The sequence below is a fragment of the Budorcas taxicolor genome, chromosome 5 (assembly GCF_023091745.1).
Source record: "Budorcas taxicolor isolate Tak-1 chromosome 5, Takin1.1, whole genome shotgun sequence".
Lineage (NCBI taxonomy): Eukaryota > Metazoa > Chordata > Mammalia > Artiodactyla > Bovidae > Budorcas > Budorcas taxicolor.
This window is the reverse complement of record NC_068914.1, coordinates 144,605,423-144,676,912: the sequence shown is the minus strand read 5'-3', so window position 1 is coordinate 144,676,912 and position 71,490 is coordinate 144,605,423. Positions and strand designations below refer to the sequence as shown.

Here is a 71,490-nt window from a genome sequence, read left to right as displayed (position 1 = left end):
AAGAGGCTGAGTGCCGGGAGCCAGCGTGAGGAACTCCGCCCATGGCAAAGGTCATGAGGAAGGAGGCTTCGGCAGGATCGAGCCTCAGGAGACCCCATGTTCCCAAGCATCTACCCCCAAAACCAGAGTCTGTTTTATGCTCTCACCTATACCTCTGACTTTACGGGGGGCTCTCCTCCATCACCATTTCTCTTGGAGAAGGAGTTAACTTGCAGCTCCAGTTAATAAAAATTCCTGGGCATGACAAGAGTGTTTCAACTTACAAACTCCTCTGAAGGCTCTCTAGCCTGCCTGAGCGGGTTCGTCCGGCCACATGTGATTATTTACAGCTTCCCAACCGTGAGAGGCATGAGATGCTTTAAACTTTCTATATACAGACTCTTTTAAAAAGTTAGAAAATTATTAGTATAGTATAGTGGGTTGATTAGCAATTATATTGGTGAAGGGTTTTTCATTTATTGTGCCAATAATGGCTGCTAATTCCCTGCCACGGGTGTGACAAGGGTGTCTCAGGTCAAACCTCTCTGCTGACAGACTAGCTTGTGTGACAGCCTCTCAACCATAAACAGCACAGAGAGTTTGGAGTATTTTGAAAGTCTTAATTAGCATAGGGCTTTTCTCATTGTTGAGTCAATGATTGCCTCCAGGCCTCCATATCCTTAGGCACCTGGGAATATATTAATCAATGTATTTGGAATATAGAAAAGGAAATATAGAGGTTTTTAAGTTTAGCAATACTAGACTTTTTGAGTTAATGAATTTTCTCTTTTGTAATAGATCACTGTACTTTGTTATAAATCACTGTGTCCTTGCTATGTAAAAATGTAACTTTATCACTATCTTAAGACTAAATAGATCTTAAGGGGAACGTTGGTGAAAGGATTTTCATTTGTTGGGCTGATGTTTGCTGCTAAATCTCCATATTCCCTGCCCTTATAATGAATATAACTAGCATATAGAAGAAATAAGTATTAACCTTTACGCATATAGGAGAAATAAGCATTAACCTTTAAGATTAATCATGTTAACCTTGGGTTAAATAAATTCCTTTCTTGATTGTAACTCACTACACCCTCACCCTATAGGAATGCAACTTTATTTGGAGGGTGGTGCATGGTTTAAGAAAAAACACCCTCAGGAAAATAAGTTTTTTGGTTATCAGAAAGAAAGGGTCGTAAAATGTCAGCAGGCCTCATGGCCAGAAGATGATGTAAAACCCATAAGACCTTTGTATAATTTTATATGAAGCACCTGATTGTGACAACGGTCAAGTCTGCTGACCCCCGCGTGACTCTGTATTCATCCTTATGTATAACAAAATGTATATAAACAAACCTAAAAAATAAAGAAATCAGATCAGTTTCTGGAATGACTGATTCCCCAGTGTCGTTTTCTTCCCTTCTGGCTGAATTCCCATCTGGTACGTGGGTACTCACCAAGCCTACTAATTCTGCCTGGGCTTCTAAGATCGGCCCGGGGAGGCCTCAGTGCCTCCTCTCCTTCGGGAGAATGGAAAGACTCCTGTGGCCTATACAGGTGGTGATTGGTATTCCACATAAACCAAGTTACTCAGCCTCCTTTTCTCCACTAATTTTCCTACTACACTATCCGTTTCCAATCTCCCTCTATATCTGTAATTAAATAAGTTTTTTCCTAAGACGCAGATTTCGTCCCAACTTCGAATTACCCGGGATCCACCGGGGCTGGACCCTGGCAGCTGAGCGCCAAAGAATTGATGCTTTTGAACTGTGATGTTGGAGAAGACTCTTGAGAGTCCCTTGGACTGCAAGGAGATCCAACCAGTCCATTCTGAAGGAGATCAGCCCTGGGATTTCTTTGGAAGGAATGATGCTAAAGCTGAGGCTCCAGTACTTTGGCCACATCGTGAGAAGAGTTGACTCATTGGAAAGGACTCTGATACCGGGAGGGATTGGGGGCAGGAGGAGGAGAAGGGGATGACAGAGGATGAGATGGCTGGATGGCATCACTGGCTCGATGGACGTGAGTCTGAGTGAACTCCGGGAGATGGTGATGGACAGGGAGGCCTGGCGTGCTGCAATTCATGGGGTTGCAAAGAGTCAGACATGACTGAGTGGCTGAACAGAACTGAACTGAACTGAAGGGAACATTTCATGCAGAGATGGGCTCAATAAAGGACAGAAATGGTCTGGACCTAACAGAAGCAGAAGATATTAAGAAGAGGTGGCAGGAATACACGGAAGAACTGTACAAAAAAGATCTTCACGACCCAGATAATCACGATGCTGTGAACACTCACCTAGAGCCAGACATCCTGGAATGTGAAGTCAAGTGGGCCTTAGAAAGCATCACTATGAACAAAGCTAGTGGAGGTGATGGAATTCCAGTTGAGCTCTTTCAAATCCTGAAAGATGATGCTGTGAAAGTGCTGCACTCAATATGCCAACAAATTTGGAAAACTCAGCAGTGGCCACAGGACTGGAAAAGGTCAGTTTTCATTCCAGTCCCAAAGAAAGGCAACGCCAAAGAATGCTCAAACTACCGCACAATTGCACTCATCTCACATGCTAGTAGAGTAATGCTCAAAATTCTCCAAGCCAGGCTTCAGCAATACGTGAACTGTGAACTCCCAGACGTTCAAGCTGGTTTTAGAAAAGGCAGAGGAACCAGAGATCAAATTGCCAACATCCGCAGGATCATGGAAAAAGCAAGAGAGTTCCAGAAAAACATCTATTTCTGCTTTATTGACTATGCCAAAGCCTTTGACTGTGTGGATCAAAGAAACTGTGGACAATTCTGAAAGAGATGGGAATACCAGACCACCTGACCTGCCTCTTGAGAAACCTATATTTAGGTCAGGAAGCAGCAGTTAGAACTGGACATGGAACAACAGACTGGTTCCAAATAGGAAAAGGTGTACGTCAAGGCTGTATATTGTCACCCTACTTATTTAACCTCTATGTAGAGTGAAGTTGCTTAGTCGTGTCTGACTCTGCGACTTCATGGACTGTAGCCTACCAGCTCCTCTGTCCATGGGGTTTTCCAGGCAATAGTACTGGAGTGGATTGCCATTTCCTTCCCCAGGGGATCTTCCCGACCCAGGGATCGAACCCAGGTCTCCTGCATTGTAGACAGACACATTACCATCTGAGCCACCACATCATGAGAAATGCAGGGCTGGAAGAAGCAGAAGCTGAAATCAAGATTGCCGGGAGAAATATCAATCACCTCAGATATGCAGATGCCACCCTTATGGCAGAAAGTGAAGAGGAACTAAAAAGCCTCTTGATGAGAGTGAAAGAGGAGAGTGAAAAAGTTGGCTCAAAGCTCAACATTCAGAAAATGACGATCATGGCATCTGGTCCCATCACTTCATGGGAAATAGATGGGAAAACAGTAGAAACAGTGTCAGACTTTATTTTTGGGGCTCCAAAATCACTGCGGATGGTGATTGCAGCCATGAAATTAAAAGACGCTTACTCTTTGGAAAAAAAGTTATGACCGACCTAGATAGCATATTCAAAAGCAGAGACATTACTTTTTGCCAACAAAAAGCCTCTAGTCAAGGCTATGGTTTTTCCAGTAGTCATGTATGGATGTGAGAGTTGACTGTGAAGAAGGCTGAGCACTGAAGAATTGATGCTTTTGAACTGTGGTGTTGGAGAAGACTCTTGAGAGTCCCCTGGACTGCAAGGAGATCCAACCAGTTCATTCTGAAGGAGATCAGCCCTGGGTGTTCTTTGGAAGGAATGATGCTAAAGCTGAAACTCCAGTACTTTAGCCACCTCATGCGAAGAGTTGACTCATTGGAAATGACTCTGATGCTGGGAGGGATTGGGGGCAGGAGGAGAAGGGGATGACAGAGCATGAGATGGCTGGATGGTATCAGCGACTGGATGGACTGAGTTTGAGTGAACTCTGGGAGTTGGTGATGGACAAGGAGGCCTGGCATGCTGCAATTCATGTGGTCGCAAAGAGTTGGACATGACTGAGCGACTGAATCTCAGCACGCCAGGCCTCCCTGTTCATCACCATCTCCCGGAGTTCACTCAGACTCATGTCCATCGATTCCATGATGCCATCCAGCCATCTTATCCTCGGTCGTCCCTTTCTTCTATTGCCCCCAATCCTTCCCAGCAGCAGAGTCTTTTCCAATGAGTCAACTCTTTGCATGAGGTGGCCAAAGTATTGGAGTTTCCTCTTCAGCATCAGTACTTCTAATGAACACCCAGGAATGATCTCCTTTAGAATGGACTGGTTGGATCTCCTTGCAGTCCAAGGGACTCTCAAGAGTCTTCTCCAACACCACAGTTCAAAAGCATCAATTCTTCGGTGCTCAGCCTTCTTCACAATCCAACTCTCACATCCATACATGACCACAGGAAAAACCATAGCCTTGACTAGACAGACCTTAGTCGGCAAAGTAATGTCTCTGCTCTTGAATATACTATCTAGGTTGGTCATAACTTTCCTTCCAGGGAGTAAGTGTCTTTTAATTTCATGGCTGCAGTCACCATCTGCGGTGATTTTGGAGCCCCCAAAAATAAAGTCTGATACTGTTTCCCCGTCTATTTCCCAGGAAGTGATGGGACCGGATGCCATGACCTTCATTTTCTGAATGTTGAGCTTTAAGCCAACTTTTTCACTCTCCTCTTTCACTTTCATCAAGAGGCTTTTTAGTTCCTCTTCACTTTCTGCCATAAGGGTGGTGTCATATGCATATCTGAGGTGATTGATATTTCTCCCGGCAATCTTGATTCCAGCTTGTATTTCTTCCAGCCCAGCGTTTCTCATGATGTACTCTGCATATAAGTTAAATAAGCAGGGTGACAATACACAGCCTTGACATACTCCTTTTCCTATTTGGAACCAGTCTGTTGTTCCATGTCCAGTTCTAACTGCTGTTTCCTGACCTGCATACAGATTTCTCAAGAGGCAGGTCAGGTGGTCTGGTATTCCCATCTGTTGCAGAATTGTCCACAGTTTATTGTGATCCACACAGTCAAAGGCTTTGGCATAGTCAATAAAGCAGAAATAGATGTTTTTCTGGAACTCTCTTGCTTTTTCCATGATCCCGTGGATGTTGGCAATTTGATCTCTGGTCCTCTGTCTTTTCTAAAACCAGCTTGAATATCAGGGAGTTCACAGTTCACGTATTGCTGAAGCCTGGCTTGGAGAATTTTGAGCATTACTCTACTAGCATGTGAGATGAGTGCAATTGTGCGGTAGTTTGAGCATTCTTTGGCGTTGCCTTTCTTTGGGACTGGAATGAAAACTGACCTTTTCCAGTCCTGTGGCCACTGCTGAGTTTTCCAAATTTGTTGGCATATTGAGTGTAGCACTTTCACAGCATCATCTTTCAGGATATGAAAGAGTTCAACTGGAATTCCATCACCTGCACTAGCTTTGTTCGTAGTGATGCTTTCTAAGGCCCACTTGACTTCACATTCCAGGATGTCTGGCTCTAGGTGAGTGTTCACAGCATCGTGATTATCTGGGTCGTGAAGATCTTTTTTGTACAGTTCTTCCGTGTATTCCTGCCACCTCTTCTTAATATCTTCTGCTTCTGTTAGGTCCAGACCATTTCTGTCCTTTATTGTGTCCATCTTTGCATGAAGTGTTCCCTTGGTATCTCTAATTTTCTTGAACAGATCTCTAGTCTTTCCCATTCTGTTGTTTACCTCTATTTCTTTGCATTGATCACTGAAGAAGGCTTTCTTATCTCTCCTTGCTATTCTTTGGAACTCTGCATTCAGATGCTTATATCTTTCCTTTTTTCCTTTGCTTTTTGCCTCTCTCCTTTTCACAGCTATTTGTAAGGCCTCCCCAGACAGCCATTTTGCTTTTTTGCATTTCTTTTCCATGGGGATGGTTTGATCCCTGTCTCCTGTACAATGTCACAAACCTCATTCCATAGTTCATCAAGCACTCTATCTATCAGATCTAGGCCCTTAAATCTATTTCTCACTTCCACTGTATAATCATAAGGGATTTGATTTAGGTCATACCTGAATGGTCTAGCGGTTTTCCCTACTTTCTTCAATTTCAGTCTGAATTTGGTAATAAGGAGTTCATGATCTGAGCCACAGTCAGCTCCCGGTCTTGTTTTTGTTGACTGTATAGAGCTTCTCCATCTTTGGCTGCAAAGAATATAATCAATCTGATTTCGATGTTGACCATCTGGTGATGTCCATGTGTAGAGTCTTCTCTTGTGTTGTTGGAAGAGGGTGTTTGCTATGACCAGTGGGTTTTCTTGGCAAAGAGTCAGACACGACTGAGCGTCTGAACTGAACTGAACTGAACTGAAAAGCAATGAAATGCATGGTGACTTGAGATAATGGGAAAATTGGGATTACAATTGTTCTACAGTATAGAAATATATATATAATTACTGATGTCGAAAGCTCAGTCTCTGTACACTGATGATGAATCAAATATTGGATGCAGATTTTTGGGCGAAGTAGGAAAGGATTGTTTGGGACTTCCCTGATGGTCCAGTGGTTAAGACTCTGCCCTCTAATGCAGGGGGTGCAGGTTCAATCTCTGTTCAGGGAAATAAGGTGTCACATGACTGCCTTGTAGTGCAATGAAAAAAAAAAAGGTGACCTTTATTACTTTGCCAGACAAAGCAGGGACACAGCGGGCTCCTACCTTTAAAAACTATGTGTCCCACCTTGGAGAGTTTATTGAGGAATTTTTTAACAATACTTCCCAAGGGTGGGGTTGCTGACAAGATTAGAGTTGTGTAGGATCTCAGGTGTCTCCTAATCTTAATGAGCTTCTCTTACGTCCCTTATGTCTTGCCTAGGGTTGTTTCTTGGCTGCTCCTCCCTTGATTAGCAACTTGTTAGAATCTGCCCTTTGGAACTCAGGGAAGGTCATGGAGGTTGGAGTCTTGCCTACCAGAGATGGGGGAGCCAACAAAAGAGGGCTCGTACCTGATAGTCTCACAGAGTCCTACTCAGCTTCATTACTCACCACAATAAAAAATGTCTGAGTTTATAGATTTCCATGAGCTTCCCTGGTGGGTCAGACAGTAAAGAATCTGCCTGCCATGAGGGAGATCTGGGTTTGATCTCTGGATCGGGAAGATCCCCTGGAGGAGGAAATGGCAACCCACTCCAATATTCTTGCCAGGAAAACCTCATGGACAGAGGAGCCTGGTGGGCTACATTCCAGGGGTCACAAAGAGTCAGACACGACTGAGCAGGCATGCACTCACTTGTGGTGGGGCACAGCCTCCTGGTTGTGGCAGGCTTCAGTAGTTGTGGCTTCCAGGCTCTAGAGTTCAGGTCAATGGTTTTTGTGTAGACAAGCTTTAGCTGCTCCAGGTCATGTGGGATCTTCCCAGATTAGGGATAGAACCCATGTCTCCTGCAGTTACTGGAGAATTCTTTACCACTGAGCTACCAGGGAAGCCATGACCCATGCTTTTAAAATTCTTGAAGATAAAAATGTTTCTCAGCTGACTTCTACAGTCAGCCAAGCTATCTAATATCAGTGGGAATAAAGACATGATTTTCCATGCTCTCTCAGGAAGCCACCAGAGCATTTGCTACATCAAAATGAGGGACTAAATCATAAAAGGAGAATGCTTGGAATTCAGAACACAAGTAAGTCAACACAGAAGAGAAGGGGAAAAAATTAACAGGATGTTAGTGAAGAGAGAGCTCAGAGCAACAGGAATTAATGATCTAGTTTGGAGAAGAGGGGTATAAAGATCCGGAAGAAGGTATCCAGGAGACTGTATCCAAGAAAAAAAAAATTCCAATTTTTTTACATCTTTGCTAACATTGGATACTGAAAAAACACACTCAAGTGTGTCTTCCCTTTATTCTCCCTGCTTTTCTAGTTTACTTTTGACACTAGAGGTGTGGGTTTTTGACACATCAAGTAACTCTCTCATTCTCGGTACTCACTATCAGGTATTCCACAAATCTAATTCAGTTCTGATACTGTCTCATGTCAGAGCCCACCGGTTAGAGGCTCAGTCTCTCGAGACTGCCCCCACTTTAGAAGTCAATTCAAAGTTTAGGTTGGGCTTCCCTGCTGGTCCAGTGGTTAAGAATCCGCCTTTCAATGTAGTTCGATCCCTGGTCGGGGAAGATCTCGCATGCCTCGGGGCAACTAAGCCTGTGCACCCCAACTACTGAAGCTGGAGCACCTAGTACCTGTGCTCCCCAACAAGAGAAACCATCGCAAATGAGAAGTGTGAGCACTGCAGGAAAGAGTAGCCCCCGCTCAATCCAACTAGAAAAAGCCGAAGCACTGCAATGAAGACCCAGTCAAAAATAAATAAATCTTAAAGAAAAAAAAGAGTCCAGATTGTTACCTGTGCTTCTTATAAACTGAGTATAAATTTGAGATTCCCTTGATTGACTCTTGGGGTTCAATTAATTTGCTAGAGTAGCAGTTCACAGTATCCAGGAAGCCAAATGACTTACTAGATAACCGGCTTATTAATCAAGGATATTAAAGAAGACAAATGAACAGCCTGATGAAGAGATACACAGGGTGAGAACTGGGAAGGTCCTGAACCCAGAGGCTTCTGTTCCGGTGGAGTTTGGGGTATGCTCACCCTCCTGGGATATGGTTACTTTCTGGCTCACCAATATGAAAGCTCTTGGAAACCCCTCTTTTTGAATTTTTATGAAGGCATCATTACATAAGCAGAGTTGACTAAATCACGGTCCACAGTGATTGAACTAAATTCTCTCCAACTTCTTTCCCTCAAGGTCAGGGGCTGAACTGAAAGTTCCAGGCTTCTAGACACATGGTTGATATTCTCAGAAGCAAGACTTCAGCTTTAAATGACCTAGGGGGATTCCAAAAGTCACATGATAAATATAACAATGAACACCTTTATTGTGCTCTGACACTTGGGAGTTTCGAAGGGTTTTAGGAGCTTTGGAACAGGAACAGAGTGAGGATTAACTATATATTTCTTATTCTAAATCACTATGTCACACTGGGTATGATCAATCTCTTAAACATTTGACAGTCTGATGGATGAACAACAGCACTTCAATTTCTAATTCTTTATTTTTAATTTATTTTTTAACAATTTATTTTGTTTTATTCCCTGGTAGCTCAGATGGTAAAGTGTCTGCCTACAACGAGGGAGACACATGTTCAATCCCTGGGTCAGGAAGATCTCCTGGAGAAGGAAATGGCAACTCACTCCAGTATTCTTGCCTGGAAAATCCCATGGATGGAGGAGCCTGGTAGGCTACAGTCCATGGGGTTGCAAAGAGTCGTACATGACTGAGCGACGTCACTTCGCTTTATTTTATTTTGGCTGCTCTGAGTTTTTTGTCGCCGTGCAGGCTTTCTCTAGTTCTGGTGAGTGGAGACTACTCTTCATTGCAGTGTTCCAGCTTCTCACTGCGTTGGTTTCTCTTGTCGTGGAGCACAGTAATTGTGTTGCACAGGCTTAGTTGCTCGGCAGCATGTAGAATCTTCTCAGACCAGGGATCGAACTCACGCTTCCTGAGTTGGCAGGCAAACTCTTATCCACTGTACCACCAGGGAAGTCCTAATTTCTAGTTCTTTAATTTGCAATTTCCAGCATTTTGTGTGTGGGGGTTCATTGACTGTCTTCTGGAAATTGTGTTTTGCTGTTGGGGAGGAAGAAATTTCCCGCTATTCTTCTAGCTTCTTCAGGCTGGTCAAAGAATTACACTGACATGGGACAGATAACAGGAGAAAATAAAAAGTTCAGTAACATGTACATGGGAGTGTTAGTCGCTAGGTCGTGTCCGACTGTTTGTGACCCCATGGGCTGTGGACCACCAGGCTTCTCTGTCCATGGAATCCTCCAAGCAAGAATACTGGAATGGGTAGCCATTCCCTTCTCCAGGGGATCTTTCTGACCCAGGCATCGCATCAGGGTCTCAAGCATCGCAGGCAGATTCTTTACCGTCTGAGTCACCAGGGACACCCATATTCACAGGACAGACCCAGGAAAACAGAATAACTCACCCAAGTGGCTGAAGCCCTAACTCTAAGTACCATCATTGGCTAAAGACAAAAGAGGCTGGAAGTAGTGATTTGGGATCTCAAAGGGGAGGAAGGCAATTCACATGGAAATGGAAACTGAATGGTAAACAGAAGTTTCTCCAAGCTATGCATAGACATCAGAACACCAATGTATTCTCATCTTTAGGACCTGCCCAGTCTCCACCACACCCTCAGCCTTTCTTTGCAGATATTTCTGGTGATAGCTCTATTCTGGGAATAGCAGCTATGTACATTTCTTAAGGCAGTTAGAGGAAAGGTCAAAGTTTTTTTTTGAGTCTTTTGGGCTTTGATTGCAGCTTGAACTAATCCACATGCCAAAGAGACTTTTAGGACATGCTCTTCTACAATCCTTTGCCCCACACCTCCCCTCTTTTTTTCCCTATTGGTTTGTCTTCACTCCTCTATTAATTTATGAGGAAGTTTGGCAGATTTATGTTTCCTTGGAGGCTCAGACGGTAAAGAATCTGCCTGCAATGAGGGAGACTCAGGTTCGATCTCTGGGTCACTAAGATCCCCTGGAGAAGAGAATGGCAACCCACCCCTGTATTCTTGCCTGGAGAAATTCATGCACAGAGGAGCCTGGTGGGCTACAGTCCTTGGAATCATAGATTTGGACATGACTGAGAGACTAGCACTTCGCATCTTAGAGAAAAGATCTACATCTCTCATTTGTGATTTTTCCCGGTCTCTTGACTTTGTTGAATCCGAGCTGGACCATGTGGGGCCTTCCTAGGTACAAATGCCCCTCTGTGTCCCCCTGTTTTTTGTTTGTTAGAAAAAGGATTTAGTCTGCAAGCTCTCTTCTGACTTTCAAAGACCAGATTTCAGCAGTTACTAATTAGGAAGCGGACAGAGTGCAGAAACTAAGGAAAAGCAGTCAAGAAGCAATAGTCTCTTCCCAGGCGGCTCGGTGGTAAAGAGTCTGCTTGCAACACAGAAGACACTGGAGACTAAGGTTCAATCCCTGAGTCAGGAAGATGCCTTAGAGGAGGAAGTGGCAACCCACTCCAATACTCTTGCCTGAAAAACCCCATGGAAAGAGGAGCCTCGTGGGCTACAGTCCATAGGGTCGCAGAGAGTCAGACTCGACTGAACAACTAAACAAAGAGCCTTCCTTCCTCTTCAAGGGATTTGCCTGCTCAGTTGCTCAGCTGCATGCGACTCTGACCCCATGAACGGTAGCCTGCTGGCTCCTCTATCCGTGAGGATTTTCAGGCAAGAATACTGGAGTGGGTTGCCATTTCCTCCGCCAGGGGATCATCTCAACTCAGGGATCTAACTTGCATCTCCTGTGTGTGTGTGTATAAAACAATCCTATGTGTGTGTGTGTGGTATGTATATATAACAATCTGATGCATATCTTTGAATTGCTCCGCAGAAAATAGGACCCCAGCCCAGGTGAATAATGCTGAACACAAACACGTGGACTCTAGATGGGTTGGAACCAGAAGGGTGATGACTTAGATTTCTGAAGCACCACCCTGTTACTTCATCACCAACCAATCAGAAAAAAGTCATGCCCTCTGCAGCCCTCACCCCAAATGGTGCCTTTAAAGACTCTTCCCTGAAAGCCATCGGGGAGTTCTGGTCTTTGGGATTGAGCCGCCCCATCTCCTCCCTCCATACTCTGCAATAGACGCTGTCCTTTCCCCTCACACAACTTGGAGGCAGTAAACCGACTTTGCTGCGGGACCGGCGAGAGGATCCAAGTTCGATTCGGTAACGTTATGAGCTTTCTTAAGAGCAATCTAAAATTTTACGTAGTCAAATATATAATTTCTAGTTTCTACGGCATGCTGATGAAGATACTTTATGGGGACTGATATTATGAATTACAATGCGAATTATAATAAGGAATACTTATTGGGACTTTGATCCCTTTTTAAGGCTGCCCTTCTAAAACCGTTGGAATTTCCTTAGTTATGACAGAGATAAAGGTGTTTTGCTATGTTAATGAGGCAACTTTTGGAATGCCCTTATGTCGCCTAAGGATAAGGGCTGGTTGCCAAGGGAGATACACTGTGTTTGTAGGGTTGGTACTTTCCGTTCTACCCTTGGACCTTCTAGGAGGGGTTGTTGTTGCTGCTAAGTTGCTAAATCGTGTCCGACTCTTTTGCTACCCTCATGCAATGCAGCACGCCAGGCTTCCCTGTCCTCCACCACCTCCAGGAGTTTGCTCAAACTCATGTCCATCAAGTTGGTGATACCATCCAACCCTCTCATTCTCTGTCATCTCCTTCTTTTCCTGCATTCAATCTTTCTGAGTATCAGGGATTTTACCAGTGAGTTGGCTCAGCGGTAGAGAATCTGCCTGCCTATTCAGGAGAAGCAGGTTCGGTCCCTGGGTCAGGAAGATCCCCTGCAGGAGGAAATAGCAACTAATGGCAACCCACTCCAGTATTCTTGCCTGGAAAATCCCATGGACGGAGGATCCTCGCAGGCTACAGTCCATGAGGTCCCCAAGAGTTGGACATGACTGAGCAACTTCACTCACTTTCCAGTATTCTTGCCTGGGAAATCCCATGGACCAAGAAGCCTGGCAGGCTACGGGGTCACAAAGAGTCAGACACAAGTGAGGGACTGAGCACTCCCTCCTGTGTGTTGGGGCTGGGGGCGGGGCCGGGGGCGGCGGGGAGGAGGTAGAACTCCCCGCCAACAGTGGAATTGGGTCCAGAACTTAATTTTGGGACCCCGGGAATGGAAGCTAGCCCACTTTGAAGGGTCAGCCCTCACATAAACAGGAAATGCCCCAGGGTCCAAGAAACCTAACATAGACCAGTCACAACCCTCCCACTCCGCTTTGTCTTACCTAACCCTAGAAAAGAAGCCTGCCAGCCTTACAAGAAAACCACTGAGCTCCCAGACAATCATGAATGCCTTGTTTACAAGTTGCTGCTTCTAATGCTTTATAAAACTCACTCTAGCCTAGACATCCCTGGGGAAGAGGGTTCCATAGCTTCTGAGGCTCTGTATTCCTCCAATTTATGGTTTGTTTTCCCTTGTGTAAAGAGCATAAAACTGGTTACTAAGTTTTTTTTTTTTTTAATAATTAAAAAATTATTTATTTTGGGTGCCCTGGGTCTTCATTGCCGTGCATGGTTTTCTCTAGTTGAGGAAGCTACTCTCTAGTTGTAGTGCTCCGGCTTCTTGGTGCAGTGACTACTCTTTCTGTATGTATAGTCAAGGGTATGGTTTTTCCAGTAGTCATGTAAGAATGTGAGAGTTGGACCAAAACCGAAGAATTGATGCTTTTGAATTGTGCTGCTGGAGAAGACTCTTGAGAGTCCCTTGGACTGCAAGGAGATCAAACCAGTCAATCCTAAAGGAAATCAACCCTGAATATTTATTGGAAGGACTGATGCTGAAGCTGAAGCTCCAGTACTTTGGCTTCCAGTGTGGGGAGGATGAGTTGACAAGAGAGACAGAGTAGACTCACTGCTGTTAGTTAAAAGAGCTCCTTTGGGATGCTGGTCATATATTTATAGTCTTTAATCTGCCCTATTGTGTGGCATTTCCCCACTGAACTGAGTTGGTAAGGTGCTGGAGGGCTGGTGGGTTGGGGAAAGTCAGAAAGGTCACTGAATTGAATCTTGATAAGATCATTATACAGGTTTTGTTGTTCAGTCACTCAGTCATGTCCAAGTTTTTGAGACCCCATGGACTGCAGCACACCAGTCTTCCTTTTCCTTTACCAACTCCCAGAGCTTGCTCAAATTGATGTTCATTGAGTCAGTGATGCCATTTATCCCAATTTATCCCCACCCCCATCATTCTTCATTTTCAGAATTTTCTCAGATTTCTCACATGCTTTTTCTACTAAATAAACTTTAGAATAATTTTGTAAGAGTTCTTAAAGAGCCAGCAGAATTTACAAAATGTCACTGGTCAAAGTCTAAATGCCAGATAAAAAAGGTAGCCCTTTCTCTATGTTCCAATTACGTGTTAACCTCATGGATCCAGTTTTTCCCAGTCAGGTTTCTGGAAATACTAGTGTAGACTCATTTTTCTATTTCTTTCTTTTAAAAAAATTTTTCTATAGCTGTCCAACTTGGCATGTGGGCTTTAACTTCCCCGACAGGGATGAAACCTGTGCCCCCTGCGTTGGGAGCGCAGAGTCTTAACTACTGGACCACCAGAGAAGTCCCTCAGTATTCTTTTCTTTATCTTTTTTCGCTCAACTCCTTTGTAGGCCTTTGCTAAGGCCACCAATGGGCTCTCTTCAATATTTAACTTCCTTTACCTATTTGCATTGTTCATATGTTTGACCACATTTTACTTGGAACTCTTCGATATGCAAGACCTATTCTCTCCTGGTTCCCTTCTTCCCAGCTTTCTTCTCAGGCATTCCTTACTTTGTCCACCACTGAATTATTAATGTTTTTATCAGCTCTCATTCATTCATTCATTCACTTATTCAATAGATTGAGTAAAACCAATTTGGTAATCAGTTCAGTTCAGTTGCTTAGTCATGTCCACATGGACTACAGTACCTCAGGCTTCCATGTTCAAACTCATATCAGTTGAGTCGGTGATGCCATCCAACCATCTCATCCTCTGTCATCCCCTTTTCCTCCCACCTTCAATCATTACCAGCATCAGGGTCTTTCCAAATGAGTCAGTTCTTCCCATCAGGTAGCCAAAGTATTGGAGTTTCAGCTTCAACATCAGTCCTCCCAATGACTCTTCAGGACTGATTTCCTTTAGGATGGACTGGTTAGATTTCCTTGCCATCCAAGGGACTCTGAAGAGTCTTCTCCAACACCACAGTTAAAAAGCATCAATTCTTTGACACTCTACTTTCTTTATAGTCCAACTCATCACATCCATACCTGACTACTGGAAAAACCATAGCCTTGACTAGACGAACCTTTGTTGGTAAAGTAATGTCTCTGCTTTTTAATATGTTGTATAGCAGTAAATGGGCTTCCCTTGTGGCTCAGTTGGTAAAGAATCTGCCTACAATGTGGGAGACATAGGTTTGATCCCTAGGTTGGGAAGATCCCCTGGAGAAGGGAAAGGCTACCCACTCCAATATTCTGGCCTGGAGAATTCCATGGGGCCGCAAAGAGTTGGACATGACCGAGAGACTTTCACTTTCACTTTTTCACTTATATAACAGTAAATAAAACAGACCCTGTCTTTGCTTTCACAGTGATCAAACATTAGATTTCCCACACTATATCAACACACTTCCTGGGACATCTCATCCATTTCTGTGGCTTCAACTACACCTATAATCAGAAAGTGAAGTCGCTCAGTCGTGTCCGCCTCTTTGCAACCCCGTGGACTGTAACCCACCAAGCTCCTCCGTCTTGCCATTTCCTTCTCCAGGGGATCTTCCCCACCCAGGGATTGAACCCAGATCTCCCGCATTGCAGGCAGATGCTGTAACCTCTGAGCCACCAGGAAAGCCCCTAATAATCAGAAGTGATCATCATAATATATTAAAAATGAAATCATGCATACACCAACTAAATCAAAACAGAGTACCAACCAATCAGACTGTCTGTTTGTACGCTGTTGGAGTAGCTGAATATCAGCTCAACCTTTAATATGTAAATATGATTATACGGTGTCTGGTAGTAACAGGACAGATTGGAACCTCCAGACCACTCAAATTCCAGCTGCATGACCTGGGGCAAATTACTTCACCTGTTAGTGCTTCAGTTCCCTCTCCTATAAAATGAGATAATGTAGCTACATCACAGGGTGGTTATATGAGTCATACAATATAATACGTGTAAAGCATTTAGAACAGCCTGGAATATAATAAGCACTCAATAAATGATAGTTATTATTATTTATTATTTCACAACTATGTTTCCTTTTTTTTCAATAATTTACTTATTTATTTTTGGCTGTGCTGGGTCTTCATTTCTTCGAGGGCTTTCTCTCATTGTGGTAAGCGGGGGCTACTCTAGTTGGGGTGCATGGGCTTTTCATTGCAGTGACTTCTCTTGTTTTGCAGCACAGGCTCTACAAAGTGCAGACTTCAGTATCTGTGATTCCCACAAAGGCTCAGTAGTTGTGGCGCACAGGCTTCATTGATCCATGGCAGGTGGGATCTTCCTGGATGAGGGAACGAACCCATGTGTCCTGCATCAGCAGGCAGATTCTATACCACTGAGCCACCAGGGAAGTCCAGAGTCATTTTATTTTATAGTAAAATACTTATGAAATGTCATCTTTGTGTGAACCAATGTGAAAACATTTCATTAGGAATCGAAACTTTCCTAGTTAGGAAAAAAAGTGTGGGAGTTTGTAATCCAAGATTTTATTCTCTCTTTGACTGATTCTGTGGTTTTTAGACCCTAGTTCAACTCACCAATTTTCATGAGGGCCTTTGCAAACCTGTGGCTCACTGATTTTGATATGCTTTATCCCTCTTGGCTTAATTTCAGATTCAGATCTTATCTATGATAAAGGGTACATGAAGCCCCCTTGGGATTTAAAATTAGAAGGAAAAAGAAACCAAACTGTGTGGACCATGACAGCTTTAAAACCCTAGGGGCAGAATTTATTTGATTAACCCCCAGAGGTGGTTATTTGTACTGGGTAGGTTTCATGGTCCAAAGATTAGGACAGCTTGTTAAGCATCAAGCTAGCCAGCCTTTCTGCCTGTCTTCCTGATGGCCTGTGACTTCACAGACATGTTCTGTCCAGAGCTGGGTCTCCCTACAGCAAACTCTTCCAACCCTGAAGATCATACTTTTTCTGGCCTCTCAGTCAAGATTTGGGATAACGCTTGAACCCCAGGACGCTTCATTATCTCTTTTTGACTCCCATAAACTCTTATCTTCACTTTATAGAGTATACACTCCATTCTAGCCAGAGTTCTGACTTGTTATGAAGACAATCGGAAATATATATAGATATTTTTTTTACTTATTTTACATTAGAGTATAGTAGATTAACAATGTTGTGATAGTTTCAGGTGGACGGTAAAGGGACTCAGCCATATATATCCATGTATACTTTCTCCTCCCCCACCATACCCCCCTCTCATCCAGGCTGCCACATAGCACTGAGTAGAGTTCCCTGTGCTATACAGTATGTCCTTGTTGCTTATCCATTTTATTATTATTTTAAAATATTTTTAAAATTTATTTGGCTTTTCCAGACTTAGTTTTGGTATTCAGGACCTTTAGCTGTGGCTTGCAGACTCTTAGTTGTGGCATGCTGGATCTTATTTGCGCTATGTGTGATCTAGTTCCCTGACCCCTGTTCCCTGCATTTGGAGCGTGGGGTCTTTACCACAGGATCACCAGAGAAGTCCCTGTCCATTTTAAATATATCAGTGTGTACATGTCGATCCCAAGCTCCCTAACTGTCCCTTTTCTCTATCCTCCCCTCGTGGAAATACATTCTTGCTCTTCCTAGATTTTGTAGGCATTGGCAATATTTGTGATTGTATTTGTGGACCGGCATATGAATGCATGAATTAGTGAGTTGTGGGTTACACAGCCAGGAATCCACAGATAGCCCCTCTCAGCTTGGACACCTGTGTGGAATGGAAACTGCGGACAATTTTTGTGTACCTAGCTTTGCAGGGCCAGCAGAAAAACCAGGATACCATACTGCAGGGCGACTACTCAGAACCTGTCTTTAGGTCACATGACCTTCCCACACTGCCAGGTATTAGAGATGGCCAAGGTGTCAAGAAAAAAATACTTCCTCCAAACATCTACTCTATTTTTTTTTTTTTTACTTGAGGCTAGATGTGGGTTTCTGAGCTAGAAGATCCAGGAAGGATGTTTATGAATAGAGAAAAATTGTTGAAGATGAGAATCTAAAGAGTTTATTAACTTTATCACCTTTAGTAACTTAAAAGAAAAGAGAAAGAAAGGGAGGGACGGGCTTCCACTTTGGACTGGAGAGAGCAGGGCATCAAGAACCCCCAACCCCCCCCCCCCCCCAAAAAAAGCAGAAATCAACACAATTCTGTAAAGCAATTATTCTTCAATTAAAAAATGAATAAATTTGAAAAAAAGAAGCAAACCAGTCAGTGTCTCTTGATTGAATTTTCTCTTGATAACTGATGCTTTCTTTCACTTTATGCTACAACTTAATATAAAAAAACCTGGTAAGTACTGTGGAACTCTTCCTGGGTTTATGATAGTACACTGTGCTATGAGCAAGCTGGAAGGATAAAACCACACTTGCCGTAGACAATATACTCTTGGTAGAGAAGGGAATTATTCTACCGGTTTTCTGTGAAGGCAAGGTTGGTGCGTCAGTCATGTTCTCTGGCAGATAAATGGCAGGGGTATTCGCCCAAGTTCTGACTAGTCATCGCTGAGAAAACTCAAGAGAACTTCCCCAGTGGTCCAGTGGTTATAACTTCACACTGCCAATGTAGGGTGTGTTGGTTGATTCTCCGTAGGGGAACTAAGGTCCCACATGCCATGTGGCCTGGCCAAAAGATTTAAAAAAAGAGAGAGGATTCAGACAGTGCTTTCTAAACTGGTGCTATCAAAAGGGAGCTGTATGAGAGATTATATATCCAGGTTAGCAATGGAGGTAAGATAATTCAGAGTCTTTTTGGGAGGAGTCATGACAAAGGGCATGCAGGATCTTAGTTCCCTAACCAGGGGATGAACCCATGCCCCTGCAGCGGAAGCAAGGTGTTCTAATTACTGGTTAGCCAAAGGAAGAGTCTTAAACTAATATGGAAAATTACGCTGTGTCTTCCTGAATCCCCAAATCCTTAAATATGGAAATGTGTTTATAATTTTCCAGCTGTATATCAAATCAAATTTCTATGGAGGGTCACATGTTTCCTAAGAATGTTCTCATTCTACAAGGTAGTAAATTCTTCAGCCTTAAGTAAAGTTTTCTGTATTAACTCAAGGCATTTTTCCCCCCAAAAGAAACAAGTTATCCTCTATACAATGCATAACAAATAATAAAGCCACTTTGAAATATAGATTCTAGGTTGTCAGTTTATTTTACACCAGCCTTAAAGGTCATGGACATACAAAATAAAAAGTAGTGTATATTATAACAATTTAGTCTCCTAGGGAAATACTAAAACCATACAGAAGTAAAAACATTTTTGCTTTCTATCTGGATTCTTTGGCTGGTGTAATTAGTTAGCAAAAGACAGAGTAACCAGAGGAAAACAGTTTTCATTTTGTGTATACAGGAGCCCCATAGAAATATGAGATTTTAAAGAACTAACCAAAGCATAGAGCTTCTGTATAATTTAGGCAAAGAAACAATGGGTTGTGAAGAATTGACTGGATAAAAGGGGTTTGGGCTTGCTATAGTATGCAGATGAAGAAGTAACAAGATTTGCTTACACACCCTTCTTGGCTCTCAATTTCTTGTCTCTAGTGGCTCAGTGACAAAGAATCTGCCTACCAAGCAGGAGACTTGGGGTTCTATCTATCCCTGGGTTGGGAAGATCTCCTGAAGAAGGAAATGGCAACCCACTCTAGTATTCTGGACTGGAACAGTCTCATGGACAGCCCATCCCTGGTGGGATACAGTCCATGGAGTCCCAAATGACTTAGCAACTAAACAACAAAACAAGGAGGGTACCTTTTGCTTGAGAGGTTTAGCTCTAATTTAGGTAGACAAGGGAGGGTCAAAGTGTCTTTGTTCCAATTTTACCATCTTTCAGAAAACTAGAAACACTCTCATGGGTTAAAGGGAATCAGTTCAGTTCACTCGCTCAGTTGTGTCCAACTCTTTGCGACCCCATGAACGGCAGCATGCCAGGCCTCCCTGTCCATCACCAACTCCCAGAGTTTACTCAAACTTATGTTCATTGAGTTGGTGATGAATCCAACCATCTCATCCTCTGTTGTCCCCTTCTCCTCCTCCCTTCAATCATTCCCAGCATCAGGGTCTTTTCAAATGAGTCAGTTCTTCGCATCAGGTGGCCAAAGTACTGGAGTTTCAGCTTCAATATCAGTCCTTCCAATGACTATTCAGGACTGATTTCCTTTAGGATGGACTGATTGGATCTCTTTGCAGTCCAAGGGACTCTCAAGAGTCTTTTCCAACACCACAGTTCAGTGTATTATGTATGACTTGGGTGGGAGGTAAAGGCACCAACTGGATGCATACAAGGCCTTGAGGGAATGAGTCAAGGAGATAGCTAAATGTTATCTTAAGACCTATAAGCCTGAGGCAGTCCTTCCTGGAGGGATGCAAGTGTTTAATATCTTTTTTTCTGTTTTATATTCCTTTGTGAGATGATCATTCAAGTGCAGCCATGAGGAGACATAGTAAAGTTTATTATATTCACAGATCTTAATGACAGGAGGCACAGTATGCCACACAGGGTCACAGGGAAGAACAGAGTGGTCAGGAGACACAAGACAGGAAGGACAGGTTTAGATCAGAACCATTATTGGTGTTTCCAGGAGGAAAGGCCAGAAGACGTGAGTTCAATCCCTGGGTTGGGGAGATCCCCTGGAAAAGGAAATGGCAACCCACTCCAGTCTTTTTGCCTGGAAAATCCCATGGAAAATGGAACCTGGCAGGCTATAATCCATGGGCTCGGAAAAGGGTCAGACACGACTTAGCAGCTAAACAACAAAGAGGAAGGACAAGGCAGTGCAGGGTAAGCAGGTTAAGACTGGTGAGTCTGAATTAATTTCACTGGGCTCTAACCTATGGTCTGTTAGTTGCTCAGTTGTGTCCAACTCTTTGTGACTTCATGGCTCACCAGGCTCCTCTGTCCGTGGGATTTCCCACTGGAAAATACTGAAGTGGTTATTTCTTTCTCCAGGGGACCTTCCTGACTCAGGGATCTAACCCTAGTGTCTTGCATAGCAGGTAAATTCTTTACTGTCTGAGCCACCAGAGCTACTCTAACCTATAGGGATGGTCGATAGTTGCCTGCTACCTGACCCTGGGATGATTGAGAGATGAATAAAGCTGTTTGTCAAGAATCAAAACTGAAACTGGCAAGAAATAAGGGTGTTTGTTGAGCAAGGGTTGGTTGGGACTTCAAATGGTTGCATCTTTACAAGGAAGGACCTTGAGACCATAAGCGTGCAGTTGGCACTGGACATTTTCAGATTGGTTAGTAGTGTCCCTGAGTTTGATACAGTTCAGAAAGTTCAAGTTCTCAGTCATGGAAGAACATGTCCGAAACTACATCCACAATGGCTACCCAGTTCCATTTTGAATGCCTGAACCACACTGACGCCATTTTGAGTTTTAAATGAATTCTTTTCTCTAATGGTTAAGGTAGATATTCAATGCATATTTAAATGACCACACAGCAGGTTGTTCTAATTAGCGTACACTTACAACAGGTAGTAAGCCAGGATGACTTAGGCATACCTCAGTACTGTAGGAGTTCTTCCTTCATCCTCAGCTATAACTTCTACAGCTGATTAGCAAAAGATAGGTTCTACTTCTAGAAGTCACATCCCTTTTATGAAGGACATAATTATTTCTTGTTTGAAAAAATCCTTTCAGATATTCTTTATAGCCTGCGGGTTTAAAAATTAAATCCCTCAACTTAATAAAGGGTTTTTCATGATCAGCCCCGTGCTGCCCCACCCTCTAGACTCCTCTTCTACAGCTGCACCTCCTTAAATGTTACCCTAACCTCTCCATCTTCAAAATGCTATTCTCTCTGCCAAATGTATCATTAGCTCTTCTCACTTCTAATTTTTCATTTAAACGAGGGCTGGGATGCAGAATGAGGGGAATTTTTGGAATGTTAGCTGTGTTTTCTATTTTTTTAATGGCATGTGCAATTTCCGCAACCAGGGATCCAACCCATGTCCCCCTGCAGTGAAAGCATGGAGTCTTAACCACTGGACCACTAGGAAAATCCTTGTTTTATTTCTTTAAACATTTTGAAATGTTTACTTCCTTATTTCTATTTTTGGCTGCATCGGATCTTAGTTTCAGTACCTGGGACTCCTTCATGGTGCACAGGCTTAGTTGCCCAGTGGCATGTGGGATCTTAGTCCCCCACCCAGGGATCGAACCAGCATCCCCTGCATTGGAAGGTGGATTCTTTACCACTGGAACCTCAGGAAAGTCCCTTGTGTTTACTTCTTGATTGTGCTATTTGTCAGATGTTTATGAAAATTCTCAAACTGTTGCTTAGGATTCTGGCACTTTTCTCTACATAAAACTTTATTTTAAAAATTATTTAAGGACTAAGAATAAAAAATAGAGGGACTTCCCTGGCAGTCCAGTGGTTAAGACTCCATGCTTCTGCTGCAGGGGGCATGAGTTTCATCCCTGATAGGTGAACCAAGACTACAAAAAAGAAGATAAGATTGGAGAATCTATGATGAGCTGAGGTAATATGGAGCAGGAACTTTCAGAAGAAGACAGCAAGTAATGGAGGCGAACAGAGGGAACCCTTTTTGTTGTTCAGTCGCCCGGTCGTGTATGACTCTTTGTGACCCCATGGACTGCAGCATGTCAGGCCTCCCTGTCCCTCACCATCTCTCAAAATTTGCCCAAGTTCATGTCCATTGCATCCGTGATGCCATCCAGCCATCTCATCCTCTGACACCCTCTGCTCCTTCTGCCTTCTACCTTTAGGGAGAAAAAAGACACTGAGAGAGACAGAAGCCATGTGGTCCCTGAAAAAGCCAGGAAACGTAGCTAGTCACTAGAACCTCTTCGTGGTTTAGTCACTAAGTCGTGTCCGACTCTTGCAGCCCCATGGACTGTAGTCCACCAGGCTCCTCTGTCCATGGGATTTTCCAGGCCAGAATGCTGGAGTAGATTGCCATTACCTTCTTCAGAGGATCTTCCCTACCCAGGGATCGAACCCAGGTCTCCTGCATTGCAGGCAAATTCTTTACCGACTAAGCTATGAGGGAAGCCCAACCTGTTAGTCACTAGCAAAACCATCTCACTTTTCCAGTCTACATGTAACTGTAAAACAAATCTGCTTTTTATGAGTAGATTGAGTTAGTCTCTGCTATCTGCAACGAAATGAGCTACAGTAAGGAAATGCCAACCCACCCCAGTACTCTTGCCTGGAAAATTCCATGGACGGAGGAGCCTGGTAGGCTACAGTCCATGGGGCCGCAAGAGTCGGACACGACTTAGTGACTAAACCATGACTAAACCAAGACAAGTATGGAGCTTCACTGGGTCAGTAATATGAAGCAGTTAGTACCATGACAAACGTATAGTCTGCAATCAAATGTTAACTCTCTGTGATATGTGTGTTGTTTTCTTTTTTAATTTTACTTTGGTTTTTTTGTTGCTGCTGTTTGGTTCCTTATATACATTCTGTTTTATGGGTCAGTTTAGTGAAGCCCCAGATGTTCAGTCAAACACTGATCTGGGTGTTGTTGGGTATTTTGTAGATAAGAAGTCAGTAATCCCTTAGTTGGAATTCCAGTGGTTAGGACTGTTTCCACTGCAGGAGTCACAGGGTTCAATCCCTGGTAGGGGAAAAAGGTCCTGAATGCCCTGCAGCACTGCCAAAAAGAAAATGCTTGATTGTATTTTACATAATCTGAGTGAGCCTTATTCAGTTAGTAAGGATTTAAGAACAGAACTGAGAGGCTTCAAGGGAGATATTTCAGCAGAGGACTGAAGCTTCTGCCTTAAAGTTCTCACCAGCCCTTCGTGCCACCCTGTACTGCAGATTTCAGACTCTGTGCCAGCTCCTACATTCGTGTGAGTCAACTCCTTAATGTATATCTTTTTTGTTTGGTTGTTTTATTTTTTTTCTTGTAAACTTTTTATTTTGCATTGGGGTATAGCCAGTTAACAAACAAATGTTGTGATAGCTTCAGGTGAACAGAGAAAGGACTCAACCATACATGTACATCCAAACTCTCCATTCTCCAAACTCTGCTCCCATCCAGGGACATAACATGGAGTAGAGTTCCATTTGCTATAATGTATATATCTTTTTCTGGTTCTCTTTCTCTGATGGAACCCTGACTCCCTTTCCTGCACATTGTCTGGCCTTTAAAGTGTTTCATAAGTCATTGGTAAAGAAAATTTCTAGACATGTGCTCACCTATGCACTCGAATCTTCTCAACCCCTGAAATTAGTGGAATAGTCTGTATGTTAGTAAATAAACATTGGAGAATAGAAAACAAGAATTCCTGTTGAGTCCTGTTTTCAATGGTATTTTTCTAAAATTTTAACTATTAAAAACTTATGCTTTTTTTTGGTATAACTGTATGGAGTAAAAAGCATTAAGTTCCCTTTCCCCTACTTTCTTTCTCCCATCCTATTTTTCTCTCTGAAGATAACCCCAGATGAGTTTGGATTTTATCTGTTCAGTCTGTAGTGGCTAAGTGTTATGTGTATCTTTAGGTGTCTGCTGCTCAGCTGGCGGTGTGTCCAACTCTCTGTGACCTCCTACACTGCTTCCCAGGTGGCTCAGTGGTAAAGAGTTCACCTGCCAAAGCAGGAGACTCAGGAGAGTTGCGTGCAATCCCTGGGTCAGGAAGATCCCCTGGAGGAGGAAATGGAAACCCACTCCAGTATTCTAACCTGGGAAATCCCATGGACAGAAGAGCCTGGTGGGCTGCAGTCCCACTGTGCTTCTGCTCAGTCATGTCTGACTCTTTGTGACCCCACAGACTGAAGTGGGTTGCCATTTCCTTCTCCAGGGGATCTTCCTGACTCAGGGACTGAAACTGTTTCCTGTATCTCCTGCATTGTCAGGCAGATTCTTTACCACTAGCGCCACCTGGGAGGCCTGAAGAGGAGAGGGGCCCTGAAATACGGGGTGGTTAGTTTCCATGGCCTGAGTAGTTTCCTCGGCTGATAAGTGGGAGGAACATTCGAACCAGCTTGGAGGAGGGGTGGGGATTTTTCAGAATGGGGCCACCACCTACTTTTTTGGCCTTTTTGGCCCTGAACTGTCCTGGCCCCTGTGGGTGTGTCATTTAGAGGATAATGAATTATAATTATAATTAGTGTTTAATGAAACTCAAGATCTACTGAAAGTTGAACCTAATTGGTTCTAAGCAATTTATGTTAATGGTTGTGCCCTGCCCCCTTCCTTCCGGTCTCCAAATCTATTTGTTTTTAGTTCAGGATAATATGCATTCAAATATAATATAAAGAATCCTACATTAAATATTGGCATTTCAAGCCGAAAGTTTTAAGAGAATTTGAACTCTGGATTTATCTGTTTTGGAAGTGGACTTATACAATACTTGGTATTTTATATCTGGCTTCTTTCATTTAATGCAGTGTTTTGAAGGATGTGTTGTAGGATATGTGTGTGTGTGTGTGGGTCTTGTCACTGTCATTCTGACTCTTTTCCGCCCCATGAACTGTAGCTGGTCAGGCTCCTCTGTCCATGAGATTCTCCAGGCAAGAATACTGGAGTGGGTTGCCATGCCCTCCTCCAGAGGAATCTTCCCAACCCATGGATCAAACTCAGGTCTTCCACATTGCAGGCGTATTCTTTACCTTCTGAGCCACCAAGGAAGCCCAAGAATACTGGAGTGGGTAGCCTATCCGTTCTCCAGGGGATCTTTCTGACCTGGGACTCAAACCAGGGTCTCCTGCATTGCAGGTGGATTCTTTATCAGCTGAGCTACCAGGGAAGCCCTTCCACTTTTAGGCTACTACCAGTAATGCTGCTAGAATATTCATGTGCAAGTTTTTGTTTGAACCTTTGTTGTTAGTTCTCTTGGGTGTGTGCCAAGGAGTGGACCTGCTGTGTCATACAGTAATTTCGTACTGACTTTTGAGGAACCACCAAACTTTTTAATGTAATTTCATACTGACTTTTGAGGAACTACCAAACTTTTCAATAGTGGTTGCACAATTTTACATTTCCTCTAGCCAATATATGGTTCTAATTTCTCCACATTCTCACCAACAATGGCTATTATTATTTTTTTGGTTTGTTTGTTTATACCCATCCTAGTAACTGTAAGTGGTATCTCACTGTGGTTTTCATTTGCATTTCCCTCACGATTAAGGATGTCCAGAATCTTTTCATCCGATTACTAGTGGTCTGTTAATCTTCCTTGGAGAAATGTATCTGCATTTTTTTTTTTTAATGGAGCTGCACAGCAGGTGGGATCTTAGTTCCCAACTGGGGATGGAACCCAAACCCCCTGCATTGGGAGCGCTGAGTCTTAACCATTGGACTGCCTAGAAGTCCCTAAATTAGGTTGTCTATATTCTGGATACTAGACTCTTATCAGATAATATCTGTAAATAATTTCCTCAGTCTGTGAGTTTGAAACCGAATCCTCATAAAACAGAGTTCCTCTGCTGAGTTTATGATTAACATCTCTATCTAAAACTTCCACTCCCGTTCCCCCTCAGGATTGAGTCCTATCAAAAGGAGGACTGAAAAGGACATGCCCAGGAAGGGCCCTGCTGGGTTCCCTGTTTCTTATTTGTAGAAAAAGTCTTTAGTATCTTAGGCCTTCCCTTAGTTCTGAAGAGCAGACTTATGCAGGTACGGATTTGGAACTTTCTTAGATTAAGGTATTTGCTAAACTTTGATTTAATTTGTGTGTGTGTGTGTGATCCACATTCAGTCCTTTGTCGATGGATATCCACTTGTCCCAGCATCATTTGCTGAGAATACTGTTCTTTCTCTACTGAATGGTCCCAGCGCCCTTGTCAGAACTCAGGTGAACATAGACGTGTGCACTTATTCTTGGACTCTGAATTCTGTTCCATCATACGGACTTTGTGTAGTTTAACTTTTTAAAAATCACCTTTGGAATTACTTTAGTTTGACCTTTTATCTCCAAATCTCCAAAAATTATCATTTATTCAGTTGATTGAGCCAGAATCAAATTTGCTGTGGGAAAAATTTACTAAAAAAATCAAGAAAATGGATTTCATAGCAATGTTAATACAGTGTTAGACTGTGTTACAATTATATGGTTTACTATTAGTATTTCCAAAGGTATAAATGTACGACACATTACAAATCCATTTTAACAAATCTAAAAGGGAAATTATGATAAAAATGAGACACTGCATACCATAAACATATAATATGAATACATGAATAAGGATGTTTAATATTTAATTATTTCACAAATTATGTACAATAAGAGTAAAACAGTACAATTATGCATTCAAGTTTTTTTCTTTTCTTGCTTTCAACATTTCCTGTAGATCTCTTTATCTGCATTGCAAGGGTTGCTAGGTAATAGTTGTGTTATGGTTATTCTGAATATTTTTCTCACAGTCCATGATAGTTATTAGGAACAAATAATCAGTTTGTGCTGTGGTGGATCAGTCCATTTTAATGGATAAAAGACTATTTCCTTGCAATGCTCTGTCGTCCTTCTCTCTCAAATACTGTCTTCTGTCATCCTCTTATATTATCACATCTTTGAGAGAAGGGACCCACACATGCAAAAAAAAAAAGGGAAAAATCTTGACCTGGTTGACTTTCCTGAGGTTCAGAGAGAATGGACTTTTTTCTTTTCTCAACACTCAAGCAACTTCCTTCCAAGCGCTCACTAGTTACATGGGAAACGTGTGCTTGCACAATTAAGACTCTAAAAGGATCTTTTTGCCGATTTTTACCTGAGGTATTAATTCACTTGTAGCATGTCTTTTTCACAGCGCTCAAATTCATTTTAAGCTCCTTTATTATACAACATCCTAACCGTGATCATGCATATTCCGTGCCAAGAAAAAATTAGTATGTACAAACATTAAAATCAGGCTTCAGACAATTAAACACAGAACACATGCTTGGATATTAATGCTTTGAATAGACAGCTTGGGGTTGCAGTCACCCAGGTTCTCTCATTAGGTTCTGTGGATCACAGGGTGGCAAGTTTGTTCACTTGAAAGTGAACCCCAAAGAAAAAGAGTAGAAACATCTATTGTTAATACCGTTGAAAACGCAGAACAAGAATCAAATAATTAAAAATACTGGTCATAAAGCCTCTGATCCTCTCACCATGCTCCTCAGCATTAACCTCTTGCTTTCTCTCTGCTTAAAAGTCAAGAGTACTGACACTTAGGGGTTCTCAGGCCTTGCAGTTCTGCCATTTCCCAGTAGGGGACGATGTTACATTGAAAAACAACCACTTTTTTGGCATTAACCCTGGTGGGTCTGTGTTTCTTCTCTTTTCAAGACATTTTTTTTAAAAAAGTCCTCTATGAATACATTTTTTTTTAAACTCAAAGAAAGTGAGAGTTGAAGAATAGAAGAATTCTTCAAAGATAGCTCTTTTACCCACTATCTTCACAGATACTTCTTTGCATGTGACATTCTTGAAGGTTGGTATCAAAGTCCCAAAGTACGAAATGCATCCCGCAAGTCATCAACCTCATAGAGTGGCTGTGGAGAAAGACAGTGGGTGCCTTTGTAACTTTTGTGTTAATTTTTTTTCTTTTTAAAATTTGTATCTTTTGGTTGCACCGCATCTGGGATCTTAGCTCCCCGACCAGGGGTCGAACCCATGTCCCCTGCCCCAGAAGCTCAGAGTCTTAACCACTGGACCACCAGGGACGTTCCCATTAATATTTTTGAAGAAAAGAAAGGGAGAGGGAGAGGAAAGAGAAAGAGAGGAAGAAGTTTTACCAGGAGTAAAATGGATTCTGAGGAGAGTCTAAGTTAAAGATGTGAGTGAGGAAAGAGTAGGGAGGGGATTAGGGTGGGGAAGGGGGGAAGGGAAAGGAATCTAACCAGAAGGCTAGTGATTGTGCTAAGTCGTGTCTGACTCTTTGTGACCCCATGGACTGTAGCCTACCAGGCTCCTCTGTCCGTGGGATTTCCCAGCAAGAATACTGGAGTGGGTTGCCGTGCCCTCCTCCAGGGGAATCTTCCCAACCCAGGGATCGAACCTGAGTCTTTTTTGTCGTCTGGATTGGCAGGCATGTTCTTTACCATTAGCGCCACCTGGGAAACCCCAGAGGGCTAGTAGAGGGCTTTGAATTGTGAAACATTAGAGCAAACTCAGTTGTAGGAGAAATGACAACAAAAACAGACGAGAAAGTTTTCATCATAGGAAAAATAAGGGGAGAATGATAAACACACACACACAAACACACATGCGGAAATGTAGGAAATATAAGAAAAGGAAAGATAAGTAGTGCCAGGGATAGATAACTTTGGAGAGAGAAAGAAAATGAGAAGCAAAGAAAGCCCCCTCACTTACCAAAAGGATGCGTCGAAGCTGTCTAGACAGACGAACCGAATTTTCATGCAGTCCCTCCCAGGCTTTGAAAGTTCTTTCACGATTTTCCACAAAAGTATTCCAGCAATAAAAATAATCTATTTGAAAATTTAAAAAGGGGAGAGGAGGGGATGGGTCAGAGCTCAAATCATGAGGAAAGAAAGAACCCTGCCACCCCTCCCCCAAAGTCTTGGGCCCACCGATTCTTTTCCTCCAATTCTCCTTGATAGCTTTCGGCCCCAGAGGCGAGTTAGGACTTTGGGGGCGAGTTAGAATTCTGCCCCCCTCTCCCCTATTTCTCACCCTGGCGTTTCCCAATCTGAATGGACAGTCCTGCTGCAGAGCCGGGCCGAAAGTCCCCGCGCACCTTTGAAGGTCATGATGGCGATCTGGACTCCAGCGCGGTGCAGCTGCCGCAGCCCCTCTGGCTCGTTCTTGCGCTCCTTGTCGCAGAAGTAGAGGCGCGCCGTGAAGATCCGCAGGCTCAGGTTGGGGTACCCCCGCAGGAAGTCGGCCACGTGCCGCGCACAGTCGTAGCAGGGGCTCCAAGACGTGAACCAGGTGACGCGGTAGCACCGCCCAGGGTCCAGATCCCAGTCAGAGATGTAGCGGAGGAAGAGCAACTCCACGTGGCACCCGGCCTGCGGAGAGAGCAGAGACTCGGGGGATGGTGACCGACCTTGACTGTCCTGCTGGTAGCTTCACCGTCATTAGTACTTCGTGTCCCTCCTACCGGTCAGCCTTTTCGGGGTGTCTGTCTTCGGTTTTGTCCTAGATTACAGAAAGGCTAAGCAACTGCCTGAAAGGACACAATGATGAGCGGTGAGCCTAAACTCCGCACTTTTGGCCTTGGGAAGGGGAAAGGGAGCAGATTTTCTGTGGAACAATGGGAGGATGGAATGAGTTGAGTGGGTCAAGTAGCATCACACTATCTCAGATTTAATTTTTGTTTGTGAAGTTGCTTTTCCTTCCTTGGAGAGGAAAGAACATGGCTTGGAAGTGCTGTCGATGTAACCATTGTGAAAATACACTGGACTCCACTACACCAAGTGGAGAATAAAAAGAGTTAGGGTTAGGAGAGTCTGGGACTGACAAGTGGGTGCTGTAAAAGAGGTAGAGGCACCGGTTGTGGTCTAAGAACAATTAAATACAGGGGTCCCTTGTTTTATTGTGCTTGGCTATATTGGACTTTGCAGATACTTCGTGTTCCGGAGGTTTGTGGCAACCCTGCCTTGAGCAAGTCCTTTGGTGTCATTTTTTTCCAACAGCATCCACTCACTTTGTGTCTCTGTGTTGCAGTTTGTGATTCTTCAAATTTCAAACTTTTCATTATTATGGTTATCTGTGGTCTGTGATCTTTGTTACTAGTATGACTCATCGAAGGCTTAGATGATAGCAATTTTTAGCAGTAAGCTTTAAAATTAAGATATACACTTTTTGTTTTAGATACAATTGTATTGCATACTTAAAAGAACTGTAGAATAGTGTAAACATATAACTTTTGTATGTACTAGGGCTTGCTTGGTGGCTCACATGATAAAGAATCTGCCTGCAATGGAGGAGATCCAGGTTTGATCCCTGGATTGGGAAGATCCCCTGGAGAAGGCATGGTAAGCCACTCCAGTACTCTTGCCTGGACAAGTCCATGGACTAGAGGAGCCTGGTGGGCTACAGTCCATGGGGGTCACAAAGGGTCAGAAAGGACTGAAAAACTAGCACTTTCAGGAAACCCCCAAAGTTGACTCAGTTTATTTCAATATTCTCTATTGCAGTATGCTTTATGGCCATGTTCTGGAATCAAACCTAGAAAATCTCCGAGGTGTGCCTGTAATAGAGTTTGCTCTTTGTATAATCCCCCATGATTGTAATAGTAATCACTATAGTGAGATATAGCAAGCCCACTTCATATTGCAGAAAAGTCATTGCTCCCAGAATCTGAAGACCTAGGTTCCGTAAGTCACCCAACTCTTAGGTCTTCTGATTCCTCATAAGTTAAATGGAGTTTTGTTGTGAAGACTCAGGGAGAGAGAAGGAAAGGAACACAAAAGCTTTCTATATTTAGAATGTGTCTTATCACCAAATAGGGAAAAGATTAGAAGCTAAAACGATTGCAAGTGGGATAATGAACACAATACAAAGAGAGGCCAAGAAAAGTGGAACGTGTCAGTGTCATTCTACCCAGGGATTCTTCCCTGCGTTTCCACCAAGACCATGTGTCAACTGCATGTTATGTAAACTCTTCTGGATTTTGGTGACAAGTCTCTTGAAAATGTAATTCTCTGATCTTCTAGGTCTTTTTTTTTTTTTTTTAACACTAGATATGTTATTGCTCAGTTGGTAAAGATTCTGCCTGCAATGTAGGAGACCTGGGTTCAATCCCTGGGTTGGGAAGATTCCTTGGAAAAGGAAATGGCAAGTATTCTTGTCCACTCCAGTATTCTTGCCTGGGGAATCCTATGGACATAGGAGCCTGGCAGGCTACAGTCCATGGGGTCCCAAGAGTCGGACAGAACTGAGCGACTAAACCACCACTGCCGCCATATTATTGAGAAGCAGTTTTTACTATTTATCTATTCATGGCTTCCCTTGTTGCAGAACAGGAGCTCTTGGGTGCGAGGGTTCAGTAGTTGCAGCATGAAAGCTCAGTAGTTGTGGCACGTGGGCTTAGCTGCTCCAGGGCATGTGAACTCTTCCTGTACCAGGGATCGAGCCTGTGTCCCTGCACTGGCAGGCAGATTCTTATCCACTGTGGCACCTGGGGAATCCTGATCTTCTAGTTTTAATTCATGGCTTCCCTGAATTTTCTGAGGGTCACTATGATGAATGTACTTACTGGCTTATGATCTAGGGGAGCAGGAAGGAATAGAAATCATTTGAAAGATAGAACTGAATCATTAATGTTTCCTAATTCTTCCTTCATTTTTTAAAACTCCAAAGCCACTATTTGTTTTTCCACGTTTACAGTTCAGCTTGAACGAGCTGATAATATTTCCCCAAATAAAAAGTCTCTTTCTTTTGGTTTCTTCCTTAATCTAAAAAGCAATTTGGATGCTGGGGAAAGGAGAGGAAGGTTTGGGGCAGTGATTCTTAGCACTGAAACAAGGTGTGGCCTTGATGTGCTCAGTAGGACTGGAGAGGATGTTAAATGACCGCCTTGGGAACCTGTCTATTGTGGGTGCAGGGACATAGAAAAAAGAAAAGATATCTCAGAAATCTAATCGAGACAAATGAACCAGGCTGAGTAGCATCATCAGCAGGGGGCTATAAAAGTGCCCTCAGTGTAGCTGCTTGGGAAGCAGGCATTAATTAATTAATAGCAAGATATTAATTGATACCTTGTTTCGAATGTGCCCGAAGTCCAGTGAGAAGGAGGTGGGACTGTCCCGCCGCTTCACCACGTAGCACAAGTAGGTCTCATGGCGGCCCTTAGCCCAGCGCACGTTTTTGAACTGGTAAATAAACTGTCTCTGCTTCATCAAGAGGCTGTGGGTGAGAGAGGAGGGAGGAGATGCAGCCTTCTTGGCTTTCCATCAGCTTTTAAAGAAAAATTTGTAATACTTGGGCCAAACCAGAGGAGATGCTCTTGCTTCCTTATGCTGGATGCCTAAGACTTACTGAACTTCAGATCCACTACCCCTTTCCATGCTTGTATTTAAGACCAGTTGAGACAGCAAGAACCCCAAAGTGATCCATGCTCACAGGACAGGCTGCTTTCTAGATGTTGATAACTTGGATTTACAGATGTCTTTCCCAGTTTCATCTTTTCAGGTTTTCTCTCCAGTATTAGTCATGTCTCACTCTTTGCTACCCCACAGACTATAGCCCACCAGGCTTCTCTTGTCTGTGGAGTTCTCCAGGCAAGAATACTGGAGTGGGTTGCCATTCCCTTCTCCAGGGAATCTTCCTGACCCAGGGATCGAACTTCTGTTATCTCCTGCATTGGCAGGTGGGTTCTTCACCACTGAGCCACCAGGGAGGCCCCAACTTCTACCTAAATGTCCAACATAGATCTCAGATTCTAAGTGGCCAAAACAATATTCCCAAATTGCCCTGTCCTGACCTCCCTCTCCTATCCTACCAACTTGCCATCCCAAGAATACAGTCTAAAAGCTTGGAATCATTTTTGATTCTCCTTCACGCATATTTAATTAATTAATCATCTAAATGTATTGAGTCAGACTTCCCAATATTTCTGGGAGTGTCCCTGCTCTGTTCTCTCGGTTCTCTGCTTCAATCCAAGCCCTCATCTTTCTTTTCATCACATTGTCTTAATCTCTAACTGATCTCTCTGCCTGTAGTCCCTTCAAAATAAGTTTCCATGAGGTGCCCTAGAGATCTCAGAAAATCTAGAGTAAACTCCAAACTCATTAACTGTGGTAAAGCTTTTACAGTTGGACACAACTACATTTCTATCCTTGCTTCTTAGTATTTTTCTCTTTTCTCCCATCATTTCACCCCCTTCCTTACCCATGTAGCAGGCCCCCTGGCACTAGTCTCTAGCTTTCTTTCCAGCCATCTTGCTGGTATACATCTCCTGACTGAATTCTTTCTTGCCTTTTTTACCCCCACTGTGCAAAACCTACCCCTCCTTCAAAGCCTAACATCAATTTCAACTCTTCCAGGAAGACCTTTCTCTATCCCCTCTTTCTAGGCAAAACTGAATATTAACAGCAACAAAAAACCCCTCCTAAAGTTTCTTGCTGTTCTCCACTCATCCCTATCAAAGCATTCAACCTTTGTTATCAATTGATTGCTACGTCTGTCCCCCTCAGATGTAGAATGTAGATTAGAATTTCTGTGCTTTGAGTCAGGAAGTGACACTTTTTGAGTCATATGTTAAAAGTGTGAAAGGTATTTGACCATTCTCAACTTGAATATTACAAAAAAGTAGAAAGTGAAAAATTTTTTAATGTTAAAGAATTAAGGTTTAAAATACCAATATATCTAGTGATAATTAGACACAGAGCTTCCCTGGTGGCTCAGACAGTAAAGAACCTGCCTGAACCATGGGACACCTTGGTTCGATCCCTGGGTTGGGAAGATCCTCTGCAGAAGGAAATGGCAACCCCCTCCAGTATTCTTGCCTGGAAAAATCCCTTGGACAGAGGAGACTGGCGGGCTACAGTCCATAGGGTCACAAAGAGCTAGTCACATGATTGAGTGACTAATACTACATTTTACTAATTAGACCTACTATCTAATGATAATCACTGTTAATATACTTATGTTTTTCCTTCTAGTCTTTTTATGCATATATATTTACAAGATTTGAGTTAGGCTGATCTCATGTATAAATTCACAATATAATCTAAATATTTTGCCATGTTCTTCACACACCGGGGATGGAGGTCAGGGACAGATTGCTTTTTGTTTTCCGGCACAGTGTCTTGCATGTTATAAGCACTAAATTGAGTTGAATTTGTAGAAATAACTGTGCCAACACAAGTTCCTTTGTAGTTGTGAACATAGCACAAGCTATACAGTGTGTGTGTGTGTGTGTGTGCGTTAGTCGCTTAGCTGTGTCTGACACTTTGTGACCCCATGAACTGTAGCCCAATGTGGTTGATAACCAAAGCATCAGTAGTTAGTGTCCCTGGTTTTTGTCCTTTGTCTTTTTCAGCAAAAATATCTGCCTGTGGAGATAACGCTGCCACCTAGTGGCGTTGAGCAGAAGTGCAGACAATTTGTCAAAGTAATGATCTAGGCAGTAATTTGAATACGGTTTGCTGGCAAGAGAATTGAAACTTACTTCAATTTTTTTTTTTTTTTTTTTTTTACATTGAGGTTTCCAGATGGTACAGTATAGAATCTCCCTGCCAATGCAGGGGGATCAGGTTTGATCCCTGGGTTGGGAAGATCCCCTGGGGAAGGAAATGGCAACCCACTCCAGTATTCTTGCCTGGGAAATCCCATGGACAAAGGAGCCTGATGGGCTACTGTCCATAGCGTTGCAAAGAGTCAGGCATGACTGAGCGACTGAGCACACACACGCATAATTTACATATTCACCCATTTAAAATTCACAATTCTATGAATATTGGCAGATGTAAACACTTAAAACTGCTCCTACTGTCGGTGTACAGAACATTTTCAGGGCACCCCTCCCCCCAAGTTTTCTCATCCATCTCTTCAGTCAGTTCTTTTTCCCCCTCCCAGGCACTGTAACTATAAATTATGGTTTATTTTCTAGAATTTTATTTTAAGTATGCACTATCGCCTCATTTGTGTCTGACTTCTTGTACTAAGTATATTATGACGTTGACATTCATCCATGCTGCTGTATGTATCAGGAGAGTTTGTCCTTTTGTCCTGCAAAGCACTATTCCATTGCTTCAGTACAGCACATTTCGTATATTCACTCACCTGTTGATGGACATCTGGATTGTTTTCCATTTGAGGGTTATTGTGAATAAAGCTTCTACACCCACCTTTGTATGGACATGTTGATTATTGATACCTTGATAGTGAAATACATGAGATAGACCCAGAAGTCAACTTCCCAAGTGTCACCCTTACTAAATCTGTAAGCAAGGGCCAGAGATTTGTAAAGGTGTTGTAATTTGAATGTTTTTCTCACACACATGAAACTTATTGGAAATCGTTTTTGGGGGGCGGTGTGGGGGTTGGGGTGCTGTGCCACATGACATGTGAGATCTTAATTCCCCAACCAGGGATCAAACCCATGCCTCCTACAATGGAAGCATGGGACTTTCATGGAAGTCCCTGGAATCCACTTTAAATCCTGAGGTATTAAAAAAAGAGAAAATCCTGAGGTAGAGAATTAGATGTATCACCAGTGTATACATTACATATATGAAACCATATACAAGTTAGTCAATCAAATTTTTATAATTAAAAATTCACACTTGACAGGAATCCAAAATGAATGTTAACAAAGATCTAATAATCACTGGCTTTATTCTAAAGTGATAATAATTTACCATGGTAAAACCACCACAGCACTACCTTGTTACTGTTACTATTGTTAATTAACATAACCACCCTCAGCATATTACATAAACCGAATACATAGTAGATGCGTAATAAATACTGGAGAGAAAGAAAAAAAATCCTCTCCTTTGGGCCCAGTTTTAAATGGATTAGGCATCGTCTCTTACCAATAAATTCCTTTTGCATTTAACCTGTCCTCCTGGGCTGTGTGGATGAGAAGTGGGGGAGGGGATACAATATCATGCATTGCAGGTGGTATTGGCCGGGCGGTTCCCGTAGGAGGGAAAAGTGTCCTGGGAGTATAAGGAAGGATAGGACACAGACTAAGGAATTCAAACGGCCTTCTACCCCTACATGAAAATACAATTTCCATCAGAAGTTACCAGCCACAGTGAGTTGAATTGCGTGCCTGTGACCTTTTAAGTATCTTTAATTATAGCTGGGGGCCTAGTTCCAGCACCTATTCTCTGGTTTCTCTCCCTCTCTTTTAAGAAATATTTATTTATTTGGCTGCACCTGGTCTTAGTTGTGGCATGTGGGATCTAGTTCCCCCACCAGGGATTGAGCCCAGGCCCCCTGCATTGGGAGTGTGGCGTCTTAACCACTGACGCACCAGGGAAGTCTTCTTTGGTTTCTCTTGAGGATGCAGAGGACTCGGTAGAGACTGTCTGTAAGGCTCACAGGTTGACAGCTGCGCCAGACAGCTGTGTGCCCTGAAGCGGAACCCTGGCTGCATCCCCAGCAATGCAAACCAGAGACAGATGGGTTAAAAGTAATCGTGACCAAGTCATCCTTTCCTGCCGCGTGCCATCAGTGCTGTGCTCTGCAGATAGTATTTTCCTTAATGAAAATCATGTATTTCCCTTTTTCTCCTGTTGAATTTCATCCTCTCTCCTTCTCTGACTTTCTCTGAATTTCAACTCTGATTTTACTGTTGCTTTGCATTTCATTATTTACAAGTATCTCCATTGAGCCTTTTTCCTCTCATACCACAGATTAGTTTTCACTGTAAACTGAGCTGACGTGTGATATTTTGCCCTCAGTTTTCTGAAGGACATTTAATCCACCATTAAGATTCTACACTGAGATTGAAGTATATGAATTAGGTGTAAATTTGCATACATTTGCAATAGAAATAGATTAAGTTCTATGATAATAACATAATTGTCATAAACTTCATGTGAAGACATCATCAAAATTTTACAGAGTATGCATTAAAGAAGTAAGTTAAGTCATGTCTGAAGAAATGGAAAGACTCGGTAAAGAGTAAAAATGCCATTAACTGCCTCTTTGGCCTATAATATTAAAGAAGCTTTTTCAATTGAATTTATCTCCTTGTCACAGACAGTGACTGACCTTCAAGCAAATACTTTTGAATATCGGCATTTAGAAAATAATTTCTTGACTATGTAATTTTCAATAAAGTCTCTGTAGTCAAGTTTTTCTTCAAGAGGTTCTACAGTTGAATGTTTACAGAATTATTACCATTACCACTACTGTTTTTAGTACAGTATTGCCATGACCTTTTCATGATTTGAGTCTCTTAACATTTGCCTGATTAATATTACTACCATAAACTATCCTAACTGTAAGGACAAGTCAATGCATGGTGCATAAAAGTTCTTTTGAGTATGGAAAGAAAAAAAGAGAAAGATAATTGGGCAGAAAGCATGTAAGATCTGAACAGAAGATGAGACAGATCCAGAAAAATAAATGTGCATCTTGACCAGGCAGATCCTGTGAGTCAGTGTTAGGGGAGAAAGGGAAAGTTTACGCATGTTATTACTCAGATTTGCTCTGAGAGTAAGGCCAGCGCAACCACCCACAAGCAGACTGCTTTACCTGTCCATGGTGGAATCCAGTTTGTCTTTCTTGGCTTCCTGAAGATCTTAAGAAGAAAAGCTTGCCTCCAGCACTTCTGCTGCACTGGCTGAAAATGCACCGGTCTCACACATTCAAATTTGAACTCAGCCCTTTAGGCTCCTCCCCACCACAGCATCACCACCAACAGGTACCCCATACCCCAGCAGGCTTCCTCCTGTTTGGGTCCACTGGAGATGGGTGGGGTTTTCATAGGCAAAAATTCACAGAGAGAAAATGACTGAGGGCCACTCTGCCTAATGTATAGGTCCCTTTAGTTTGCTTCTTTAAAAATGCAGTCCACCCTCCACAGGTAGTAAAGATCAGGAGACAGGAGGAGAAGACAGATTGTATACTGTAATCCTGGTAAGAAATGATATCTTTATTCATTTATCTATTTCTTGGCTGAGCCTCAAGGCTTGTGGGAATCTTAGTTTTCTGACCAGGGATTGAATCCGAGGCCATAGCAGTAAAAGCACCAAGTCCTAATCACTGGATTGCCAGGAAACTCCTCAAAATGGTATCTTTAAAACATAATAATAACAATAAATTTAAAAGTCTCGTGTGTTCGATCAGCCAAAAGCATCTATTCCTCATTTAATTACACAATAGCTCTGAGTGTCAGTAAAGACCGACACTAACTGTCCCTGCTTGTTTGCTGGCCAAGTACACTCAGGACTTAGGACGGAGATTTTTGCCTCCCAAACCACTGATTTTTTTTTTCCTTTGATTGCTTTACAAGAATTGCTAGAAGACTAGATGATTACACCAAAGGATAATTTTTGCATAAGCTCATCTTTTCCACAGAAGCCATATATTAATTTGAAGTCAGAAGCAACAGCATCTCAAACAACAAAAGATTTATTTCATCACACAGAATCAGCCCCCAAGTGACTGCACTGAACTTAGAAAACAGGTTGGGCTTTTCAAATGAGAGGCTTTAAGTTCCCTCCCTCATACAAGCTGGTCTAATAAAGATTTTTGCTTCTCCCTCCTGCATTCATATGTATTCTATCTATTCATTCAATAAGACATTCAATACCCACTAGGTGACAGAAACTGCCAGGTGCCGGTGTTGCAATAGTGAGCCAAGTGGCCAGGGTTCTTGCTCTCTTTCTGCTTCAAGGCTTTAAAAAATCGTCTATATGTTAATGATCCTCCCCCTGCCCCAGTCTGTAGTTCTAGCCTGGAACTCTCCCTTGTACTCAAGGCAAGTATATCCATCTTCCACCTCAGCATCTCCCTCTGGATGTCTGGGCATTTCAAACATGGCTAAAACTGAGCACCTGTTCTCTCTCTCAACGTATAATCCGGTCCTCTTCCCTCTTTGTCTCAGTGGCACTCAGAGCCATCTTGGCCATCTTCTTGGTTGCTCTCTTTTAAATCTCATGCCTGAATCCTGTTAACTCTCCTTTCAGAATAAATCCAGACCCTGACCACTTGTCACCACCTCCATGTCTAAGCATCCTGAAAAAGCATTCAGCCGCTCAACTGGCCTTCCTGCCGCCACCTTTCTTCAATTACAGTCTATTCTCACAGCAATCAGAGTAATTCTTTTGAAAAAAAAAAATATTAATTAAGGTTTATTTTCCTTTTTGGCTGCATGGCGTGCAGGGTCTTAACTCCCTTACCAAGAACTGAGCCCATGCCCCCTGCATTGGAATTGTGGAGTCTTAACCATTGGGCTGCCTGAGAAGTCCTGTTTTTGAAATATTTTCGATCATGTCACTCTGCTATCAACTCTCCCTGACCGCCCCCCCCCCACCCCTTTCTCAGTAAGAAGTCAACATCTTTACAAATGGCTCCCCAGACCCTCTGCCCGGCCCTCTGCCCCTGCCTTACCACTCTCCTTGCTCTGCACAAGGAACACACAGGCCTCAGCCTCTGCACTTGCTTGTCCCTCTGTCTGGAATAAACTTCCCCTTACTGTTATTACTGCTTGGTCCTTTGTCTTTACTCAGATACTTCTTGTATCGAATTGAGACTTTTTCTTGGCTCATATCTAAAATTTCCACTATATCCCATCACACTGACCTTTCTCTTTCCACTTCCTTAACGTATATTTTTCTTTAGCACTTATACCTTTAAGTACAAAATTGTCTATGTTCACTGAGTCTTAGGTCCGTGAGAGGTTGGTTCCTCTGCAGGGATTCTGCTGGTGGTCTAGTGGTTAGTGGGCTTCCCAGGTAGCACTAATGATAAAGAACCCTCCTGCTAATGCTGGAGATATAAGAGACGTGGGTTCAGTCCCTGGGTGAGGAAGATCCCCTGGAGGAGGGCATGGCAACCCATTCCAGTATTCTTGTCTGGAGAATCCCATGGACAGAGTTTCCTGGAGGGCTACAGTCCATAGGGTCGCAAAGAGCTGGACACGACTGAGCGACTTATCACACATGCACACCAGTGATTAGCACCCCATGCTTTCACTGCCAAGCTCGCCGGTTCAATTCTTGGTTTAGTCTCCTCTAGTTGAGGGAATTAAGATCCCACAGGCAGTGTGGCACAACCCTCCAAAATAGAAAAAAAAAAAAAAATTTCCTCTGCAGAGGCCAAGGTGTGATCATCCAAGGGCTTGTAAAATCTGATCCTCTTGTTTCCTCAGATATGAGTGGTATCTTTACTGTATTATCAACGGATTGTCTAGAGAGTGACATGCACACACATCCTTCCAAAGGAAGTTTAAATATTAATTCTCAGAGATGGTAACATCACAAAATCTGAAAATTAGAAAAAAATTTCCCAACTCACCCCAGGGGGAAGCTCAATTCCTGATACTGATGGTGGGAACTTGACGTGATCTGGCAATACTGTATGAGCTCCTTTTGTATATTCTCTCTCTTCAAATTATGCCCTTCTGTTCCAGCCGGAAAGAGGAAAACAGATTGGCTGCTGACGCACCTGCTTTGTTTCTGTTTCATTTTGGTTTGGTTTCTGGGATTCTAACCCTTTTCCCCCCCCTTTGGCTGCACTGCAGATTATGTGAGATCTTAGTTCCCTGACCAGGGATTGAACCTGTACCTTCTGCAGTGGAAACATGGAGTCTTAATCACTGGACCCCAGGGAAGTCCCTCTAACTATTTTAAAAAGCACAATTCAGTGGTATTAACTACATTCACAAAGTGCAGCCATCAAAAACCTTTTTCACGACCCCCCCAAAAAACCCATAATCATTAAACAGTAACTCACCATTCCCCCTGGCCATCCCTGGTAATCTTATATGGATATGACTGTTGTAGACACTCGTAAGTGGAAACATACAATCTTTGTCCTTTTGTGTCTGCCTTATTTCACTTTTCATGTTTTCAAGATTGATCCATCTTAGAGCATGCATCAGAATTTCATTCTTTTTTATGATCTGCCTTAAAAGCTCACGCAATGCTATCTTGCTGGTAAAATCAACCTTGCAGATCTTAGTCAGATTGACCATATCCGTTTAGAAATCTTCATCAGAGCTGCAGAGAAGAGTCTCCCCCTCTACCCCCCATATTGACTGTGTTGTTAGAATTGGGTTTGGCTGTGTATGTCAGACAGACTCAATAAATTGCTTGTGCAAGATATGATTTCTCTTCCACATAAAAGTGTAGACAGTTGGTCTAGCAAGTAATTAAATCTAAATCTAACTGAAGCGTGGATTTTGGAGCTCTTTGTTTTGTTGAAAGAGTCTCTGGTGGCCATTTTTCGCCAGAATGTTTCCCCACCTCTCAGTTCAATAATGGGACATGAGTCTCAGCTAAGCAGCAAAGAGAAATAAAACACTGTGTTTTGGGAAGCACACAAGACCAGGCCTTGTGGGAAAGAACAGAGAAAGATGGCAATCATGGTGGTCCCCTGATTATGACATGGCCTTTCACTGCCATGGACCAGAGTTCCACCTCTGGTCAGGGAACTAAGATCCCACACGCCACCAGTTGTGGCAAAAAAATAAATATAAAATTTAAAAATTTGGGAATTCCCTGGTGGTCCAGTGCTTAAGACTTCATACTCCCAGTTCAGGGGGCATAGGTTCGATCCCTGGTCAGGGAACTAGGCATGCCTCACGGCTTGGCCAAAATAAGAAAGAAAAAAAAAGGTGACAGTTAAGTCCATTCATCCAGAAGCAGAATTATCTGTTCAGTTCAGTTCAGTTGCTCAGTCATGTCCGGCTCTTTGCGACCCCATTAACTGCAGCATGCCAGGCTTCCCTGTCCATCACCAACTCCCGGAGTTTACTCAAACTCATGTCCATTGAGTCTGTGATGCCATCCAACCACCTTATCTTCTGTCGTCCCCTTCTTCTTCCACCTTCGATCATTCCCAGCATCAGGGTCCTTTCCAGTGAGTCAGTTATTCCCATCAGGTGGCCAAAGTATTCAGCTTCAGCATCAATCGGTTCCTCTGCCTTTTCTAAAACCAGCTTGAACATCTGGAAATTCACGGTTAACGTACTGTTGATGCCTGGCTTGGAGAATTTTGAGCATTACTTTACTAGCCTGTGAGATGAGTGCAACTGTGCGGTAGTTTGAGCATTCTTTGCATTGTGTTTCTTTTGGATTGGAATGAAAACTGACCTTTTCCAGTCCTGTGGCCACTGCTGAGTTTTCCAAATTTGCTGGCATATGGAGTGCAGCACTTTCACAGCATCATGTTTTAGGATTTGAAATAGCGCAACTGGAATTCCATCACCTCCACTAGAATTATCTGTGGATATTTAATTCTATTTCATAAATTAGATTTGATTGAGCAACTGAACAACAAAAACATCAAAGCATCGGTAGAATCTAATAATGTACAATTCAATGTACATTCTTATATACTGTCTCTTGTTTTGAAAATCTTACTTTTCAGTGTAGAGATTGCATAAAGAAGATTCTCTCCAACATACACAAATTCAGTACTTGAAAATGAAGGTTGTGGGAGAGGAAAAAAATCTGTTGTGTTTGTTTTAATGTTTTACCCCTTTGGAGATAATTCAAAAAGTGCTTTTATAAGTAATTTATAAACAACATCTTTGAAAACTGAAATTCATTCATTTAATACTTATTGAAGTCTTATTATGAGAAAGCATAAGGCTGAGCTTTGAAGGGGAACAATGATGCATATTATAGTTCAAGAAACTTATCTTTCAAGCTTTAAAATAGGTGATCTTAAATGACAATATAAAAGAATTAAATGTCAATAAAAGACTTGAAATAAAAATGAAAGAATCACTGCATCCCAAAGTTGAAGGGACGACTGCCTTGTGCTTCTAAAAATTGGACGCACATATCTTCATTGGATACGCATATCTTCACACCTAAATATGAGTACATGGCAATAGAGGGCTTCCCTGGTGACTCAGTGGTAAAGAATCTACCTGCCAATGCAGGAGACACAGATTTGATCCCTGGGTCAAAGAGATCCCCTGGAGGAGGGCACGGCAACCCACTCCAGGATTCCTGCCTGGAGAATCCTCGTGGACAGAGGAGCCTGGCGGGCTACAGTCCATGGGATCACAAAGAGTCAGACACGACTGAATCAACTTATCATGCACGCATGGAGGGTAAGTCAACATCTGGCAGGCCCACAAGTAAATAGAGCATCGTGTTAACATTAGAGAAAAAATATAGATTACAAAGACATTTCAGCCCAACGTGTGGCTGGTTTAAGATGCTCAGCCTCTTAATTTTACTTCTTTTAGTTTAATGGGAAAAACACATTGAGGAACAACGATTCCATGATTCTCTGCAGAGAATTCTTGATAAAGCATCCCACACAGTGGTCTCTTCACCTCTTATTTAATCCTAGTAACAGGATACCATTGCCCACTTAGTACGATGAAGTCAGAGGAAGAAAAGAATTCATAATCTATTGCTTCACAATAGACTGATTTCTTTTTTTTTTTTTTCTCTTTTGGCCAAGTGATTTGACTTGTGGGATCTTAGTTCCTTGACCAGGGATTGAACCTGGGACCTTGGCAGTGAAAATGCCAAGTCCTAACCATTGGACTGCCAGCTAACTCCCTAGATTGAGTTCTCAATCAAGATTCTGATGAACAGATAGAATTTTAATAGAGTACAGAGCAGATGGACTTCCCTGGTGGCCCAGTGGTTCCACCCTTCCAATGCAGAGAGCATGGGCTCAATCCCTGGTTGGGGAACTAGGATCTCACATGCTTTGTGGCCAAAAAAGGGGGGGAAAAACATACAAAGCAGAGAATTTCTGGGGATAGTCTGAAATCTTGGGCCCTGGGTCTGTACCTTTCGCTTATGAAGCACATAACATTGGGAAAGAATTCTTCACAAAGTCATTCCAAGGATCTGCTTAGCTTTACTGTGTGAGTGTGAAAGCTTAGTATCTGGAATACATGAATATGTCTGATAAAATTTCTCATCCTCTCTCCAAGTTGGCAGAAAGAACATGAGCAAACACAGAGCTTCAACATGTGCTTCATATGTTTTAGCCACAATGATAGCTTATTCTGATATGAGTGATGGCTTAAAAGAAAACAATGATGACAGATAAAAATGAAATGTCAAATTCAAGAGGAGACAGCAGCATTGATTCCAAAGGAATATTTTTATGTGTGGAGGTGGAGGTATGTGAGGGTATTTCAGTATAATGCCCCTGTTATCAAAACATTTCTTAATTTGTGTGCCACATTAAACAGCAGCATATCTCAAAGTTTGTCAACTGGAGAAAAAAAATGTTCAAATCTATTTTTCTTAAGTAAATTCAGTGATATAATTATCTATGGTAAAGGTAAAGGTTCTTTTGTTTGTTGAGGATTGAGCTCAGTTAAAGAGTTAATTTTATTTTAAAGGAACATATACTTTGAATAACAATTTTCTGGGCATGTTTAACTAACCTAGTTGAGAAAACCATGGTGCTGTTTAATTGTAAATAGAGTGATATAAGATTGGACCAATACTTGATGTGTGCAATTTTAGTATGTAGGGTTTTTGTGCTTTAAAAAAACAAGTTCAATTTTTCTCTTAAAAAAATGAGATGTCATTCATATTCATATAAGCTTCTTAAGAAAAGCTTTCTAACAAAATGGAGAGTTAAATAGCTTGCATAATGGCTGTAAAAATTATTTAAGAAGCCTGACTCATCTAGCATTAGAAAATAACCTCATTTCTCAGAAAGTTATAGTACCTGCTCACCTTTCTTCTGTTAAAGGAGAAAAAAAAGTACATCTCTTATCATGACAGTAGCATTTTTCATTCCTGGAGATTTGGAGTTAGTGAGATTTTTTAAAAATGGGGTTTCCTTCAGGTATTTTTAAAAGTTATTTTCCTTACTAACTACCCTCTTCCCTCACCAACTTCTTTTGAAAAGTTAGAAACCACAGGACTACCTGGCTAGGTTATTTTTAACAGAAACAACATGACTTGGAAATTGTGCCTCTGGTGGCTGAGTTGTCTTGGACATCTGGGCTTCACCACCAACTGGACTTTCATGAGAAACACAAGCTGGGGTTTCGTTATGGCCAGAAGTCCCCCTGGTAGTTCTCCAGGGTACACATTCCTGTGTCTGAGAGATGAGATGCTCAGACAATGACTCCCTAGACCACTATTTTTGGACACCAGGTAGATTGTTCAATATGATACTTTGTTGTTTTTGAAAAGAACCCAAAAAGGTTTCTGCGTGGGTTAAAGTGTGGTCTTGGAGTGCTTCAACTTCTGCATTTCCCAACTTTTGTTTTTCTCACTTTACTGCCAGCCATGTTACTGAATTTCTCTGGGGTCTGAAGAAGTTGAGGGACATATACAGGAATTACTCACTCAGCCTCTGCTGTGCAGCTGCCCAGAACTTACTGAGGTTGAAAGAACACAGAAGCATTCATCAAAAGCCTGGGGCTGGCCAAAGGTCTAAAAAAAGAGTTATTTTTGATAGGAACATTAACCAAAGCTTCATTGATCACGCATATACAAGAGAGAGTGAAAAGTTAGGTTTTTGTAATCAAAGACAGGAAGACTTGAGTTCTGTTTCCATCATTTCTTAGTGAACTGTCTTTGTGGGTTGCCTGCTGCCATATGTTCTACTTTCCCCATGTATAAAATGTGAATAAATAACAGTAATAATAACTAACCATTTTTGTGCACTTTATGATAGGCTCTGTGTAAGCAAGTTGCACATATGATCTCATTTAAGTCAAAGAGGTAGAAACTATTATCCCAATTTTCAGATGTGAACATTGAGGGCCAAAGAGTTGAAATGCTTAAGACTGTTAAAAGTAATTTTTAAGAATAATTTATTTATTGTTGACTGTACCGGGTCTTTGTTGCTGCAGTCTCTCTCTAGTTGTGGCAAGCAGGGGCTGCTCTCTAGTTGCGGTGAGACGGCTTCTTGTTGCAGTGGCTTCTCTTTTGTGGAGCACGGAGCCCCAGCTCTAGGTGCGTGGACTCAGTAGTTGTGGCTCCTGGACTCTAGAGCACAGGCTCAATAGTTGTGGCCCGTGGGCTTAGTTCCTTTGCAGCATGCGGGATCTTCCCGGACCAGGGATCAAACCCATGTCTCCTGCACTGGCAGGTGGATTCTTTATCACTGAGCCACCAGGAAAGCCCTTGTTAAAAGTAATTTAAATACGTGGTTCTGTATGTGGTCTAGTGCACGGAAGGTATTCTATAAACAACAACTGTTGTGCTAAAGTAGTATCTTATAGCAGCTGAAAGTATTAAGAAGATCAGATGCCTTAAAAATATAAATTATGATCATCAAAGTAATCTGCTCCCATGGTTCAAAGTTTTCTGATAGTAATAAAATACTTTTTTAAAGTAATAAAATGTGTGTAATTTTGAGGTTCTCATACTCTGAGGTTTGAGTAAGTGTATAAAATTGCACATTCCAGTGTTTAATTCCTACAGATTTTGGAGTCATTCTGGAGTACAGCCCAGTACTCTGCCTTTTTGACAAACACCCGTTAATTCCAAGCAGGTGGTTAGTTTTCATTGGCCTAGAAGACCTTCAAGGTCTTCCCCAGCTCTAAAATTTTATGATTGTGTGACTTTATGTACTTCTGAAAATTTTGTGTCTGTGTGTGTGTGTGTGTTTGCTTAATAAACAATTGAAATGCCAGGGGAAATGAGAAATGCTTCAGATAACGTACAGGTCTTTCTTTCTCTTTGTGGGCACTTGGAAAACCAAATTCCATATTATTTCTTTGCTCAGTGATGCAGTATAAAGAATGATGTGATTTCATTGACTGGTAGAGGTAAATTTGATTAAAAATAGCTCTAAAATGAGTGAGGGATAGGTCCTGAAGCAAGGATAGCAGATTAAATGTTCCTTGTAGGATCGCTATTCTCTGCTCTTTCTGATTACTCACCAACAGTCGTTGGTATCAGATCATCCTCTCTTTAGGAAGTCCTGGCATCATATTGGCACATTCTTCCTCCTCAGTTCTCACCTTTTTTGAGGGTCTGTAGTGATCATTGCCTTACAATAGTCATTCCATCACTACTCATTAGATCACACTGCTTCTTGATTTAACTAATTTCAGGATCTTAGGAAGTTGAGAAGCATTTGACATCAACAGCCCCAGATTCCTTAGTGTGTGAACTGGGTTTCCTCCTCCTTCAAGACTTCCTTGTTTTTCCTCTCCCCCAACCCATCCTCACGTGGACTAAATATACCATCAAGGGGTCTTCACTTTGTTACAGAAGGCAGGAATTGTCAACTCGGCATAGCTAGAAAGTCATTCAGTGCACTCAGCACTTTGCTGACATTGAACATGGTTCTGCTACCCAAATGTCCTGGTTACTGATTGCTTTATTTCATTATTTTTAATTTTTATCTTCTGGTTGCGCCAAATGGCATGTGAGATCTTAGTTCCCAGACCCGGGATTGAACCCACATCCCCTGCATTGCCAAGTGGATTCTTAACCACTGGACCACCAGGGAAGTCCCTGTCCTGGCTACTTTAGACCTCCCTCCACAGGTTCCTTACCGGAGGTACTGCTACAGCATAAAGAGAAGTAGAAGTTGCTCCTGTGAGTCATTTATGTCCCGTACGATCACCTTAAAACCTGATGATGGCAGACACAAAATACCACATAGTGTATGATTCCATTTATATGAAATATCCAGAATAGATAAATCCAAGGAGGCAGTAGACAGATTGGTGGTTACTCAGGTGCTTGAGGCAGCGGGGAAAGGTCATGAATGATTAATGGTTTAGGATTTTCTTTTTGGGGTGATAAAAACTTTTGGGAAGTAGATAGAGGTGGTAGCTGAACAACAATATATGCACTAAATGTAATTGAATTGTATATTTTTAAATTAATAACTTATGGCTGTGCTGGGTCTTCTTTGCTGCTCTCGGGCTTTCTCTTAATTGGGGAGAACGGAGGATACTACTCTCTGTTTGTGATGTGTGGGCTTCTCACTGCAGTGGCATTTCTTGTTGTGGAGCACAGGCTCTAGACTGCGGATTCAGTAGTTGCAGGGAAGCGGAATCTTCCCAGACCAGGGATCAAACTCATGTTATCCTGCATTGGCAGACAGATTCTTACCCACTGGACCACCAGGGAAGTCTGAATTCTATACTTTATTTTTATTTATGTGGATTTCACGTAAATAACAAATTTAAAAATCCTCATTAATTCAGAGAAAAGGATCTGAAGAGCTGGAGAAAACATGGGAATGATGGGTATTCTCTCAGCTGTCAGTATGTGTAAACAGAGGAGAAAGCCCATAAGTAAGAGAGGCAAAGGTGATACATTTCCTGGAACAGAGGAGAGTAAAGAACAGGAGTGGGATATTCAGGTGCCCAGAATGGGTACTTGCAGGGAATTAAAGGCTGTGGCCAGGCTGTACAAAACTAAGCATCTCTCTGCCCCTGAACAAGAGAAAACAGTCTGTGGTATAAATGAAAGCTCTGCTTTATCTTTGATCAAAAATCAAACCTGGAAAGAAAACAAGAAAACACCTGCCATGGCAGCAGGTGAAAGTAGAAACAAGCTGAGTAACCCACATGACTCATCTACTTGGTGGAGTCAGGATTGGCCGCCATGAGGGCGAGCTGCAGAGTTTGTGCTCAGAATCACTTTCTCTATCGCCCAAAGAAACCATGATTAAAACTGTTGACTAATCAGCCAACAAACTGGTGCTTCCTCCTTCTGATAAGAGGAAAAGCATGGCCATCTTGGGCTTTTCTCATGTTCTTCCTTCTAACCAGGTTCATGGTTCACAACCCCTGGCTGTCCCCACAGAATTCCAGAGAGGCGCGGTTCCTGGGAAGTGCATGTGGTGTGTGACACCAGGGGTTGTCTAGATTCGCTCACAAACCTTCTTCAGCAACCAAGGAAATTCGCTCACAAACCTTCTTCAGCAACCAAGGAAATTACTTGTGATTTCTAAACAAGACGTTTCTGAGTTTTCCTTTGGCAACTGAGTGAACATTAACATTAACCTAAGGTTTAGAACTTAGTTCAGGCATGGTTGTGCCATACTTTATCCAGTAAGTAGATGGGTCCCTTCACTTTTCTAAACCTTGTTCCCTATCTGAAAAAGAGGAATAATGATCCCTCTGCTGTCCATCTCAAAGGGTCACACTCAAAATGAAACAATGTTTGTTCAGACAAACAAACACACACACCCCTAGCCAAGCAGTAGGCTCCATCAATAAGTGGACTTCTTCCCAAAAGTTCAGCACAGGGAGCCCAGGGCCAGGACATCTCCCAAGGGTGTTGGTCAAGCTGTACAAATTTTTGGCCAGAGAACCGACTCCATCTTCAGCCAAGTTGTGCTGAAGAGGCTGTTCATGACTTGCCCCAACCAGCCGAAGCTTTCCCTTTCTTTTGTGGATGGTCGGGAAGATAAAGCTTCCTGGCTGAGAAGACAAGACAGTTGTGGTTATGGGGGTTACACTGCGTGATGCACGTCTCCAGGAATAACCGCCAAACTGATGGTGCACACCTGCCCACACTGCAGGTGTGCACTGCCTGGGCACAATCACGGCAAGGGCTGCATTCCCAAGGCCAGAGGTGAGATCTGGCCTTATTTTTGCCCATTTGGCTCTGGACTCCCTTATGGGCTGTGGCTCTGTCCTGTCCTCTGGTGCTTGCAAGGGTTGCAAGGTGTCTAGCTGTCCAGTGCTTGGGAATGCCACACAACCCCACCCATCCTACCTGCCCTCCAATCCTGCAAGTTTGAGCATCAGAGGCTGACCTGCCAGGTGCTACTGCAAAAAAGACTCTGCTCTGCCCAAAAGAAGATTTTGGATGCTGAAAAAATAAAATTTAAGTTCGGAAGGTCAAACTGTAGAGAAACTAGCATTTGTGGCATTGTACACCCTTGGCAGGTTTCCATACCTCTCCAGGCAAAGGCCACTCTGTGAGGGTCATTTCACTTTGGCCTCCCCTGGTGGCTGAGATAGTAAAGAATCCACCTGCCATGCAGGAGATCTGGGTTCAGTCGTTGGGTCAGGAAGATCCCCTGTGGGAGGGCGTGGCAACCCACTCCAGTATTCTTGCCTGGAGAATCCCATGGACAGAGGGGCCTGGTGAGCTACAGTCCATGGTGTCACAGAGTCAAACACAACTGAGCCACTAATGCACACATATACACACACACACCTCATTTTGTCACAAGGGAAAGAAGAAAGTTAACCTCCTCAAGGACAGTTAGGGAGAAACCAAATGGCTTAACTAGGAAAAAAGTCCCTTACTTTTATTAAATAGTAGTCTTACAGGCAAAAAAACCTTTGAATACCTGACCTTGTTAATCCTCAGAACCACTCCTAAGGCAGATGTATTGTGATCAATTTACAGTTATAACAGGTGATTACCTTAGGATCACACAAGGTGAGTGTGACATCAGGACTTGCCCCCAAACCAGTATCAATTCTTCTATGCCATTTAGACAAATAGGATGATACAAACACACATTTCATTATGCCTAGAACCACACTGGTTTAGATTTTAGATGCTCTGTGTTCGGATGGTATATTTTTTTAGTTTGTTACATGGCAAGAGAGAAATTATAATTTTTTTTTGTAATTTTATTTATTTGCCTATTTTTTGGCTCTGCTGGGTCTTTGTTACTGCTTGGGCTTTTTTCTAGTGAGGCTGGTAGGATCTACTCCCCAGTTGCAATTTGCAGGCTCTAGGGCATGCGGGCTTTTAGTTGCAGCCCGTGGGCCCAGTGGTTGTGGCTCGTGGGCTCTGGAGTGCAGACTCAGTAGTTGTAGGGCACCGCTTAGTTCCTCTGAGGCGTGTGGGATCTTCCTGCAGCAGGGAACCCACGTCTCCTACATTGGCAGGTGGATTCTTTACCACTGAGCCACCAGGGAAGCACAGAAATTATTCTTGTCATTAGAACATACTGCAATTCCTATGAACTGTAAATATAAGATTTTAGCTCACCTTCCAACAAACACTAGGTTTCTCTCAGTAGCCAGTTAAGGAGCTGTCATGTATATTTAATATGAACATTTTTGAAGTAATTTTTATTTTTAGCACTTCGGTTTTAATGTTCATATTACACACTTTCATAGGCTTGTTTGTATTTACATTATTTTAGTTTCCTTTCCCCCTCAGAATTTCACCCATTTTCAAGAATGATGTTTCTGTACAGTTCTCACTACTTCATTGTAGCTCTGTGTTTGACCTTTTGGGAAAGGACAAAATATTAGAAAAACATTCAATGACAGGGTTGATACCTCAATGCTCACCAATCCCATTTTCCTTTAAAATATTGACCTGTACCTGCTCAAAGCCTATCAGTATTTTTTTTTTTTAATTAAAATTTCTGTTTTGGCTGGACCGGGTCTTCGTTGCTGGGCATGGGCTTCCCTCATTGCAGCGAGTGGGGTCTACTCCCTAGTTGTGCTCAGGCTTCTCATTGCGGTGGCTTCTCCTGTTGAAGAGCATGAGTTTTAGGTGCAGGGACTCAGTGGGTGCAGCGCAGGGGCTTAGACGCTCCACCGCATGTGAGATTTTCCCTGATCAGGGATCAAACCTCTACACTGGCAGAGGATTCTCAGCCACTGGATCACCAGGGAAGTCCCCTACTGCTTTTTATAGCGGTTAGGGGAGGAGGTGAATCTCACATACATTTATGAGATTATCCTGAGTTCAGCCCTTACGGATTGGTACAGAACTGTGGTAAGGTACTCCCAAAAGCTCCACAGTATAGATATGTGGCTGGCTAAACACATGCAGAAAGGAAAAGAGAATGAATGAGAAGAAAGCTGGAGACGGAGAAATGAACTTAGAACCTGTGGGTTAAGAAAAAGCTAGAATCTTACTGAAAGTGATTGGACAAATTGAAAGGAAAAAAAAACCCCAGTATCAGTTATTTTTAAAACCATTGAAGGTTTGAGGTGAAGCGAAGCTCATTTTGTCAACAGGAAGCTATGGTACACGCTCTACATTTCTATTTATATAAACAACATTTGCTTTTCCATCTTAGGTTCTGCCCAGAAGTTATCGTCTGACCGCCACTTCTGGCTTTGGTTGACTGGTTTTTAGAAAAAAAAACAAACTGCGACCACCTGTTTCTCTCTCTACCACAGAGAAAGTCAAGTCACTTTCGCTAGTGTTTGGTTAGTGAAAAGTGCTAAGACACACAGGGATTTCAATTTTTATTAGAATGTTGTATTTTTTAATTAGTTAATGGCTCTGCTGGGTCTTGTTGCCGCATGGGCTTTTCTCTGGTTGCAGTGAATGGAGGCTGCTCTCTGGCTGCCATGCATGGGCATCTCGTTTCGGTGGCTTCTCTTGTTGCAGAGTACGGGCTCAAGAGTACAGTCTGAGTAGCTGTGGTACACAGGCTTAGTGACCTCGTGGCATGTGGGATCTTCCCAGATCAGGGATTGAACTCATATCTCCCACACGGGCAGGTGGATTCTTTGCCACTGAGCCACTAGGGAAGCTCTGGAGTGTTGTGTTTTTAACCAAATCTTTGTCTCCCAGAGTTTGCCTCCCCAATGTTCACTCTACCCTGTAAGGTTCCAGATGGGTTGGTATGGAACTCAGGTCCTCCACCACACTTCTCCCAGACAGATTTGTGAATTTTCACCTTCTAGCCTCTGGGTTCCCCTTCTTTGATGTCAATCTCTTGACACTCTGCCATCCCCTTCTCCCCCTTCTCTGGTACTCTTCCAACTTCTCTTTCTATTCAGCTGTGTCTTTTCAGTGTGTTCCAGCTGCTTCTGTACAGAAGGAAGCAAAGTTGCTTGCACCTTCTGATCAGGTGTAAACATCAACTTTCACCATGAGCGCCAGGCATTGTGGAGGGGGAGGAGTTTGTGGCTGGTAACACATACTGCTCGGGGACATCAAAAGAAAGGTCCAGAAGTGGGGAGACAGCTTTTTGCACCATGAGTCAAATGAATACTCAGAGAAAGTGTGCAAGGAGCTCTTTTTAGAGAGTAGAGTGCACATTTGAATCTCCAAAACTTCTTCATTCAAAGAAGAAAGAGAATTTACTTCAGTCACATGCATGAAATGATGGGGTAAAGTTAGGTTCAGAGCAATTTTGGAAGAGAAGACAAGAAGAAAGCATTTTTTTTTTTTTTTTTAAGATGAGGTGTACAGGCAGCTGAGTCTATCTGTTCAAGGTGCCAGGAAGAGATAATCATCACTGCCTAATGATACTTTTGCAGGCATGCTCAGTCATTTCCAACTCTTTGCAACACCATGGACTGTAACCTGCCATTCTCCTCTTGTCGATGGAATTTTTCAGGCACGAATATTGAAGTGGGTTGCCATTTCCTTTTCCAGAGGATCTTTCTGACCCAGGGATTGAACCCATGTCTCCTTCATTGGCAGGCAGATTTTTTGCCACTGAACCACCTGGGAAGCCTAATTTTACTTTTACCAAATCATTTATTTCCAACACTAAATATCCACTGTTTCAATTCAAATAATTTTTTTTTTTTTTGGCCACGCAGCAAGGCTTGCAAGATCTTAGTTGTCCACCAGGGATTGAACCCCGGGCCTTGGCAGTGGAAATGGACCCCCAAGAATTCCCTCAAATAACTTTTTTTCATCAGAATAGAATAGAGGTTCCTTGCTTAAGAAGGTTGTCATTTGTGTTCACCAGGAAAAGAATAATGTTAATACCATAAAGAGTGAAATGTTTTCAAATCTTTTTCTGGGGTGGACCAAGGGAGGAAAACTAGAACACCAGGGGCCTGAAATGGGCTGAGAGTAAACAGCAACAAAAAGGAAGTGAATGAAATTTTTAACTTTTTATTGTGTTTTGGAATATAGCCGATTAACAATGTTGTGATAGTTTTAGGTGTTCAGCAAAGGGACTCAACCGTACATATACATGTATCCATTCTCTCCTAAACTCCTCTCCCATCCAGGTGGCCAAATAACATTGAGCAGAGTTCCCTGTGCTCTACAGTAGATGCTTGTTGGTGATCCATTTTAAATACAGCAGTATATGTCCATCTATATGTATGCTGTACATGTCCATCCCAAACTCCCTAACTATTTTTTTACCCAACCCTTGCCCCTGGCAAGCATAGGTTTGTTCTCTAAGACTGAGTCTGTTTCCATTTTGTAAGTTCATTTGTACCATTTCTTTTTGGATTCCACATATAAGGGATGTCATACCATATTACTCCTCCACTTCACTTAGCATGGCAATCCTAGGTCCATCCATATTGTTGCAAATGGCATCATCCTTTTTAATGGCTGAGTGATGTTCCATTGTATACCCATCTTTATCCATTCCTCTGTTGGATGGGCATTTAGGTCCTTCCATATCCTGGCTATTTTAAGTAGTGCTGAAATGAACATTAGGATGCATATATCTTTTTGAATTATGGTTTTCCCTGGATTATGCCCAGTAGTATGATTGCTGGATCATATGGTAGTTCTATTTTTAGTTTTTAAGGAACCTCCACACTGTCCTGGCTGTACCAAAAAGGTGAATGGAATTTTGTAAATGGGGAAGAGAGGACAGAGGTAAAGAAAACCGGAACCAAAACTAATCTCCCGGAACTGCCCTGGAACTGTTCTTAGAGCAAAGTTATGAGAGAAAACAAGCTTTTGTAAGGGGGAGGAAAGCAAGGATGAAAAGTGAGTTAGAAGTGTTGCTTTCCACTTGGAGAAGAAGACAAAAAGCAGAGAATATCAGAATAGTGAGAAATGGCAAAGCACAGGAATTTGATGCAAAAGAAAAGGAAGGGTGAAACATGAAACTGCATCCAGTAAGACCGAAGGGGACAGAAAAGAAAGAGAACTTTCTGGAGAAGCGAGGAGTGGGCCACATCTGGGGGAGAGTAAACAAGTTTGTAATGTTGCAGAACCAGTGGTTAGGGAAGGAGGCGAAGATGGAGAAGAGCAGAACAGACATGTGAGCCATGCTGCTACTCAGCTTTCAAAAGGAGACAAAAGCCCAAGTTCAGGCCTTCTTTCTAAACATAGAAAAGAGAAACAGACCAAAGGAGACCACTCTCCTCTGAGAAGGAAGTTGGAAAAAGTTTTATTTTAAATGTCTAATTTGCAATATATACAATAATGGGATTGGGGTGCTTTCTGGTAGGCATGCCCCTCTCAGTCAATGTGCAGTAAGGGTCAGTTTCATGAAGAGGCTCTTAAATGTTCTCAGAAACACGGTGCCTTCTGAAACCTCTCTCCATTGGCTACAATATCCATGGACCCTGTCTGTATACGAGTACATCTGCTTTGAGGGACTGAGGCAAGGATTCTGTGCTTCAAGGGTTTTTTTCCTAGTATTTCTCTTTAATCAGTTGTGCAAATCCTATTAAACTAAGCTGCTTCTTAACAGACTTCCCTGGTGGCTCAGACGGTAAAGTGTCTTGCTTACAATGCGGGAGACCTGGGTTTGATCCCTGGGTAGGGAAGATACTCTGGAGAAGGAAATGCTTCTTAACAGCAAGAATCTAGTCCTCATTACGGTAGTTTTTCTGCAACATGGAAGGAATCCAGCCCTTACCAAGTGGACTTCTGCCACATAGAACTGTCTCAAAGTGCCCTCATTTCTGTTTGAATTCCACTGGCTTTTTCGGAAAGGTACTGTGTTGTTTAGATGAAAGCGTCCATGATGTTTACTTTGTCACTCATAGTATGGTTTTGTTCTATGACGTTGTGGACTGTTGTCCTAATATAGAGTATTTCTCTTCTTGTAAAGCAGACACGATAGTTGTGAATTAGACTGCATCTAGGCTTCAAGAAATATGAACAATGCATTTAAATCTCATCACTGAATGAAAAGAAACATAAACATAAATTTCTTCCATATTAAAGATGGGGAAATTAAACCAGGGCTTCATAATGAGGGACACTGACTGATCTGAGTTTACCTGGTTCCTGCCAGAGCCAGGATAAGAATGCAGGTTGTCTGAATATTGCGTTTCTTTTGCTCTTCTCTGTAAACCATCAAGTATACTTTATACTTGCCTATTAAAATTCAGGTCTGAATTCCCTTCTTTGGCCCCCAGTCAGATGATTCCAGAATCCATCTGCATGATCATCTCTAGGTTATGGTGATGAGGAGAAGAGAAGTAGCAGCTCCAGGAACTTCAGAGCAATGACCCGATTTCACATTAAGCTGTCTGATTAACTTGTGGAGGTGGAGTGGAGGTGGGCTAACCCCATTACTACCGCAAAGAATAATTACATAAGACTTTCTAGCTCTGCTTGGTGATTGAATAACTAACCACATGAAAAACTGGATACCTTTATACCTGGTGTACTCCTTTTTCTAGCCTCAGCTTCTGAGCTTAGCAGAAGACATTTTGGGTCTCTATAGTAGGACTGAATAACTCTTGTCTCTGGAGTACTTTCTAGAACTACACAATTACCATAATCCTTCTCATAAAGAGAGCATATAAAGAAGACTGAGCCCCAAAGAACTGATGTTTTCTAACTATGCCAAAGCCTTTGACTGTGTGGATCACAATAAACTGTGGAAAATTCTGAAAGAGATGGAAATACCAGACCACCTGACCTGCCTCTTGAGAAACCTATATGCAGGTCAGGAAGCAACAGTTAGAACTGGACATGGAACAACACATTGGTTTCAAATAGGAAAAGGAGTACGTCAAGGCTGTATATTGTCAGCCTGCTTATTTAACTTATATGCGGAGTACATCATGAGAAATGCTGGGTTGCATGAAGCACAAGCTGGAATCAAGATTGCCAGGAGAAATATCAATAACGTCAGATATGCAGATGACACCACCCTTATGGCAGAAAGTGAAGAGGAACTTAAAAGCCTCTTGATGAAAGTGAAAGTGGAGAGTGAAGAAGTTGGCTTAAAGCTCAACATTCAGAAAATGAAGATCATGGCATCTGGTCCCATCACTTCATGGCAAATAGATGGGGAAACAATGGAAACAGTGTCAGACTTTATTTTTGGGGACTCCAAAATCACTGTAGATGGTGACTGCAGCCATGAAATTAAAGACACTCACTCCTTGGGAGGAAAGTTATGACCAACCTAGATAGCATATTCAAAAGCAGAGACATTACTTTGCCAACTAAAGTCCATCTAGTCAAGGCTATGGTTTTTCCTGTGGTCATGTATGGATGTGAAGAAAGCTGAGCACCGAAGAATTGATGCTTTTGTACTGTGGTGTTGGAGAAGACTAGTCCCTTGGACTGCAAGGAGATCCAACCAGTCCATTCTAAAGGAGATCAGCGCTAGGATTTCTTTGGAGGGAGTGACGCTAAAGCTGAAACTCCAGTACTTTGGCCACCTCATGCGAAGAGCTGACTCTTTGGAAAAGACTCTGATGCTGGGAGGGATTGGGGGCAGGAGGAGAAGGGGACGACAGAGGATGAGATGGCTGGATGGCATCACGGACTCGGTGGACGTGAGTCTGAGTGAACTCTGGGAGTTGGTGATGGACAGGGATGCCTGGCATGCTGCGATTCATGGGGTTGCAAAGAGTCAGTCACGACTGAGCGACTGAACTGAACTGAAGTGAACTGTGGTGCTGGAGAAGACTCTTGAGAGTCCTGGACTGCAAGGAGATCAAACCAGTCAATCCTAAAGGAAATCAATCCTGAATATTCATCGGAAGGACTGATGCTGAAGCTGGAGCTCCAACACTTTGGCCATCTGATGCAAAGAGCCGACTCACTGGAAAAAGAAAAAAATCCTTCCCTGTTGCTGGGAAGGATTGAAGGCAGGAGGAGAAGGGGACAACAGAGGATGAGATGGTTGGATGGCATCACTGACTTGACGGACATGAGTTTGAGCAAACTCTAGGAGATAGTGAAGGACAGGGAAGCATGGTATGCTGCAGTCCATGGGCATAACTGAGTGACTGAACAACAGAAAGGGGACATACCAGGCAAAAGTTAGGACAATCCAGCAAAATAATTGGAGTAAAGAGGACCACGTAAGTGAATGGAGAGTTAATCTAGGAAATGCTTGAATGTAAAATATTCATGTTCTATAGTTAGTTGAGATTGACAGTGATAGCATCTTCCCCCCTAAGACCTATCTCAAACAGATTCAGTAGTTAATATTTTTAATAATTTTATTCAAGTTTATTTTCACTTGACATTGTACATAGAATGTTTCTATCTAAGAGACACATTAATCATTTATCTACCAGGTCTATGATATGGAGAAGCAGCAAAACCATGCAATACTACAAAAACTATATGTTATATACTGAAAAGTGACAGAAGTGGGTAAAAAAAAAATAAAGAAGTAGGGGCAAAAGCTAGACATTGCAAAGGGATTGGTTTAAGAACTACTCATATCTATGGGTTAGCTGACAGTGGTTGGACAAGGAGTTCCCTCCCACCCACACATTCTTTCCTTCCTCTTCCTTATTGATCACAGACCACTGGGTCCCGGCAAATTCACATTATCACAGGGAGGAAGGCGGAAGTAGTTGGAGCGTCGGAGTCGCCTTGGGGGCAGACCAGCCTTCTGACGGCAGAGTTCATCTAGAAGAGAAGCAGAGAATGTTGAGATGAGAATGTAGGAAGGTGGCCAGGGCTCCAAGAAAAGGGAAGAAGAAAGAGGAGACTGCAGGGTGGTGCAGTGAAAGGGTTGGAGAGAAATAGATCAGGGTTAGAACCTGGGATCTGTCACTTACTGGTTATTTACTCCCTACCAGAAAGAGTCTTGACTTTTCTGAACCTCACCATCCTTTTCTGCAAAACAAGCATTGAAATACCTGCTTCAAGAATGTAGTTGAAAATGAAAGACTGGATGCAAAAGAACTGAGCACAGGTGGTCAGTTCTTAGTCACACCTTGCTTCCAATTCTTCTAATTATAGACTTATTAAACAGCAGGAAAAAAAAAAAATGAGGTCCAGTCATTCAAAAGTGTTTACTGTGTGCAAATGGCTAACTTTAGCAAGTCCCCCGAGACACTTGAAAGTGCCTCGAGTCCCAGATACTCATCCTCAGTGTCAAGGTGCTTCCCTTGCAGGTGGCTTGCAGAGCCAATGAAGGCAAGGGCTAAGTTTCCTTCTGCGAAGTTAAGTACAGCTCTTACTCAGAGGGGGTTGGTGCAAGGCCGGCAGCTGAGTCAGAGTGGCTTTTGCATGTGGTGACTTTGACGACGGCAGCCATCATCTGGGGCTGGGCCAGGGGAAGGTGAGAAATAGTGTTTTCACACCGCACATAGTGTCTAACCACACATTTGGACTCTTGTAATTTTTTTTTTTAATAAAATTTTTCTACCTTGCTCTACCTCTGAAATTTCACAAGAAGCAAGGGAAATGGTTCTTGGAATTGGTGGACTATTGTAAAGGTAACCAGTGTTCAGCCAATGTCCAAGTGATTTTTTTATGCATCCAAATGTTATAGTGTTTAAATTAGTGGCTTTTTTCCCACCTGGACTTATGAACGTGGCTGCAGGACTAGTAGAGACTGTTATTTGTAATAGTGGACTTGGCTTTTCATCTCTGCAAACGATCTTCAAAGTAGCAGAGCATCTGAATGCACTAGCTATACATAAGAGAAGTTTGGGGTTTCTGTCTAGTTGGAAAGGGATTTAGCGGTGCTTTCTTAAGGGTTATCAATTTTTTAATGTTAATAATGGAAGATAATTGCTTTATGATGCTGTGTTTCTGCTGTATGACAAAGTGAGTCAGCTATATCTTGTTTACTTGCTCAGTCATGTCTAATGCTTTATGACCCCATGGACTGTAGCCTGCCAGGCTACTCTGTCCATGGCGAGAATACTGGAGTGGGTTACCATTTCCTTCTCCAGGGGATCTTCCCAACCTAAGGATCAAACCCGAATCCTCTGCATTGGCAGATGGGTTCTTCGTGGCTGAGCCACCAGGGAAGCCCTATACGCATTCATATATCCCCTCCCTCTTCAGCCTCCCTCCCTCCTCCTCTCCTTCCACCCTTCTAGGTCATTACAGAACACAGAGCTGAACTTCCTGTGCTGCACAGCAGCTTTGAGGGTCATGAATATACCAAACATGGTGCTTTCTTTATATTGTTTATTGGGGTAACTAGGTGGAGCAGGAGCTGATGGAAGTCAGAGAGCAGCCTAAAGCCCTCCTCCAAAGCCACATCTTGGAACTGTTAGCACCTTGCCCCAGTTATCAGTTGCTCTCATTACTGTTCCTCCCCATCAAAGCTAGTCTTACCTTTCATAGCTTCGTGTTCTTTACAGACAAGACGGGAGCAGATCTCATTGTTGATGACGTACATGCGCCGTGAACTGCCATAGATCCAGTGCCATGGTGCAAGAGGGATATGGAAAAAGCATTGAGAGGGAGAACTAGCCTCTGCCTGAGATGTCTCTTTCAACTCCTGCAAATACCTGGATTTCCTTAAGTATTTCAGACTTCCCACTCCCACCCCCATCCAAGTAGTGTAGAAGATAGAATGGTGTCGATCACGCTTGTTAGTTACAGCTTTGCACATTCCACCTAGACTCAAGCTTTAATACTTCCCACACTACTCCCTACTATTTTCTACCTTCACACTTGCATCTTCAGCTCCAGCCTATTTCTCGGATGTGATGAATTTGATAAACCAGTGTTTCCCTCATGATCATCCTTCCTCCAGTACTCAGCATCCTTGCCTTCAGCATCTACATTTGTTAGGTAAACTGTTCCGTGTGCCTCAATCCAGACTCAAGGTTCTTTGTTCTTCTATCATAATACAGTTCCCATTACTTATTTCTCAGGTCTTAAGTCTATTTGCTTTTCTTGAAAAGTATTTTTATTTTTAAAAAAGCTTTTTATTTTGTCTTGGGGTAGAGCTGATTAATAATGTTGTGATAGTTTCAGATGAACAGCAAGGAGACTCAACCATAATATACCCGTATCCATTCTCCCCCATGACATTGAGCAGAGTTCCCTGTACTACACCTTAGGTCCTTGTTGGTTCTCCATTTTAAATACAGCAGTGTGTACATGTCCATTCCAAACTCCCTAACTATTCCTCACCTGTATCCTTCCTCAGCAACCGTAAGTTCATTCTTTAAGTCTGTGCAGACTCTAGGTTCTAATTGGCACCTTCAGAATAGCTAAAAGGGTGATGCTTAAAACTTCTGCCGCCTTAGAGACTGAAATTCCAGAGTGGGTGCTCATTAAATAGTTACTGACATGAAAGCGCTATTAAGGGGGGCTCTCTAGGCGATATGGGACCCTTTACCTGGTGAAGCATATCTGATGGAGGCATTGCTTGATTGGCCGATGCACAGAGTAGAGTCTTGTGCAGGCGAATTTCTCATCCCGGCACTCTGAAGATACCCACCATAAAAAACACATGGTTAGAGGAATGGAGGAGGAGAGAAAGAGCTGGGAAAACCTAGAGTAGTCTCTACAGAGGATCACTGTAAGCTGGGGTATGTTCTTCTTGTAACCAATACAAAGCAATAATGTCCATCTCTTTGCAACGCCGTGGACTGTAGCCCGCTAGGCTCCTCTGTCCATGGGAATTCTCCAGGCAAGAATACTGGAGTGGGTTGCCATGCCCTCCTCCAGGGGATCTTCACAACATCGAACCCAGGTCTTCCGAATTGCAGGCTGATTCTTGACCAGCTGAGCCACCAGGGAAGTCCACAAAGCAATAATAGATGTTGGCTAAACAATGAAATTTAGGTGCTTCCCTACCTGAAAGGACAGAGAATAAAATAGTCCCTGTGGGTTCTTCTAGGAAAAAGTCCTTCTAGGGTTAGACAGGTGGCAACATGAAAGATGAAATGCTAACAGTCATATTCTGAAGAATTTGAATTCTAAAGTGGGTCACGATTTCTCTGTTCTGGTGGTTTTGAACCCTAGCTGCACATTGGAATTATCAGTATGTTAGAGAAAGCATGACATCTACAGTAATGTTGAGTCCTTGAGGTCACTTCCTGACCCACTAACAGATTGTGTTCAAAGTTAGTTTATGGAGAGGACTGTTCTGGGACCATGCAGTAGTGATCCCATCTTTTCCCCATGACCTTTAGAACAGGAACTCATAGACAGTGAGGTAGGGTGGGAGGGATATGAAGAAGACTACAGATATTCTTTGAGAAAGAATTGGAAATAAAACTAGAAGATGTACCAAGTATTCTCCCAAGAACAAGGAGATTAGGAATTTCCAGGAAGAAAAAAAAAGCTTAAGAAAAATACAGACAAAAGACAATCATACCTGTGGTGGTATTTTTGTCGTTGAGTGAGGCTGAAAGGAGATTTTATTCAGTTATTACTGGTTCTAGAAGTCACTGCCCTGTAACTGTCATGTTGCCTTACTTGAGACCCATGTGTGTGCTCAGTCATGTCCGACTCTTTGTAACCCTGTGGACTGTAGCCCACCAAGCTCTCTGTCCATGGGATTTTCCAGGAAAGAGTACTGGAGTGGGTTGCCATTTCCTTCTCCAGAGGATTTTCCCGACCCAGGGATCAAACCCGCATTTCCTACATTAAAGGTGTTTCTTTACCGCTGAGCCACCAGGGAAGCCCCAGTCCTAACCTAGGGGCAAGTTAAATACTGGCTGAATTTGTAGAATGGAGAGTAAGTCAAGGAGTAAGATGCATCTTGAAGAAATGGACTAACCATGGGAGTTACCTATAAAATGTTTTATCAGAAGGGTTGCTAATAGGATACTATAAGAAGAATGTTAGCTAGGTGATCTCATCTATCCCCAGTTTCTTTGTTTCCACTGCGCTGGTTCTTAGTTGCAGCATGCAGGATCTTCACTGGGGCCTCTGGACTCTCAGCTGTGGCATATGGGATCTACTTCCCCTACCAGGGATCAAACCCAGGCTCCCATGGTTTCAATCACAGGTTTATATGCTGAGAATTCTCAAACTTCTATGTCTAGCTCAGAACTTTCTTCTAATAAGCTCCAGGTCTACAAATTCAACTTCCATTTTCTGGAAGAGCTTGTGGATTTTTTTTTTTTTTTTAAAGATCCTTCCATGTCTCAAACTGCCTTCTTTCCCTTCACCAATTCAAAATGTTCAGCGAATGGTGCTACCATCCACCCAATAGCTATCATCTATCTAATAGAAAACTGAACTTCCTCTCAATACCCTCCGCTCCCTGACAGCTCATTTCTCTCCCATACCTCTAACAAAATAATTCAGGACATCATATTTTATTGGGACTAGGCAGCAGCATTCTTGCTGGCTTTCCAATTCAATAATCTGCTTAGAACTTTCCTTTACATGAACTGTTCTCTGGCTGGTTTTCATTTCCATCGTAAGCCTTTGCCTATATTGTTTTCTTTACCTGAAAGCTCTTCGCCTTTCCATTCATTTGATTCACTTCTGTTTGTCTTCCAGGAATCAACCTAGTCAATGTGCCCTTCAGAAAAGCCTTTCCTAACTCTCAACACTGAATATAGTCAAGGACTTTGAGATTTCACAGCTTCTTTTGCTTGATTCCATATGTTTGGTGAAACTGAATAAAATTATCCATTTCTTTGTCTTATCTCGTCTGTTAGACAAAAGATGTTTAGAAGAAAATCTGTTTTGTTCACCTTTACCTTTACCCATTCAATCTTGGAAACTTGGAGAGAAAAATCAAACCTTGGCAGTTTATGTATCAAACCACAGTTCTTGCTTGTTAGGGGCTCAAACATGTCATTAATTTAAATTAAACTGTTGGGCAAATGCGCTGCATAACATGTAGTCCTATTTAGGGTTCTTCACCAGCTGTGCTGTCTTCCATCATGGGTATTGCGGGAAGCCCAGAACAGCCCCCGTGGCCCTGAGGTCCCAGATCTGAACTCACCCAGGTCATCGGTAGAAGGCTTGATATCAGCCAGAACTGAAAAGGCACAAAACAGTGATGTGAGAAGAGTTCCGGATCGACAAACGGGAAGGCAGAGGGCAGGAGGGAGAATGTAGGTAACAGGAAAAAGCTGAGGCAATGGCTGGGTTTTTTATATTGTGTCCAGGGGAAGAGAGTTTATTGAAGATACATTTTTTGAGTATTTTTTGGCCTGTTGACATTGGGAATCTTTATGTATGCTTTTTAAAGCTATGAATCCACTTTGCTTCCTCTTTTTTAGGGGGCCAGGAAGCATCCCGTTCCCAGTGATAAAAATTATAAGATTAATTCAAGAGCTAGAATAAATACTGTGACTATTAACATGAAACGCGCCATTTTTAAGAGCTGGAGTGAAACCTACCTGTTTCATCTGTAGCAGGATCATTCACCAGATCTGCAAAAATATGATGGATGCAGGGGATGAAAAAATGCAAGCAGGAAAAACAGCAAAGGGAAAAACAGGGTGAGGCATGATGATCCAAAAGGAGGAAAGACTGAAGGGAAAGAATGCGGACTCTTGGGGGGAAATATAAGGGACTATCACAGAAGGAAGAGGATGCGGCAAAAAGATTGGGCACGTTTATAGCTTTGGTGGCATCTAAGACAGACAACAGGGCTCTGAATCTGTCTCTCTCTCTTTTTAAATAATATTTATTTATTTGGCTGTGCCAGGTCTTAGTTGCAGCATGAGGGATCTAGTTCTTTGAGCAGGGACAGAACTTGGGCACCCTGCATTGGGAGCATGGAGTCTTAGCCACTGGACTACCAGGGACATCCCTGAGACTCTTTTCTAGTCTTCCTCTTACTTTATACAGACTTCATCCTGGATCCTTCTATCCACAGTGTGAGAGCAAGGAAATAAAAGAATATCTTACTAGGATCTTCTGTGAATGTTTCTGAAGTCACTGTGGTCACATCATCTGCATAAAAAGAATCAGAAAACACTTTCTGAACATTCTCTGCCCCTCACCCCCAACCCCTGCACTCCCAGGAAGTGAAATTGTCAAGCACAGACACCATCACTAGTAAGATCCTAAAAGTATTTTTCTTTGTTTCCCAACCAAAGTCCTTTCCTCTGAAACCCAAACAAATGTCACACTTTTCCTACTCCCATGAATATACTCATACAATCCTAACCCAAAATTGTCCCTTTCCCATTGTTCTTATTTAGAGGAATGAATGAACTATGTGGCCATCAGATAGTCTACTGATTAAACTCTGGTTCAGCATTGGACTGCAAGAATGACTTCATCCTAACAGATAATAACTGATACAGCTAGTTAGGGATTACTATGGGCTTGCTTTACAGATGGTAAAACAGCATCAACAAAATAAATAACTCATCCAAGGTCATAGAGCTTGTTGATAGTTATTATGGGCTGATGACCTCTTCGTGATACTTATTTAAATGAAAATTGTCTTTCTCAAAAAGACTGTGATTTTTAAAAAAAATCTTTTGACTGTGCTACTGTGCATGTGGGATCTTAGTTCTCTGACTAGGCATTGAACTGGCACCCCCTGAAATGGAAGTGCAGGATCTTAACCACTGGATCAGCAGGGAAATCCCCAGACTGTGATTTTTGACATTCATGATTTTGATATTTTTGGATATCAGTCTGATGATTCTCTCTACACAGTGTTCACAAGAGGTTACATTGGTCGTTTTCTGATGCTCACAGTGATAAGTGAGGTAGAAAGAGAGACGAGGAGAGGAGATGCTTTGCTATTGATCCTTGGAAAGTGAAAACAAAAGGAGAAGTAAAAAATGGTCCAGGTCTTAAGATGGAAGATATTTGGATAAACTAAGAAAACTTCATCTGAACCTGTACATAATAGCAACTCCTGAAACAAATAGTCTCTGAATTAACAAGCAACATAAAAAGCAGTGTGAAGAACTAGACGTTTAACAAACATCCCATCCATAATAAACCTTCACTGTAAAAGGCTTATAGTCATTATCGGTTTTACCCACTAGAGGTCAGCAAATCCACATAATACTTTGCCTTGAGGTCAGCATACAAGTGTCAGATTTACAATCTGGTGAGAAGAGCATTTTTATAAAGCATATCAGAGTTACTGATCCTTGTACTAGAAGCAAAACACAGGACATTTTAAAGGAATTTCCCCTGCTTATTCCTCAGTCATCTTTTAGGAAAAAATTCCAGATAGGCATCAGATGGGACAGGAACCGTTTACATCTTTTTAACACTTTTTAACATAAGCTTTCTTCTTTCAGAGCAGATTTTGATAAAAAGGAATTCAAGTTTGCTCCAGTCCCACAGGATAAATGAAAAACCACTGACCCGATTCATTCCAGAGGCTGTAAGAAGGGAGTGGATTTTCTCCAGGGTGTAGCCAATTCCTGTCCTGTTTCCAGTTCTCTCCAGCTACATTCCAGTCCAACCACTCACGGAAATAGAGGAAGCAGTGGGTGAACAAAGGGTTTGAGAATATCCTAGCTGTGTTTTTAGAATTTCAGGCAGAGTACTAGTTTTCTGCATATCCCTCAGTTTACCCACCTTTTCCATGAGCTACCTCCATAAAAGCTTAAGGACTGATGAATGTTTTCTCAGAAGGAATCTTATGGAGACATTTTCATCAGCTCTTACAATATTTCTGCTCAAAAAGCATCACAAAGTCATAAAACAGGACTGGACCTTAACCAGCCCAAAGAAAGGAATTTGGATTTTTAGTTATGTTAGTGCTGGGACTTCCCAGGTGGCTCTAGTGGCAAAGAGTCTGCCTGAAATGCAAGAAACATGGGTTTGATCCCTGGGTGGGAAAGATCCCTTGGAAGAGGGAAAGGATACCCACTCCAGTATTCTTGCATGGGAAATCCAATGGACAGAGGAGCCTGGTGGGCTACAGTCCATAGGGTCACACAAAGTCAGACACGACTGAGCATCTGAGCACAGCACAGCACAGGGCTGAAATAAAATCTGGGTTCAAAAATGTAAGGATTCAGGCCAGAACAGAGAAAAGGTTTTTCTGTATTTTTATTTCTTCTACCAAGATGCACAGTAAGAAATTATATTGTGAGCCAGTATACACATATAAAACGGAAAGAAGAGTAAAAATAACACTTCTGTAATCTATTTGCAGTGTACTCTATTTATCTTCTAAGAAATACTTATTTTGGCTGTGCAGAGTCTTAGTTGAGGCTCTTAGGATCTTTAGTTGTGGCATGAGGGGTTTGGTTCCCTGACCAGGGATCGAAACTGGGCCCCCCTGCATTGGAACCATGGAGTCTTAGCCACTGGACCACCAGGGAAGTCCCGAGTGTACTCTTAACTCATTAAAAGCACCAGTTGTGACCCACTCATTAGATTTTTCGACTCATTAAAGGGTTATATACTGCAGTGCTCTCAAGGGTTGGGAAAACCAAGAGAAATTATAATTATGTTGGTGCCAAGAGGCAGCTGCAAATGTTGAATCGAGCTGAAGGAAGCGGACCTTCGGAAGCCAAAACATGGATTCTGTCTCATTGAGCCACGATTTCCCTATAGGGCTGGGAAGACCTCTTTTTCCGTCTGCAGTTTAGTTTTTCCATTCTTACATGGATAGGAAAATTCTGTTAGGAGTAGTGGGCGTTATCCGAGGGTGTGGAAATGAGATGGACATAGAGAAGATTTGAGTGAAGTTATTTCAGTAGTGAATGAGAAAGTTTTATGAGTGGGATGACAGGATTGTTGAATTCAATTCTATTATTTCACACACCTTGGCACTTCATCTCTGTATGGTACAACAAATTCTTGGAACTTTGACCATTTGGCTCCATTGTCCTGATAAGAACCCCAACAGAGCCCAGATGCATGGGATCACTTACCTCCTCGCTGTCCGCTGACTCCTAGGGGTGTCCGGCCTGCACAAAGGAAGAAGTATGTGAATGCGTCCAGCTCTATACCTCATAAAGCTTTTCTGCGATGAACCAGAAAATGATGGGAAAATTGCTCTACTTGCCATGTTTTATTTCTGTTACAGCTCCGTATAGAAATAGGCAGACTGTTAGTGCTACACACAGACACGGAAGCACTCAAAGACAGGAGACTGCTGAGCACAAAGGGGAGCCCTGACTCAGGAGGCCTCTTGCTTTCAGGCTGTCCAGAAGGGGTGGGGTCTTGATCCACCCACCAGGCAGCAGCCCTTGCTGATGGCCTGTCCTTCCATCCCCACAGCCAGCCCCTCCAGCTACACTACTGAAAAGGGCCCAAAATGATTATCTCACAGTCTGTGTTGGGCAGAATAAGAAAAAAAAAAGAATAGGATTTTTTTTTTTGAAAGCCCAAGGTTCACTTTCTGTGGCCAGTCGCCTAGTTCAATTCTGTACAATCTGTGAAGATCATTTTCCTTTTGTCTACAGAGGTGGCAACATTTTCTGTGTGCACGTGAATCTGCTTGTGTGAGTCTGATGCTTGTGTTTGTTAGGTTAATGTATCCCCCCTGTTTTCCTTCACAGTTTAACATGTGCTGTGTGCTCAGTCACTCAGTCCGACTGTTTGCAGCCCCGTGGACTGTAGCCCGTCAGGCTCCTCTGTCCACGGGATTCTCCAGACAAGAATACTGGAGTGGGTTGCCATGCCCTCCTCCAGGGCATCTTCCTGACCCAGGGATTGAACCTTCATCTCCTATGGCTCCTGCATTTCAGGGCAGGCAGATTCTTTACCGCTGAGCCACCAGGGAAGCCCCTTCTTCACGGTTTAAACTTGAGTTTCTTGTGAGGTGGTCCTTATGTCTGTGTACACCATTGTATACATCAGCTTCTCTTTTTGCTTCCTTTTTTTTTGGAGGGGAGGTGTGTCCTGGGATCTAAATTTCCTGACCAGGGATTGAACCTGGGCCATGGCAGTGAAAGCACTGTGTCCCAACCACTGGGCCACCAGGGAATTTCCTCCTTTGGTATTTGTTTCCCTGTTTGTATATTTATGAGAGTGGCCCTCTTGGTTAATATGCATTTGCGTGTATCTTAGTTTTGCTTTAATTTCATAACTCTCAGGCTGCCTTCCCCCAGATCTGAGGTCATCTCTAATCACATCCCTCTAATCACACAGTCTTTTCTTCTCTTCTCTCTCTCTCTCATTTTTTGGTCATGCTGCAAGGCTTACAAGACCTTAGTTCCCCAGCCAGGAACTGAACCTAGGCCCTTGGCAGTGAGAGCGCAGAGTCCTAACCAGGGGACTGCCAAGGAACTCCCCGCGTTCTTTGACTTCTCTTTAATGGGCAATTCTAGAATTAAACAGCAAGCATCTCTCCTCCCATTCCCCTTCAGCCTCCTTGCATCCTCCCTCTAACATACACCTCTACCCACCTCGGAGGAGCTGACATTTTAGGGAGAAAAGAAAAAAGGTAGGGACTCACCAGAGGACATGATGAAGGCGGTGAGAAGCAGGAGCACTTTGGGTCTGAAGAACACCATATCTGACAGGTGAGTGGGGAAAGTGGAGACTGTGATCAGCACTTCCATTCCAGGCAAGCATATCTGTAGGGTGCCTTGCTTCCCAAGGTCTTTCCTGGTCCCTCATAAGTCTCAGACCCTTCCTCTCTTTTCTTCCAACACTTCTTCAAACTCTCTCTTCTGTGATCATTTGCCATCATTCTCACCCCTTCTTTCCCAGCAAGTCAGGAAATTTTATACTTTACATGGTTCATGATGGGCCCCCCATCCACCCCATGGCCTCTTTAGTCCCTAGTATCTAAACTTTTGTTTTGATATCTGTGACTTTTTAAAAAATAATATCTGTTCATCTAAGTGTCTCCTCATTTGAATTCCATGGATAACTGGGATGTCTGTTCAATTCTAAATCAGTGACATTCTCCATTGCCTGCTTCCAGCCCTTTCACACACACAAACACACACACACACCCTCCCTCCCTCCCTCCCTCCCTCTCTCTGTCTATTTAGGGTTTTAGACAATCCAAGCCACTCACTGTTGATGGTTCTCTGCTCTTTCCACCGAGTCCTTTGGTTGTTGAATGTGTGTCTCTCTCCTTCTCTGTTCCACTTTGGCTGGGGTGTAAGATGAACAGGGCCACTCCCTGGAAAGGACTTCGAATTTGGCCTACTCTGAAACAATGAGATGAGGGAGAGCAAGGAAGAGAGAGAGAGAGGGAGGGAGGGAGGGAGGGAGAAAGCCAGGCTAGAGAAGCCTGATTCAGTGCTACTATGATGCGGGGAGGAGAAGGGCGATGGGGCTTTGCAGTCACTCACACCCTCGTTCCAAAGGTTATGATCACACTGATGAGAGATGGTGCTGCTCCCTTGACGGGTTGGCTCAAGCTCATATATGCCTTTCTTCCATGAACCACCATCTGGCCCCAGTCTCACTTTGTCCTTGGGTTACTTTTTACCTAAAGAGAGAGAGAGAGAGAAAAAAAAAAACCCCGCAGAATACGTTTTTGTGTCTCTGGCTGTCTTCCATATTTGAATCATTCTTCCAACCCCCTTTCTCACTTTTGTCTTTTTAGAATTCTGCTCCCCCAAATTTCTTTGTTTCTTTGTGTCTCTCTTTTTTCTTTTTCTTTTGTCTTGACCCACACATTTAGCCTTCCCCCGCCCACCCCCATAATCTCATTTATTGTCACATCCAAACAAACACAGACACCACAGGAGTTTTGTCCTGGAGAAAGCCTGGCTGTCTTAGGGTTAGGGAAAGTTAAGGAATATAGGACCCTCACCCTTTTGTAATGTGGAGGAGCTCCATGAGAGAAGACGCCAGCCTTAGGCTGTCGTTTAGTTTTGTTTAAGCTTATGTTAAGAATCTTGGTTTCTGGACTCCTGAGGACAAAAATGCCATCAGAAGGCCAATGAAAATTGGGAGCCAAGTTCATTCTGCTTGCTTTATTTCCCATCATATCACATAATATGTATATAACACTTTCTCTGATCCAGGAGCTATAAAAACTTTGTCTTTGCTCTTATTCCTAGAAACTCTCATGCTTAGACAATTACAACATCTCCACTTCAGCAAGAATAAACTTGAGTGACAGAAATGCAAATCTGAAAAATGGTTGACCTTAGGTGCTCTAGCAGGGTGTCAAGTTATCTGTTAGCTTCCTTAGTCTATATTCCGTTTCCTGAACAGCTAAATTAGAGAAGCATACAGGTAGACCCTGGTGGCTCAGTGGTAAAGATTCTGCCTGCCAATGTAAGAGGCTTGGGTTTGGGGGTACTTCCCTGGTGGTCCAGTGGTTAAGAACCTGCCTTGTAATGGGGGCTACGCAGGTTCAATCCCTGGCTGGGGAACTAAGATCCGACGTGCTACTGGCAACTACCAAGTCATGCCTGCCTTGAATAAGACTGGTTGCCGTGATATAAATAAATAAATAAATATTAAAAAAAAAAAAAGAGGCTCAGGTTTGATCCCTGGGTTGGGAAGATCCCCTGGAGAAGGAAATGACAACCTACTCCAGTATTGTGCCTGGAGAATCCCATGGACATAAGATCCTGGTGAGCAT

At 42.7% G+C, this 71,490-nt stretch overlaps 2 protein-coding genes across 3 annotated transcripts; both read right to left on the bottom strand.

Annotated features, from left to right (window-relative positions):
* Positions 1 to 28,193: 28,193 nt before the first annotated feature.
* AICDA (activation induced cytidine deaminase) lies at positions 28,194 to 35,462 on the bottom strand. The gene is made up of 5 exons (XM_052640626.1): positions 35,449 to 35,462; positions 32,421 to 32,568; positions 29,453 to 29,726; positions 29,068 to 29,183; positions 28,194 to 28,247 (listed from the first exon to the last, which is right to left on the bottom strand). The coding sequence occupies exons 1-5, from the start codon at positions 35,460 to 35,462 to the stop codon at positions 28,194 to 28,196; spliced, it is 606 nt and encodes a 201-aa protein (XP_052496586.1).
* A 22,864-nt stretch (positions 35,463 to 58,326) lies between these two features.
* On the bottom strand, positions 58,327 to 70,366 carry MFAP5 (microfibril associated protein 5). 2 transcript variants are annotated; one of them, XM_052639787.1, is made up of 11 exons: positions 70,244 to 70,366; positions 69,964 to 70,094; positions 69,394 to 69,453; positions 67,865 to 67,900; positions 64,914 to 64,958; positions 64,400 to 64,432; positions 64,000 to 64,035; positions 62,413 to 62,442; positions 61,429 to 61,516; positions 60,414 to 60,487; positions 58,330 to 58,745 (listed from the first exon to the last, which is right to left on the bottom strand). In XM_052639787.1, exons 1-11 carry the CDS (start codon positions 70,342 to 70,344, stop codon positions 58,633 to 58,635), a joined length of 747 nt encoding a protein of 248 aa, XP_052495747.1. In that variant the 5' UTR covers positions 70,345 to 70,366; the 3' UTR covers positions 58,330 to 58,632. The 2 variants fall into 2 exon arrangements, with proteins under 2 accessions (XP_052495748.1, XP_052495747.1); XM_052639788.1 differs by lacking the exon at positions 62,413 to 62,442 and having other exon boundaries at positions 58,327 to 58,745.
* Positions 70,367 to 71,490: the final 1,124 nt, after the last annotated feature.

Bases quoted from the DNA above. Each gene is read 5' to 3' on its own strand.
- AICDA (XM_052640626.1), bottom strand. The intron at 29,727-32,420 runs GTATCAATTAAT...CTCTCTCCGCAG, and splicing joins TCGGGCACATTCGAAACAAG to GCCGGGTGCCACGTGGAGTT. The intron at 29,184-29,452 runs GTGCGCGGGGAC...ATTTTCAAATAG, and splicing joins CGCCATCATGACCTTCAAAG to ATTATTTTTATTGCTGGAAT.
- MFAP5 (XM_052639787.1), bottom strand. From the start codon at position 70,344: ATGGTGGTTCATGGAAGAAAGGCATATATGAGCTTGAGCCAACCCGTC. The intron at 70,095-70,243 runs GTGAGTGACTGC...GTTTCAGAGTAG, and splicing joins ATAACCTTTGGAACGAGGGT to GCCAAATTCGAAGTCCTTTC. The intron at 64,959-67,864 runs GTAAGTGATCCC...CTTTTTATGCAG, and splicing joins AGTCAGCGGACAGCGAGGAG to ATGATGTGACCACAGTGACT.